Below are 72089 nucleotides of genomic sequence, written 5' to 3' on the forward strand. Positions count from 1 at the left end.
AAAATTTGCCCAGTTTTTGAAATGGGATGGAAACACCCAAACATCAGGTGATCTTAATGAAAATCAAACCATCAAATTCAGAATACCAGAAAACTGTATTGTAGAGGTTTCAAGCTCCTATCGACGAAAATGTTGAATTTTGCAGTTTTTGCCTGAAGAAAGATCACGGATTCGTGTTTATTTATTTGTTGTTTTTTCCCCGGAGGTGATCTTATCGAACCAGTGATCGTAGAAGATCAGGAGAGGACTCATTCGAAAGGAAATTAAAATTATAGTGCCCCTTTTAAGTGATATTTAGACGAATATCAAAAGCTGTAGTGCTCTCTTTAAGTTACCAAAAATGTTGAAGGGCTGCTAGCCCCCCTCCCATGCTCAATTTTTCTCAATAGTCGGCTGATGAAAATTTGGAGATAGTCATTTTCAGCATAGTTCAAAAATCTAATAACTATGTCTTTAATGATGAATTGACCGCCCCACAGTCCCTGGGACCCCCCTTGCAATCTATGAAGGGTTTACAAATAGTATTGGTTATTGGGAAGTATACAGACGTTTTCAGGTAGTATTTTTCTGGTGGAACGAGGGGAGGAGTATGTGGGAGGATCCCTCCATCGGAGAATTTTTGTGTGGGGAAGGGAATTTTTCGATGGAGGAGAGCCGGATTTGTCAACAGTATTTATAAAGCGATCAAAAATTATATTTAAAAACAAATTTTTTCAACTGAAAGTAAGAAGCAACATTAAAGCTTAAAATGAACAGAAATTATTACGAATATGAGGGGAGGGGGTTCACCACCTCAGCAATGCCTCTCTCTTTACGTTTAAGCTTTTAGAACTTTTAAAAGAGCTTGTTATTCTAATTAAACGGCCTTTTTGATTCAAGAGTCAATCTTAAATAATCGGAACAAAAAGTGAAACTTTAGCATAAAGAACGAGGTGTTGAAGAGGGAATAACCCCCCTCATAAACGTAATAATTTCTGTTCGTTTTAAGTTTTAATGTTGCTCCTTACTCTTAGTTGAAAAAACATATTTTTTTTCCTATTAAAAAAAAAATAGGTCTATAGGATATTCATTATTGTTATTATGGGCACATTCCCCAAACTGAGTTGAATTTCAGACCACAAAGGCCCATTGCTTCAACAACTAAAAAAGAAAAAAAAACATGTTTAGGGACTAGGGACAAAATTTCCCCTCCTCATCATATACCAAGCCAGCTATCAGACAATATATTCCACAACCATATCTTCTAGCTTAACATCCAATTTATGAAATATACCATTACTCCACAACCATATACTCCACTACCATATCTTCTAGCTTAACATCCAATTTATGAAATGTGTCCAGCTAGTATTTGATCCATTTTGGACATTTGGTGGAGGGGGCTGGAATTCCCAGGTATTAAGAGAAATGAATACGATAGGGAAAAAGAATGAACCAATCGGAGGATTTTGCTTGGATTGAAGGGTTGAACTTACAATCTAAGTGCTGCGAAAATGTCACTTAACGCCTTTTAATTATCACTGCCAAAATTCTTGGTTACTACTAACATTGAAAATGCTATTCAGCTTATTAAACCCTGGGATTAGTGTGCTAAAGCACCTTTCTCAAAAGATATTCTTATATCTTGCTATTATTAAATAAAAAAAACAATTTTTTTCAACTGAAAGTAAGGAGCAATTAAAACTTAAAACGAACAGATTCCGTTGTTCGAGTTTTGGTAAATATTGAGCCGGGTCGCTCCTTATGTAAGAGCGACTTATGTTATGCTCCTTATGTCGTTACCACGAATCGTTTGATTTGTATTTATTTCGAGTGAGGGATAGATTGAGCCCTTCATATAAGGAATCCAAGCTTTAACAACCTCACTGTTCAAGAATTCAACGATGACCTAATTTTAATCGTGAACCATTTAAGGAGATAAAACTTTAGGGATATTTGGCCTTAAAATCAAATTGACTGTAGAACTAAATCGATTAAATTGAATAAATATGAAATGCCTTTCCAAATACTTGGTAGGATTTTAAGACTAGAGCATTCACTTTATCTTTTTTCTTTTTTTTGTAAAATGACCTTTGCTCTGTAACTCTGTTAGAAATGTTCCTACTTCCTAATTTCCCTCTTATAAAGGTAAAAAGTAAAAAGGTGACAAAAATCATTAACAAATAGAATAAAAAGAGAACTTTTTACGGAGATTATTGATTGGAATCAACCCAAAGTTATGAACAAATATATTGTACGATATTATTATATATTATCATTAATTATTATTGTACTATATTATTATTAACTATATTATTGACTTGAATCAACCCAGAGTTATGAGCAATTATATTGTACTATTTTGTTATATATTATTATTAATTATTATTGTACTATATTATTATATATTATTATTAATTAATTATTTTACTATATTATTATTTATATTATTAAATTGTATCAATCCAAAGTTATGCGCAATTATATTTTACTGTTTTATTATATATTATTATTAATTATTATTGTATTATATTATTATTAATTCCATCATTGATTTGAATCAGCCCAAAGTTATGAGCAACTATATTGTACCAGGTAAAATTGGCAATACATCTTGGAAGCCCATCTTGCCCTTCAGGCATGAAACTCCAGTCGTGATGGCTTTAATTAGTGTCTTCCAGAGGTAAGTCCCACCCATAAGTGATTTTTGGAGGTTAAAATTCACTTATAAGACGGTCGGTTAAATTGGATCATCATCAGTCTATTACCTGGAGTTAAGTTGATTGGAAGGAGCAGTGAGCATCAGTATGTTTAGGGTAAGTTCTTTATATCAATATTTAGCAAGATTTGTGTAATATGAAGGCAAAATCTGTTAATTCCAAAATTTTGAAAAAAACAAGAATCTGTTAAACCCTCTGGAGATATTTCTAGTAGCGGTTGAGCTCCCCTTTTCTTTGTTATATATTGGGGCAAAGTATTTGCCCCAATAATATAAAACAAAGGAATATCATCAAAAAACATATCGCAAACAAACTTTATTAATAAAAAGGACGAAGAATGAATAAAAGATATTGTTATTTGATGGGTGATTTCACCAAAATCTTACAATTCTAAAAACTTACATAAGCCAAACTGTTTTTTTTTCACTTTTTTTGGTACCGTTTTGTATCCTTGATTTAGACAGGTAATGCTTTAATTTTGAGACAAAATATTGTGTAAAGTATATCTTTTAAATGCAAAAAAATAAACAATAGCCATTAAACTACTTGATAAATAAATTTAAATAAAAACAAAAAAATAACGAGCAAAATGGGATAGAAATAAACATCTAATTAATTAGGGTCAAACCCTAATATTCTAAGGGCTTATAATCGAAAAAAATATTTTTTGGTCTTTTTGTTTTGATGGAAGAGGCTTAAGCTTTGAGATGGGACATTTTAGTTCCATTAAAAGGGGTCACTTCAGGATTCTGTTAGCATACGGAGGATCTAGGGGGTCAGAAGGAACAGTAGCCTCCCAAGATTTTGCTGGCGCACTTTTTTTACCCTTTTCTTTAAGTCAATTTGATCCAAAATTAGCACCCTTGTCAATTACCCCCCCCCCCAGATTTTGCTCTAGATCCGCCTTTGGTTAACATGGGAGTTTATTTTCCGTTGGCTGGTTAATCGTGCTTTGTTGCCCAACACCTAAGAGTACAACACACATCTTTGTCCAACTTCCAATGTTTAGCTCTTATTTATTCTGGCGATAGATTTGCAGAAGTATTTCTTCTGCTGGATTGAACACTCGCTTCTAGATTGATTTTGAAATTTTTATAAATCAGTTTTCAAAATAACATTTTACTATTAGACTGCTCGAGATAATAGTTACTATTCCTGAGTCAGCAGCGAATGGCAGTTTTTTATCCGACAGGCAAACTCTTTAAAAACAGGTTTTTTTTTATTTTTGGTTACTATGGGTCGTGGTTCATTCTTTACTTAGCTGCAGCTAACCCTGCAGCAATTATTATAAATGACAAAGTTGCTTTTTAGTGATAGACAAATTCTGGGACAGGTATAATCAAAAGTAAGACGGTTAAAAAAGTGTACAATTTATAAAAATTGGGAAACTGTGGGCTGGTATCTGGTGATAAATAGACAGTTAATTTTGGTAGATTTGGGGTTCCGAAAAACAGAGAAAACAACCAGCTGGAGGGGACTCGGTTTTCTTACTGGGTACATCAAATAAATTACCTGACCATCATCATATTCTTATCAGCATTTGTTTTACTTTTTGGGGATGTTTCGCCCCTTTCTCGAAAATAGGACATATTTTCTCTGGCTCATGGCCTAAATTACATGACTATTACATAATTTTGAGTCACAATGTGAGTCAATCCTCTCGAAGTCTATTTTGATATCAAGAATCTATTTTGGTTCCGGTTGCCATTAGCGTGAATCGCTCCTTACTTACAGTTCGTTACCACGAACTGTATGACATCCTTTGTGTTTCAGACCAGTGGTATTGGTCCCACAGGCCAAAGTCAACAAAACAAAGACTATGCTTACTTCAAATAGATCAAAAGGCGTTATTTAAAATAGGTTTATTTTTCATTTTTTGAATTGCTACGTTAACACGTTTCCGTCATATTTTTAAAATCTTGGATTCTTTTCGTTATGACGGGTCATGTTGGTTTTAAGAATTATTAAGGTCTTAAGAAGAATAAAAAGAAGACAAATCAGTTCTATCCATGCAAAAGAAAACATCTTCCTTGTTGTTCTTGCCAGGGGCCTGTAGGTTTCCTGTATAAGGTTTTTGGCAATGGTGATTCCAATTGTGTGTAGATTGTTAGGATAGTCTTTAATTTTTAATTTCGATCCTAAGCAGGGGCGGGTCTGAAGCGAAATCTTAGGGGAGACCCAATGTGACAAGGGTGTCAATGAGCAAAATCTTGGGGAGGATGCAGTGTGACAAAGCTTCCAATAATTTAATAAATATACAAATTTATTCTAAGAAAACAGTGAAAAAAGGAAAAGAGGGCACTGAAAAATCCCGCCCTTCCCCAAGATCCACCGGTGATCCTAAGAGCCCCCTCCCAGGCAACTGCATTATAACGCGGTTTTATTGTTCTTGACTTGGCTTGTGCTACATATCTTAGCTTCCAAAACCACTTTTAAAAACAGTTTAACATAAGCCCACCGAAAAATTTCCGTGGAGAGGGATATTTTCGGGGGTGAAATTCCAGGTGAAATTTCATACTGTAGGGATTTGACAGGATTCCTATACATTTTTTTTATTATTGATCTTACTTTCTCTTTTCCAACTCAGTTGTTCATGTGGAGAACAAAATGTTCCGGGGGTATACGGGGGAAATTTTCAGCTTGTTTTGTTTTCCGATAAAAAAAAAAAAACTTCCATGGAAAGGGGGATTTCCAGAGTGATCGAAAAAACAATTAGAACTTGGTCTTTTTTTTCAAATGAAAGTATGCTAAGGATAGTTTTTCAGGCTGAATATCCTGCAAGAAACTTCACGGAAGGGGGGGGGGGCTTTTTCTGCAAGGATGGAGTTGTCCACAGTTTTAAGGGAAGATATTTTTGTGGGAGGAACTTTCCTCGTAGAATTATTCCGTGAGTAGAGGGATTTTTTCATAGCGGGTTTTTTCAAAGACTTACTGGCATTATTTGAAAAACGAGTTTGACTCTGTCCCAACATTTCAGGAACGACTCCTGAAATTCCAGTGCCGTTTAATTAGAATAGGAAGCATTTTGAAAAGTGCTAAAAAATTTAACGTGAAGATTAAGGTATTGAGGAGGGGGCAACCCCTTCACATACGGAACAATTTATACTCGTTTTGAGTTTTAATGTTACTCCACACTTTTAGTTGAAAAATTTTTTTTCTCTTTTTATTTAATCTACATAGGAAGAATTTGAAGATATTATCTTAAAATGATTTTGCACCAGCTTACGAATAGGTTACGAAGAAAACTTTTACAGAACTTACTACAAATCTCTTGCCACGTATTTTTGTTATTTTTGCTAAGTTCTTCTTACCAACGGAATTAGAGCAGACTTTTTAACAGGTAATAGAACAATAATTTTTTTTCTTGGGGGAGGAGGGGGGGGGGGTAAATTCAAGCTAAGTTTGGCAAATGAAAGTAGATTTTGTTAAGCGAAAGTGACTAATTAAAAAAGAAATTCTCTGCAGTCTTCTCAGACACAACCCTACGGCATCATTTTACGCTTTTCACCTTCTTAAAAATTAATAATGATTTAGATTATAATCTCGTATATATATATATATATATATATATATATATATATATATATATAATATATATATATACATATATATATAATATATATATATATATATATATATATATATATATATATATATATATATATATATATATATATATATATATATATATATATATATATATATATATATATATATATATATTATATATATATGTATGTATATATATATATATATATATATATATATATATATATATATATATATATATATATATATATATATATATATATATATATTATATATATATGTATGTATATATATATATATATATATATATATTATATATATATGTATGTATATATATTATATATATATATATATATATATATATATATATATATATATATATATATAATATATATATATACATATATATATAATATATATATATATATATATATATATATATATATATATAAATATATATATATATATATATATATATATATATATATATATATATATATATATATATATATGTAATTTTACAGTACTGGTTTTACGACTTAGGCTTACACTCTTTCCCCTTGTATTTATATGTGTTAAAGGTAAAGCAATAAGTTAAATGAAAGAAGAATATTTTCTTATGATTCACTATTTTTTGTGAAGGGTGTTCCAAAAATGGAATTCCCTCGGACTAAATCATTTGGCGTACGGGTTTAGAAAGAGATATCGAAAGTATTTCAAATATCTAAGATTTTGTTTTGACCTAGTTCATTTTCAGGACTTGCGTCATACAAAAGAAACTCCTTAAATTATCTTTTCACAAAGAAGATGTTATACACAGTAAATTAACATAATTAAATCTAAAAAATAATAGTGTCTCTCGAAAACATATGGTACTTTTTCCGCTTAAATTTGATTATAATTGTAGATATTACAGTTACAAAAAGCAAAACATTCCTTCCAAGACTAATGCTAAATGATAACAGATTAAATAGATATTTACAACACAATACATTCTTTAAGTTCTTGACCTATATTTTCATACAGTTAATACAGATTAGTGATATGTTTGAACTATATTATAGTTAGTGGTTAGCGCGCTAGATTAGAAATCCTTTGTCCGTGACGACAGGGGTTTGGGTCTTGCTGTCGTTGATTATTTGGCTGGAACGGAGTTCAGTGGCATGACTCTGCAAGCTCAGCCAGAGTCGACCCAGCTCTGCATGGGTACCTGGAGAAATCTTGGGAAGGTAAACAGAAATGGATGTGCGAAAACACGGAATGGCTTGCCTCCAGCCCCCCACTGCACTTCCTGGCAGAAGGATCGCGAAACGGAGATCAGCACCGCCAGTAGAGACTAAAGTTAGATGCCGTATTCTTTACCTTACATTATAGTCAGACTTGTTGACAATATCAAAGCGGTGCATGACTACGCATCCCATGAGTTATTTAGTGAGTTGAGCAATGTTCAACTTTTAACAACAGTTTCCTATTTGATCAATCAAGGTTCAGATTTTGGGCTTTATTTTTTATAAATTAAAAAAGAAAACTTGAAACAGTATTTTTGGTTAAAAATTTTTAATTAATAAAAAGATAGCTTTGGTGCATTATTTTTTTAAATTAAAAAAGTTAAAACTCAGAACAAACTTTTTTGTTGAAAAAAATTTTAATTAAAAAAGAAAAAAGATAGATTTAAGGCTTTTTATTACATAAGGTAGAAAGTTGAAACTGTTGTTTTTTAAGAGTATTTTATATTTTAACTAAATAAGAAAATGATGGGTTTGAGGTATTATGTTTCTGCATTAAAAAATAGATACTAGAAAAAACCTTTTTTGCTCAAAAATATTTAAATAAAAAGGACATATTTCAGGCATTATTTTTAACTAAAAAGATAGACTTGGAGCAGCCTTTTTTGTTAAAATACATTTTAATCACAAAAGGAACGAGATGAATTTAAGGCATTTTTCGTTTCATTAAAAAAAAAATTGGAACAGCATTATCTGTTAGGGAATATTTTAATTAAAAAAGAAAGAGGCTAAATTTAACGCATTCTTTTTTTTATTAAAAAAAAAAATATAAAAACTTGAAATATTATTTTTTGCCTGCAGATGACGAATATGGCAAAAAATACAAAGACATGGGAGAAACTCAAATAATTCATATTTTTATCAACAGATTTGACTATACCATTGGCTTAGGTATTATGTTAAATTCGTTTAATTTGTTAAATTCGTGATATTTGTTTAACAAATATCACGTAAAGGCCGAATCGACACTAGGTGGAGATAGCAAGGAGAGGTATAGATTGACCTTTACTTGCGTAAAACTAGTTCAGATTTATATCGTGATGGAACAGTAAACACCCGAAGAGTGTAGCCAGAAGTTTGAACAATATAAAATCTTTTTTTTTGTCATTAATATATCTTATATGTAGACTTTTTGACTTTTTAACCCGTCTCAAAAAAACTTCCCAAATGGGAAAATAAATCCTAATAGGAAATAGAGGGAGATTTGGTTTGGTCTCTAAATCAGCGTAGTCTCTTGCCTCCTTTGGATTTTGAAAAACTTCTGTTTATATATTTTCATTTAAAAAACGCTCTTTTGTATTTTTATTGAAAAAATATTATGACGCTAAAGTTTGACTCTTTCTCTTAACTCTACTTTTTAAAACAGTAAAAAACTTTAGAGTAAAGAGCGGAACGTTGAGGAGGAAAATCCCCTTACATATATGGAGTAATTTCTGTTCGTTTTAAGTTTTAATGTCGCTCCTTATTTTCAGTTAAAAGAAACTTGTTTTTTTATTTAATTTCTAAACGTTTTTGAATGAATGCATGTTTTGATTTTGGCTCTCCGCACATAAATAATTAAAACGAAATTTGTATATTATTTTTTTTTGGCTAAATGTCTTTCTCATAGCTTTAATTGGAAGATTTTGAGAAAAAGGGAGCGGGTGAGGAGGCCCAGTTGCCCTCCGATATCTTGATTACTTAAAAAGGCAAATAGAGCTTTTAATTTTTTACCAACGTTTTCATTATTAAAAAGTATACGTAACTTAAGAGTTAACTTACGTAACGAACTTCTATATTCGTATGTTTTTATTACGTATATGAGGGGGTTCACTCCTCTTCAGTACCTCGCTCTTTACATTAAAGCATAAATTTTGTCCCGATCCTTAAGAATGACCCCTGAATCACAAAGGCCGTAGAATAAATAGTTGAAATTACTAGCGTAAAGAGTGAGGTATTAGGAGGAGGTAAACCCCTCATATGCGTAATGATTTCTGTTCGTTTTAAGTTTTAACGCTGCTCCTTACTTTCAGCTGAAAAAACTTGTCATATTTATTTTTTCATTGTTTTTTTTTTAAATAATGTTAGAAAATCCTGCGCTCTCTTCATTGAAATTCTCTTCCCCTAAGGCAAATTCCTCCATGGAAAGATCCTCCCACGCAACCCCACCCCCTAAACTTCTCCCCCCAACCAAAAAAATCCCCCTGAAAACGACTGTACACTTCCCAATAACCATTACTGTATGTAAACACTGGTCAAAGTTTGTAAGTTGTAGCCCCTCCCACGAGGACTGTGGGGGAGTAAGTCGTCCCTAAAGACATAATTATTAAGTTTTTATACTATAGTGAATAAAATTGTTATCTCGAGAATTGTGATCCGGTAACATTGGGGAAAATGAGCGTGGGAGGGGGCCTAGATACCCTCCAATTATTTTGATCCCTTAAAAAGGGCACTAGAACTTTTATTTCCCGTTAGAATGTGCCCTCTTGAAACAATCTAGGACCACTGGATCGATACGATCACCCCTGGGAAAAAAATAAATAAATAAACACTCACCCGTGATCAGTCTTCTGGCAAAAAATGCGAAATTCCACATTTTTGTAGATAGGAGCTTGCAGCTTCTACAGTAGGGTTCTCTGATATGCTGAATGCGATGGTGTGATTTTCGTTAAGATTCTATGACTTTTAAGGGGTGTTTCCTCCTATTTTCTAAAACAAGGCAAATTTTCTCAGGCTCGTAACTTTTGATGGGCAAGACTAAACTTGATGAAACTTATATACTTAAAATCAGTATTAAAATACGATTCTTTTGATCTAACTACTGGTATCAAAATTCTTTTTTTTTATAGTTTCGGTTACTATTGAGCCGGGTCGCTCCTTACTACAGTTCGTTACCACGAACTGTTTGATAGTCTCCGCATGAACATGGAGTGGTCTCCCCAAGCTATCCTAAAGGGGTGCCAGAAAAATAAAATGCCCTGGGCACTGTTTATTTGCACAAGCTAACAAGAAACGCACTAATGATAATGCAAACCAACATGTATATTTATCTTCACTGAGCTGGTACAGGAGGAAAATGGATATACTGATTTGTGCTATTAGCAATAGTGCCAATTCACGAAAATGTTGGGGGGGAGAAAAACATATTTTTCAAATCTAGTGGGAGGGGGTGCAATTTTTTTCTACTTATTTATTCAACAAAACACAGAAAAAGAGTATTTTTCAACGAAACTGTCATTTTTTTAAATACAAGGGTAGGATACAAATTCCCCTCTTCCAACCTCCCCCTTTCCAAGTACCACTGATTGTTATCGTCAGCTATAATTCAGTTAATTAGTAGATTCTAAAGTTCTTGCTCTCTTTGCAATTTTCGAATGTTACTTTTCTGTTCTCCTACGATTTTAATGAATTATAGAAAAAACTGAGTATAGAAAGAGTTTAGATAATAGAAAAAAGTTTTCTATATTCAGCTATAGTCATACAAATGACTACAATTTTGTTATCATTTAATTGAGATTTTTGAGATTCAGCTCTATCGATCTACTAAATTACATTTTTGAGATTTGGCTTACATATTATTTAGACTGAAAATAATTTTCATATTACCCGAAAAGTTTTAAAAAAAAAAGGCAATTTTCCCATTAAAAAAAAGAAAAAAAAAAGAAAAAGAAAAGGCCCTTCTCAAAGGAAACGTCTAAGTAGTATCGTAATTCTGGCTTGATGAATGGATAGATCTTAGACTAGTGACTCCGAGTATATTGTCCTTCTTATGCAATTTACAGTCGGAGTATTGTCGGAAAGCCACTTTTTTCAGATAGAAAATATTCGAAAAGTTGTTTAAACAAGTACGATTTTAATATATCAACGGACGACATCAAGTTTTCTGTGATTTCATAGCTCAGATTCATCTTCATCTCTCTGCTGAATTATATTTTTGATATTTGGTTTACAAGTTTTTTTTAGGCTGAAAAAACTTTGAATATTAGTTGAGACCGTTGAAAAAACGACAATTTTCCTGCGTTCTAAGGAAATTTAGATCCTTCTCAAAGGACTGTCTTAATAGCATCATAATTATGGCTTGGTGATAGATAAATCTGAGACTAATAAATCCAATGATGTAAGTGTGTTGTCCATATTGTGGAATACAGTGTCAAAGGTCGCATCTCCATAATTGTAAATTTTAGAAGAGCAAAAAAATACCACACAAGTTTTTTATTTCTACACTGAGAACCGTAAACACAAAAATTGATTAAAATGTAAAATAAATGCATATCATTTTTTTACAGTTATCAGAAGGAAAATAAAAAGCTGAGAGGTTCTTTTTACTATTCTGAAAATCTGCAATTATGAAGATACGACCTTTTCATAACCGACTGACAATTTGTAGGCTTGTCACAAAATCCCTTTTTTTCAGACGAAAAATATACAAAACGTTGTTTAAATTATACAGTAATGAGAAAGTTCAGCAAACTTGAAATAATTAGCTACTCAAAAGTCAAGGACTTGAATTCAAGTCTTGAGGATGACACGGACTCAAAACAGTAATTACTTCTTAAATGATTGTTCTTCTTCTCGTTACGGATTTATTTTTTGCGGTCGGGTAAGTTTGCTGAAACATATATGACCATACAACTTCTTGTGAAGCGTACCAAGGTTGTTCAAAATATTAGGTTGAACTGAAACACGCGTTAAGAACATGACTTGAAAAATTACCACAAACCCTGACAAGACTGATTAGACAAGAAATAATTTTTTATGGACATTCAATGGTAAGCCAGGGGTTCCAATTGAAAGGGAGTAGGTGCCCCCTAGATTTTGAAAAAAAACACTTTCTGGTTACTTTCACCAGAAACAAAAACAAAACCATCTATGTATTTCAAATACATTGAATGCCTATTCCTTAAATTTCATTTAAAGCATAGAGTATTTAACAAGGTCAACTTAATTTCAGTATACATCAAAAATAATTTGGCAAAAAGAGTTTTCAGGCCAAAAACTCACTTTTCTAACTATTTCTCAAAGTGAAAAAAGAGATATAACGTATTTTGGGAGAACTAGATTGGCACAGCACTTTGTCTTAGGCTATGAATCTTAATTTTTGAAAATGTCCCAATCTCCCTTTTGAGTTACTGATCCTTTTTTTCTGCTAGTAACACGATCACATATTTGAATTACGGTGTTTTTATAGGGCATACACTGCTCAGAAAAAACAACTTCATTGCAAAATACACAAAAAAATGTTGACAAAAAAATTCAAGGCAAAAGCTCATAATTCTAACTATTTCTAAGAGCGTAAAAAACGAGATATAACACATTTAAAAAAAAGCTTCTAAGCAACTTGTGGTTCAGTCCCGCTTTGAAGGGCGATAATGAGAGAAAGGTAGAGAAGGCTAGGGTGCGATTTGCGGATGAATGATGACAGATTGTCGAAGGGTTTACCGTCTAGGGCTAAGCAAAAAGCAGGTTGTCTGCGGTTGGGGTGGGAGGATGTCATAAAGAAAGATTTAAGGGAAATGGGAACTTTTTGAGAGGGCATAAAGAGGGAGGCTCAGAATAGATTGGGATGGAAGAAGAGCATGCATAGCTGTGTTGGCCTCAAGCGACTTCGTGCTGTGGGAATTTTTAGTAGTAGTAGTAGTATTAGTAATAAGCAACTTGTATATCAAATGGGTAATACGAAAACAGAATTAACCATTCGACAAAAAAAAATAAATCTTAATTTTTTTTAAATGTTCCATTCCCCCTTTTGAATTACTGACACTTTTTTTTCGAAACCACCATGTATTCGAATCACGGTGTTTTTTAGGACATATGGCGCTCAGAAAGAGCAACTTAGTTACATAACACATAGAAAAAATGTTGGCAAAAAGAATTTTCACGGAAAAGCTCACTACTCTAACTATTTCTATGAGATTAAAAAAACGAGATATAACCTATTAAACAAAATAAAGCTTCTAAGAAGCTTGTACGCCAAATGGGTTGTAAGAAAACAGAATTAACCAATCAACACAACACGTTGTTTTATACTATGAGCCTCAATTCTAAGAAAAATTTCAAAATTAAAATTTCAAATTTCCTTCTTAATTACTTTTTCTGTAAGTAGTGCGACATCTTGTTTGAATTATAGTGCTTTTTAGGGCTTACAGGACTCAGAAAGGATAATTCGGTGCCAAACTTCGCACATTAAATGCCTATTATTCATAAAGAGAACATTGAAGCACCTCTCAAAAACAAAATCTAACATAATTTTTTAAAATATTGGGAGCTACGAAACAGATTAGAAAAGACATTTTCACAATTATATCCACCGTGCCAAGTTAGAGAGGGTGAGAATCGGGGGGTGAATCTCCATATTTTTTTTGGGGAGGGAGAGGGATTCATATCCGTATAGTTAGGGGCATAGGATATATAATAGTTTTTTCTGCACATTACTGAAGGGAGGGAACTGCCCAATGCCACCCCCCAAACGACGCCCCTGGCGGGGATATAAATTTTAGTTTGAAATTTGAGACTATTATATTCTACATTTCTTTTTGTCCAAATTTTATGACAGAGTTCAAAATAAAGAAAATAGATTCATATATAATATTTCTGAAGCAAACTTGTGTTGTTTCCGATAGAAAAAAATCTAACATTGATTTATTTAAAAAAAATATATCTATATATATTTTCGAAAAACAATTTAAAAATCATTAGCATAACTGCTAGAACATTTATCAAGTTACAAATTTTTAATCATAATATTGACGGCACTCTAGTGTTTCTAGGTATAAAAGTTAGCTTGTTTAGATTTGATATGTTGTATTTATTGTACCATTTTTCTGTTACTTAGATCTGATTTCATTTTTGATTTGTTTTCTTTCTTTTTTTTTGTCTTCCACTTAAGAATAATTTGGAATTTGTATTTAATATTATTTCGTCTAACTTCATTTGTTATTGAATGGGCTATGGGGTTTAAAAATCATTTACATATCATTGGTTCTTGCAATATCAACAAGGATGTACCAAAAAAGATGTCAGTTCAAACATTTGCTCATGCCTTATGTAAATAGTAATTATGTGTTAACAAACAAAGATTTGATATTGACAATAGATTTTTTTTTTTTTACAGCTTTTTCTAGCAACTACGATAGTTACTATTGCGTCATGTCAGTACGGCAATCAAGGAGCGGGTTCAAACTATGGAAGCCAGCAAGGTCAGGGTTATCAATCACCCTCTGGAGGCAACTACGGTAGCCAGGCTGCTCAGTCTGGCAATTATGGAAACCAAGCTCCATCATCTGGTAGCTTTGGTAATCAAGCTGCTCCAGCTGCCAGCTACGGTAATCAAGCTGCAACAACCAGCAATTTCGGTAACCAGGCTGCTTCATCTGCAAACTATGGAAATCAAGCTGCAACATCTGGTTCCTTTGGTAGTCAAGCTGCTCCAGCTGGAAACTATGGTAATCAAGCGGCTCCAGCTAGTAACTTTGGTAATCAGGCTGCCCCAGCCAGCAATTTTGGTAATCAAGCAGCTCCAGTCAGCAACTTTGGTGTCCAAGCTGCTCCAGCCACCAACTTCGGGAATCAAGCTGTTCCACCTAGCAATTTCGGTAACCAGCCATCAGTAAATCTAGGAAATCAGCAGAATCAAGGATTTTCAGCTCAGTCAAATGAGAACAACCCACAGGTAAAATGTTGTTTCTATTGTTTGCACAGTATTTGTAATTTAACAGGGCTCATATTTCAGTAATAATTACCTTGAAAGACCTACGTGGACACCAACATTTTTTAGTTCTTTTTTTGAATCCAGAACTTTTTACATCATCATTTTTCCTTCCCTTATGAGTTGAAATCCACAAGAGATTTTCTAGGGGAATATGCAGCGACGATGGTTTTTTCCAGGGTGTTTTTTTTTCATCTTACGCGAGAGGAACTTTCCATAGAGGAATTTTTTGGGGGGAGGCAAATTTTCCACACAGAGGGAGGTGGATTTCCTGGTTTTAATTGAAAAACGATATATCATAAATTAAACAGAAAAAGTAATATTTTTTCAACTGAAAGTAAGGAGCAACGTTAAAAAACAAAAAAAAACGGAAATTGATCGATCTTGAGAGGGGCTGCCTCCTCAATACGCCACCCTTTACGCTAAAGTTTGACCTCTTCTCCCATTTCTTTAGGAACGACTCCTGAAACGCAGGGCTGTTTTATTAGAATCATAAAAATTTTTAGAAGTACTAAAAACAACTTTAGCGTGAAGAGTGGGGTATTGAGGAGGGACATGCCTTTACATATACGGAATAATTTCTTTTCATTTTGAATTCTAACGTTGTTCCTTAGTTTTAGTCAAAAAACTTCGTAGTATTTGCAAACTCAGTTGACAATACGTAAAGAGTGCTTTAGGGGTGATGTTTGGGCAAAATTCAAAATGTCGTGTTCAGAATTGTTTGAAAGGCTTGACCATCTGAAGGTAAATTAAAAATACTCACATAGCCCCTTAAAAATTATGCAAATTTCCCACTTCTAGCTTGAATTGTTTAGCCGTTTTTCAGCTCACGAAAGCTCCAGTGCAGTAGCGGTTTTATACCCTATAAACTGGGAAGGGAGGCAACGTATACCATAGGAGTGTAAATATGAAATAAAAGGAATGCCATGTCAGATGTCAGAAAAACTGGGAACTGAACTGAGCCTTTTAGATTTAACTATCAAGTCTAGCCAAAACAAAACCGATCCAGGAATTTGTTTATGAACTACACATCCCAGTCCCTATGATCGATACCTAGGGGTGGTCAACTTCAAAATCTTGTACGCCGAGAGGTGCAAAGTACAAAGTAGCATCGTGTTGCAGAACAAGTGGCACTCAGAAACGTGCATCGGGTGACAGGGAGTGAAAAATCCTTCGATAATTGCCAACCATGATAGTTGTGTAACTTTTGTATAATTGATATAACTACTTTTTAATTTACTTTTGAAAAAATTAGACTGCGTATAAAGCGAATACTCCCCTCCGAACAATAGAAATTACTGACAATTTACTTTTAAAGATCAAGGGTCAAATTTTAATTGAGGCACTAGAATTGACAAATAATTGAAATTTTACACACCTCATTTTTCAAATAAGGCGGTGATAACAAATTACAACTATCAATAAAATATACTTTAATAAGTCTCCAGCTAAAAAAAAGGATATAAGTTAGTGTAACAGCCATTTCTGCAAATAATTACCTGGACAGCAAAATGGTCTAAATTCAACAAACACAAACAACGAAGAACACTAAAGAGAAGATTTATGATTATTTTGGATTAAAGTAAAGCCCACAAACCTGGGCATACCCTGAAATCTACTTCCGAGTGCCTGAAAAAAAGTATTGCCTAGGATATTCGGCCGTCGCTTCACTTAGACGAGGTTCGGGCATATAGCCCTCGTGTAACGTCATTCTAAGTTCAATTTTCTAGAATTTTCGTTTTAATTGAAATTATACTTAATGTTTATAGCCCAAAACTATGCTCAGACTTCCAATACTATGTGTAAATTTCATGCGAGTGGCATGAACACAGTAAGGGCTGTTCAAAGGGAGGGGGTTCAGGGTAAGCAGCCTCGGGGACCGTGGCTGGGGGGTGACATGCCACTAGAGGGAGCCATGACCGTTGTTTTTTTTGTGTTTGAGTTTAGAGGGGGACGTGCCGTAATTAATTTTGCTCCGCCAACACTAGGAACGGTCCTGCACAGTGTAAACATAATCAGATACTTTTACAAATATACAAGAAGAGTGAAGACTGGTATACAACTATATATTACTAAAAATATATTATCGAAGGCTCAAATGAATCAATCAATCAAATGATGCTTAAAAATAACTGTGTATAATAACTTCATTTGCTATAAAAACAATGTTTAGGGTCCAATGCACTACTCCGCAGTATTGTGGCTTCTCAGACCGGGAGGCACTATAGACACCCCTTCCATTGTTGCAAACAAAGCTACTTTTTACAGACTTCCACTTGATATTGCCTTATTCGGGACAAGATTTTTATTTTACACCATGAAATTGCAGATATCCCCACTTTTCTGTGGCACAGTCTCTTTTTTTAATTAAAGAGGGCAATGGAGCTTTCAGTTTCAAAGTGATTGAGCCCACTTCTGATATTCTAGGCTGATTAGTTTGAAACGTTCCCTTTTAGAAAAAAAAAAGAAACAAAAATTCAACGCTACCACTTCTTGTGTATTACCCCAGAGCCTTTGAATTTCAATCCTGCACTTGGTAATAAAATAGTATAAATACTGCTTCAGCATATGAGTTTGTTTTTGAACCTTGGGATTTTTCGCAAATGAATCTTGGAATATTGTTAAATTCTCAGTGGCAGCCCAGAAATTTATAATACTGGTAGCTCATTGTGTATTCTGGAGGTCCAGATACCAACCCTTTAACAAATGTAAAAAAGGGAATCCCTTTTAATTTTTACTTTTGACTAGCCAATATTGTTGCTTTTGGAACCTTTCTTCTCCCCAGCCCCCCCCAAAAAAAATCGTAAGACCTTTTCCTAAATGGTAACCTAAACCTTAATTAAAGTAATACTGAAACTTCCAAATGTAGCTACATTTTTCTTGTATTTCATATATTTTAGCATGTGCTTATATACTAGCCACTAATTGTAATTGATCTTTTTTTCAGGGCGAAGGAATGCCATATGAGTTTTCTTGGTTTGTAAAAGACGATCCTAGCCAAAACGACTACTCTCACAATGAGAAATCCGACGGACAGGTCGTCACTGGATCTTACAGTGTACTTCTTCCAGATGGCAGGACTCAGATTGTCACTTATAGAGTAGAAGGTGATAGCGGTTTTGTTGCTGACGTCAAATACGAAGGTGAAATTCGCCCTGATGCTTTCTCTCAGAGACCCTCAGCTCAAGGAGGACCTCAGCCAAGTGAAGCTTCAAGGCTCCCACAGCCTCCTTCTCCACCAGTGAATTTTGTCCAACAACAAACAGCAGTATCTAACGGTTTTTCACAGCAGAATTCCCAGTCAGCTGCTTCTTCCAGCTATAACACACAAGGATCGCAGAGTGTTGGAGCCCTAGGCAATTTCGCACCAAAGCCTCAAACGTATCAACAAGCATCATCTTCAGCAACTCGTCCTGACTCTACACCAGCAAATTTTGCCCAGCAGCAATCTAACTCCGGCTACTCACAACAAAATCTCCAGTCAGCAGCCCCAGCAGGCTTCAATCCACAAGGACCAACAAATGCTGGAAATACTAACGGTTTCACACCCCAAACTCAAACTGCTCAGACTTATGCGACAGGACAGGTTACAAAAGTGTCACCGAACGTAAACTTTAACTCTGCTAATCAAAATAATGGTTATGCAAAAGCAACTGGGTTTGCCAGTCAAGTGCAATCACAGGCACAAGGTGAACAGGGCTTTGGAGGAGCTAAGCAAACCCAAGCATATAACCAAGCGGTAAATAACTTCTCTCCTGAGGGTCCAGCTACCCAGAACTTTAATTCACCACAGCAAGGAAAGAATTACCAGGGTTACGACGCACAAAATAGCGGGCAACGCAGTTACAGACATATTGATTTAACCAAAGATGCTTATATTGGAGAAGGTACCTTTGGCAGAAGAATTGGTGGTAGAAAGCTTGTAAAATTATTTTAAATCATATATTTTTTTTATAGAAGTGAGCCATCCGTTTATCAAATTTAAAAATCACTGTTAAAAATTAGTGTGTAGTTGATAAAAGCAGAAAAAAATTGACAGTAGGTTAATTTGGAGATAAATGGACCAAATCTCGTTCAGATTTTTCAGGGAAATGCAGAATTTTTTTTTTATTACGAGGGAAATTAACAATATTAAAAAGAAGCAATTTTGATTTTCCAAAAAAATTATCCTTTATGCCGTTAATGAATAAAAAAAGAATACGTAAATGAACAATAAAGAAAAATTGTAGAAAACTTGGCAATGACAAAGCATCAAGAAGTAAAATTTTAAAAAATAGAATTACTCATTTTGGCTTATGAATGGCACACTTACAGATACCTTTATTTTTTACTTCAAATTTTATGAACTGAAATATATGTTGGATATGTATTTGCAAGCGTAGTAGAAGATGTAAATCGCAGACTCTAAAAATGACAACTGGTTCATTTGAGTTTTCTTTTGCATGGGACCTTCATCTTCTTCCCACTCCCCATCACCAAATATCCTAGCTATGCGCATGCTTACGTTAATATGATCACGAGCTCTGATACGAGTTATGAGAAAATTTATTCTATCTACAGACTATTTTTTTATCTCTTGTAAAAATAACGTCGTAGTTTTTAGCATTCTTGATGATAACACGTCAAGGTTTTCTGACCAAAACATGAGTCGCTGAAGCGTTACATAGGGGAGAGGGGCGATGTGAAGAAACCACCTCCCAGGGCTCTTTGACATTAACTTAGATTTTAGTTGCTGATGTGCCGCCAGAGGCACTGAGGGAATCCATAAAGAACCATACAGGGGTTGTAGTCGTTTAAGCAAAACGGTTATAAGGCCGTAAATTTGCTACAGTAAGCACACGATTTTAGCGAAATCTTAGTTTCAGTAGGTAAAATAACCAGCCAGTCGGAATAAAACCGTTCTCCCCCCCCCCTTTCAAAATTTCGGCTAGTTACAGTAAACGATATTGACAGAAATGTGTATTTGAGACAAGCTTTAGAGGTCAGAACCCCTTTTCATGTTGCCAAGTACTAATAAACTTGTGTGTGATGGATTATATCTTTTTAAATAAATCACTTATGTTAATGGTTGTATATGAATTAGATTTGACAGTTTAGTAAATTTCAGGGACAAAATTACTTTCTTTTAAAGAAAGATTATCGGGAAGACACGAACGATATTATTACAATGTTGACTGACCTCGGTTTAATCCTATCATGGCCAAACAGGACAGCTAATCACCTCTTTTTAAACAGCCTATTCTAGCCCCAACGGAAGTTCCGTGATTTCCACGCAATTCACCTATTTTTGGCAACATCTCGAAGCCCCCTCCTCAGCAAAAATTGATTCACAAGTACGTTCTTGATCATGAGTATTTTAGTAAACATTATATTTTCGATTGATCAGGAAGTAGGGTGTTACCCCAATTTTTACGAGATCAAAACAGATTCCGAGCTTAAACTTAGAATAATAGGGATCTCAGGTAAGGATGACTCATAAGGCAATGACTTTCTTTTTGCAGTAATAAAATTTACAATACCCAAATCCTGTTTAGAGCCAGGGTCCCACGAGCTTGGGGGCACTGTGATTCTCCATTTGGGGACTATGAATTAGTTGAATCTCCAGAACTAACATTCGGTAACATATTCCCTGGGATATCTTATTACCAAAGGATTAAAGGGAACATGCTCTCAAAAAGTATATTTTGGCCAACATTAACTTATCCATTTTCCCCCTTAGCCACTTCCATTCCTTTCAGGATAACAAATGGTCGTAAACAATGCCAACTCACAATGCCGGCCTTTGTTCAGAGCCCCGTGTTTTAGGTACACTGATTCCCGTTTTTAAGCTGCCAATTATTTTAGTCTTTAGAACTATTGTTACTTATCGGTTATATAATAAACACTAAAATTTCGACACAATAAACTGGTCACGTAACTTCTTTACACTCTCGATCATTTGGATGGCAATGATCAGATGGGATGATTGACTAGTAATAGAATATAGTGTCTCACCATGGATGTTCAAGTTTAGATTTGGGATTTACCAGGGACTGAAGAACATGCAATTATATTTTTCCAGGATAAGGGGTTGTTGTCCAATACAAAAAAAACGTGTCAATTGCAAAGACCTCTTTTTAACGCGATTCTTAACGACATTTCTGCGTTTCGGGTACATAATTCTAAGTTTTCCTAATAAAGTATTATATTTTCATCATATTTTGTTTTATTTCATTAGCTTTATCAGAAGTTCACTTTTCGAGTGTTTATTATATAACCGATAAGTACCGAACTATCTTTGGTGAGATATCAGATCTATGGAATGATAAAAAAGGCTAAAAACACATGTTCTTGACAACATGGCACATAACAATGGCACCAAACAACTTAAGGTATTGCTGTCGTCGGGAATCAATAGATAAGTACGATTTTAATTTTTATGGACAGAAGGCACTGCTGAATTTAACTAATTAGTTTTCCTTATCCATTTACACAGTTCTTGGCAACTTTGATGAAAATGTGACCCTAAACTAAAAACTTATAACGCAGAAAAAATGAGGATAATTGCAGCCAGTGAAAAAAAAATAGAAAGCATCTATTTCGGCCGAGAACGGCTCAACCATCCTCATGCAATAAAGGGAGAAGTGCGCAAAGAAAAAAACAGATGGCAGTCTTTAGAACAAAATAAAAATAGCAAAAACCATAGGGCCTAATCTTAAGATATGCATACTATTTTTCTATTCCCTGGCTGGTTATCCACGTCTTATTCTCTTCGTTACAAATTTTTCTTCTCCTTTTTATACACAGTAACTGGCCTCGCTTAGCCAGTGAGGCCTCAGAATTTTTTTTTAATTTGGACCTGCCACGAAGACTTCCCAGCCTTGAAACAACCAGAAAAAAAATCTTACGAGAACAACGGTTGCTGGGCTCAGAAAAAAAAAATCTTATTTCATTGTCTTTGGTACTTCAAGACACCATTCATCCAGTTCATTATATCATTAACTTTTTTCTGAAAATCACCAGAAAAGTTACAAAAAAAAAATATTTTATGTAAATTACGTAACTGAAGGCATGTTACAACCAGAAAGCGAAAAAACTATATTCCGTAAAAAAAAAGATCACTGAATATTCTGCCATTTGCAGAATTTTTTCCCTTCTTTCGAATGGTTTATGTGTGAACTTTTTTGTATTGCCCTCGATTGCTTCGCGAAAAAAAGAACACTTTTGCCGTAATTACAACGTCAGCACTTTTCCAGAGTGGATTTGTCCTACCAGCGAGACTATCTTGCGCCGTTTATTTGTTTTCACTATCGTCAACTTGGCCGACAAAGATATTAAGCTTATGTAATTTTACTCTCGGCAACATTCAAAGTCTCTAGGTGCGTTTCCTCGGATTGAGCAGTAGGACAATTTCAATCTCATGTGAGCTACCGACAAATAAGAGTTAGAAGATCGTTCAGTATAATTATTAGGTTTAATTTTCCAAATCTTAAAAGAGAGAAATATGAAATGTTTAATTGGTCCTGTAAGTTGAAGGACTCCTGTAAGTTGGTATCAGTCGTGTAAGTTGGGGGAGGGGTTACTTGCCCTCCTCAATTTTGAAAAATAATTTGTTGGTATCTTCATTGAAAATATTTTGTTTTGTATTTTCATTGTAAAAATCGAAAAAACATCAAAATCATCTTGGATTTTTTAATATAATCTTGCCCCTCCGCCCACCGTTTTCGTGACTTAGCACCGAAGTATGTAATTATTCAATTTATCTTTGGGCAAAAGATTTTCTGATATCGTTTGAATTATTTTAGATGTGCATTCAGGTCAAATGGAACACTAATTCTCAAAAAAGGCGGATAATATGACATACATATAGTTAAATTCAACCAATCTTTAACCAAGACGTTGAACGAGTTTGAAGTCATGACGTAATTCCCAACACGGCAAAGTACTAGCCTAATCAACTCATCATCTGATCTTTGATTGCATATTATCATTTCATGTATCTGCCAAGCTAAAAAAAAAAAAAGTTGAAAACGTCATCTCCAGCCGAATATTCCGAAAATATTTCTGGAAGACCTACCCAACTTTGAAGAGAAGAAGAGATCCTAACGACATATCACAATAGTTGCAATGCTTGAACCCCAATCTAATCAACAGCTGAATAGACGATTTGAAAAGAACTCTACTTGACACTTGATCACCAGTCACCTGAGTTTCAGCAGGGTATCAGCCTTTTACGTAAATTCCAATCCCTTAAAATACCAAAAATAAAGTTACGATAATAAACATAACCTATACCCCCACCCACTGGGGAATTTCATCAATTTTGCCATCAGAGCAAAAGGAATCCCAGACTTCCACGTGACCATTATTGGCATAACTTCATCTAAATCCTGAGGGGGGTAGGGCAACGTTGGAGCCGATTCTGCCAAGTCAAGCGGAAGTGAAAAATTAGATATATACTACCGTATAGGTAAAGGCTTACTTAAGAAAACTTATGTGTTTCTGTGGATGCTTGAATTATGTAGACCTATCTAAGTTTTGACTATGTTTTTGAAGATGCTAAATTTCAGCTGAATGGAGGCAAACTGGAGTCAGGGGGAACCGTCTCTCCTCCCCCATAGCAAAATACCCTTCTGGTAGCAATGTTATAGAAGATGATGAGAATAACGGAAAGCATTTTCTTATAGATTTCCATTTTTAGGTATAGCACTATTGGTATGTAGATTAGACAATGTACAACGAACTTCTAGCCTGAAAAATAATAACAATATGAAACTGATCACAAACAGTTTTGTATTATGACTGACGTTATACAATCATAAATACATAAGTAAACGGTTTACTTCTTGAGCTTCTTCTTTGGGCGGAGGTTGCTGGTATGTCCACACTTCTTCTTCCTGCAGTTGGAGGCACGAGGATGAAGACGTGCATAGCATTTACGGCAAATCATTTTGTCGCAATTGTATTTTTCAGCCAAAAGACGAAGAGAAGGTTCAATAACGCCACCACGGAGGCGCAACACAAGATGGAGGGTCGATTCTGAAAATGATTTGTTCCAATAAATTCTTTGTGAATTAAAAAATAAAACGATATTCAAGATCAATCTGGTGTAGAACAAAAAACCAATTTTCGATAACCTTCTTCAACAAATTAAAAAACAGCAATTTTATATCTTTTGAACCAATCTGAGCAATGTGAAAACACTGTCAAAACAATTCGTGTAATGAAATTTAAGATACAACTAATAAAACCAGAAAAGAAATTTTCGAAGCTCTCTTTTCTTCAACCAATTAACCAGTAACTATTTTGAGGCTACAATTACTGCAATGAAACAAGCTATTTTCAAACTTTTATTCAAAGAATGATTCAGTAATTATTTTGAGTCCACTATTACTAGCCCCGAATTCTGAGAATAAGAAAACAAGCCCAAGTAGAATAAAGAAAAACTCAAAAATTCTGTTCGCTTTTAATGGCATAATTGGTGTATTTGAATGGTGTATTTGAACCAATTTGAATCGCATAATTGGTGTACATGTTTGATCTTAGGACAGTTCAAACACACAAAAAATCATTATCAATTAGAACTAGAAGAATAATTTCCTTTACAATATTTATTAAATTACTCAATCATCAGCATGGAAATCATTATCAAGGCAATCTTACTTGGGGTTAGTCATATGTCATACGAATTAACAGTTTCAAATCTGAAGCTAAAGGTTGAGCATAAGCTAAATTGAAAGTAAAACCTTCAGAGTCTTCATAAAAACACCAAATTTAGCCATAATCAACACAGAACAGAGACGAAATAAAATTGACAAAAGAAATAGCATATCAAAAAGATAAACACCAATTTGTGCCAGGTAGGTTTGGGACAAAAAAAAACTGCCATTTCTTGACATACCAGAAAAAATCATAAAATTTGAATAGACCTATACCCTTTGTGTATTCCGACACCATACGAGAATTTGTGACTCTTGTCTACCCCAACTCTAAACTGAATTGGCACCCCAATTGGAAACTGGGTAGGAAGTTATTTTTAAAAGAAGCAATAGCAGAGATAACTTTTGGGGGATTCCCCTTCTATTGGCTGTTGTTTCAATGGTACTGGATTTCAAGCACATAAGGAAGAGTATCAATTTACCAGTGTGTAAGCAGCATGATTTGAACTATTCTAGAGTGCCAAGGACATTAAAATGAAAATACCTTTTGCCCCCTAGGTTAAGGTACAAATGTAAAGGATGTGGCACTAGACTTTAGAGAATAGCAGAGCTAATCTTCACTTCATAAACCTTCAGCCAGGAAGTGCAAACGGGGGACAGCCACCCAGTGCTTCCGTACACCCCTCTTATTTACCTTCCCCACAATTATCCAGGTACAAATTTAGAGCTGAGTCGACTCTGGCTGAGCTTAGTCACACTACATACCCCTATTCCAAACTAAACAAGCAGTAACACTAGGATTCAAACTCCGGCCCTGAAGAAGACAGGATTGCAAGTTCAGGGCGGCAACTGCTCACCGAAGATATCTCTGTGTATAGTAGAGTGTCTATATAAAATTTATGGCTTGAAACGAGCTTCTTTAGAGACCTATGAAGACTAAGTTTAGAGCCCAATCGATCCCTATAAATGTTTTGAGCATCTTTAAAGTCAAGTAATAATACATAAAGTTTTTAAATAACATCGAATTTTTATTTGTTATTACTACCAAAAAGTCAAGAAACCAATATACAATAACTACAAAAACAAATTGATTATATATATATATATATATATATATATATATATATATATATATATATATATATATATATATATATATATATATATATATGTATATATATATATATATGTATATATATATATATATATATATATATATATATATATATATATATATATATATATATATATATATATATATATATATCAAAAATATGCTTAATATGCTTAACCCGAAGTTGAACCAGTTTATACAATATGAGGACAGAGTGCAAAGGAATAACTATAGAATAATATACCAGATTTGACGACATCATTTTATGAGCATCTGAGCAGTTTCAAGTCATAGTAATAAGGTAAGTTGTTTTCAAGTTGTATGATTTCTAGTTTTCACACGTGGAAAAATTTTCCTTAGATTTAGCCTTAAAGGTGAAAAACTTTATGGAATATCAGGACTGAATACAAGGCTATATCAAGGGAAGGGGGTATGACCCCCCCCCCGAGATGCTTGTCCGACTCGTAAAAATATAACAAAAAATGAACATAAACAATTTTTTTATGCATTTTTAAAGTTTTTTTTTACCCCCCCCCCCCCCCCCCCAAGACAAAAATCCTGAATACGACCCTTTAGTATGTTCAGCCTGAACATAATAAAAAAGGCTTGGCATTTAATTTTTGTACTTTTTAATATCCTCACTCTTCAATGGTCATTTAATACCATTTGACAAGTTTTAGCAGTGTTAATGCAATTAGCTGTAATCTTCAGACATCACGAACGTTTAGTGTCTCCCAAGCTGGTACAGCTACAAAAACATTTGCACAAAATGTGTTGGTGGTGAAATGATTTTACAGTCCTCATACACAGCGCCTGATCCATGTTTGATCAGCTTAGGTGTATTGCCCCTAGAAGACGAATATTTCATAACAGCTCAAAACTTAATTTTTCTCATTTTCATAAAGACTGGCTAAATCATGCAGTTATCATAACAACAATTGTGTTTCAGATATGGCTGGAATTTGGCAAGTTTTAGTCAAAAGCTGCTGAACAATATTCCAAAGCATATGATAACTTGTAAGATATGGTATATCATTTTATAAGGTGTATTGGTGTAAAATAGCTTGTGTATCAGATAAGACTGGAATTTGGTAAGTTTCAGTCTAAAGCTACCAAACTATTTTCCCAAGCATGATACCTAGTAAATTTGACCCCAAGGGATGAAGTAGCTTGTAGAATATTAAAACTGGTTGTGACAAAATGGCCAAACAACGAAGTGTCAGAATTGATATATCAGAGCCTCCAACGAAATGGCAGAAAATTCCCAGCCATTCTATCTTTGGAACCTAGAAGTTCTCCAAACTTAATAAAAACCAGAGGGTCTATGATTTTGAAGAGAATATAACATTGTGACATTGTCAAGCATGACTTATTCCTTGGTTATTACAGATTCTTCTTTATTTATGTAGATTTATTTAAACTAGCCTCAAAATAAATATCAGTCAGTTTTAAAAGGTTTTCCTCAAGCAAAGTGAAGAGAAATTGAAACCAAAAACAAGAAGAGATATAGTCACTGAATAAGTCAAACCTAAAACAAACAATAATTAAAATAAATAATCAAATATAATAAGAACGGTTATTATTATTGATATTACCATCAAAGGGCTCACAGAACTGACAGACTATCTGAGTCTTACTCAATACCTATCTACCTTGGGATGATACACTATTATGACAAAGTGAAGGTAATCAGTCTTGTGTAACTCTGAAAAAGTTATGCCAGCTCTACCTCTCACAGAGACAATCTTTCTTGGCTTTACTCTAATTTGGTTCTCAAGTCTTTTATTACTTTGATCAAATTTTTCATTTTGAAATTATCGCACTATTCCCCAGCCATTCCATCTTTGAAATAAATGAGACCCAAAAGAAACAAAAATTCATGTCTAGAACCAACAGTTTATGGAACATAATGGCATAAGAGAATGGCCAGATATAATGCCAAGACAAACAAGGCCAAGCAATACAGCACATATCCAATCTGGCACAGAATTTTTTGAAGGAGAGGAGGGGGTAATGATAATTTTTATTTTGTTGATAAGTTGCTAAAAGCTCAGATATTGGGGAAGAATTTATGATTTCAGGTTGACCCAGTCCCCAATGGTCCCCCTTCTCCTGTGTACAACCCCACATTCACATGCCTTGATAAAATATCAAAAACTTTTGAGTAAAATCAATCAATCAAGTGAAAAGGCATAACAAATGAGATGGCTAAATGGCATAGATTCATACCTTCTCAAAAGATCTATAGCTTTTTTTTAGAACAAATTGCCCTCAATGGGTTAAAAACATAAAACTATTGTTAAAGCCTAAAGGTCCAATCCACGACCCAATTATCCTTGATAACAATATATTGTTTGCATTATTTTTGTGCTGAAACAATGTTTTTTTGACTGTTCTTATAATTGTAAGTAATGGAGGGGCTTCAGCCATGATTCTCAACATGGAGCATACACACAATCAGTGGGGCGTGGCAATATCTTGGTGGGTCATGATGTGCACACTTTGGCTGACTACTTTAGACCTTAATAAAAAAAAATTATGTCAATGATGTCAAATTCAAATGTGTTAAAAAAAGAGGTTTTTGATAGTATTGCAGTAATGTTATACGTTTTATAGAAGGTATTGTATTCAAACAATATTTTTCATTAGTATAAAATATGCCTTGAGGACAACCCCAAAAAAGATACCAAGTTAATGGCCTTTTCAACTTCCTTCAGGTGGAAACACATTACATTTTGAATAACAAATTTTACATATCACAAGGAGGGCATCAGAATTTTAGAAAGGCCAAGGAGGCATGGCCCTAAATCGGCTGGGTTCTATTGGGAAACAGCATTGTCCCCTCTGACAAATTATGACCATGAATACGAAAGAACATGTTACTGAGCAACAAAAAAATAGAACAAAGATTACAAATGCCTTTCCATTATTAATCATAAATGCCTTTTGGAACATCCCTCATGTCTTCAAGGTCTCATTCATAATTTACAGAAATGAGAATGGTAATGAAAAATAGAATATTTCAAATTTGAGAGACAAAGACCTATTTCAACTCACCTTTTTGAATATTGTAGTCAGAAAGAGTTCTTCCATCTTCCAGCTGTTTGCCAGCAAAGATCAATCTCTGTTGATCAGGTGGAATTCCTTCCTTGTCCTGGATTTTAGCCTTGACATTTTCAATAGTATCAGATGGTTCGACCTCTAGGGTGATGGTCTTCCCTGTTAATGTTTTCACAAAAATCTGCATTTCTGAAAATAAAGGAATAGCTAATGTCAAAAATTGAATTGTCATATTTATTTGACATGGTCTGTCCATTCATTTGATTATTAATCTCTAGACCTCCTATGGCAAATTAGGTTTGATTTCCATGATCACTGAACTCTATATGCACTAAACTAGGGATGATCTTAAATAGAAGTAATATGATTAACAATGCTTCTTGACTACTAAGGTCCCTGCTTTGTGTTGCTACAGCAAGGTTTGATCTCTGGGTCCTATATTATGAAGCTAAGGTCAAACCCACTGCATCCCTACAGGACTAGGATGATCTTCAATACCTAATTAATACTTTTCAAATTACATTGCCATGACATAATTCCTTACTTGCATTAGGGGAGTTTTTTTTTCCTATTTGAAGAGCAACACATTTTACAAATAGTCATTACAAAAGTTCCTAGAATAATTTTCAACATACCAAGGAAGATCAAAATGAATATTGATCATTTGAATAGGTTAAGTGAAAACTTAAATAGCCAAATGTATCTAAAAAATTCAAAACAAGTTAAACTTTCAATAGAAAAGACCCCCATGTGCAGTTAGTTTTGACAGTAGAGAGTATGAACCTAAGGGAAAAATCAGTAAAAACAAGCTAAAAATATGAACACAAAACCTGCAAGGAAGGTATGGCTTCCCTTTGAAGGTGTAGTTGTGTTAGGGAATCTACAGGTTGTAAATGGATGAATTATGAAAAGTAGTTTCAAGTTAAGGTAATTAATTTAGCTTATTTATTTTCATGTTTTAAAACTACAACAATATGAAAATGCAGTACCACTCTAAAAATTTAGTAATTTTCAAAAAACCAAGAGATATCCAGTGCAACTGTGGTTTTCAGGCATGACTTGACCTAAGAAAAAAGGAAAAAATGGTCCCTAGATATAAGTTTCAAAAAAAAGTCTGGAATCATGTACAGATCTAGAAGGGTTCTTAGCAGATTTGTGAAGTTTCCAGAAATGTTCACTATTCTTTTTTCTCTTAATTCGAAGCTACTGTAAACACATACTTTTGCATTTTGAGCTAAAACTACTCATGAAGATGAAGAATTTCAAGAAAAAATTATTTGCCAAAAATAATCTGTAAAATTAGTGATGCATTTGTCTACTAGGACTGGCAACCTTTGATATGAGACCCACCTAATCACAAGATTATAAGGCTAAAGAATTTTAAAAAACAAGTCAAAGCAAAAAGTTAGAAAAACAAACCATACTGGGTATAATTTAAGACTATATAAGCAAATTTGGGTCCAATATGGCTTTGTACCTTCAGCACTTGAAAACGAAATACATTTTTGGCATTCTATCCAATATACTTACATGCAAACTGAATGGTGGTGATGGAGATCTCATGCTAGCTTGAGACTGGTCCAAATGACCACAAGCAACCCCTCCCCCACCCTATGCATCATATCTGTGTACACATGTCTCCACAATTTAATAAAGAAAAACAAACAAAAATTTCCAATTAGCATGAATCTGCCTCGTTTTTACAAGAAAATACTCCTTAGTATAGGTCTGATGGAGACATTCAGGTTATAATATATCTTCTTTAATGAAACTCTACATAATCCCCCTCAACCCAGAAGAATTGGATCCTTTGCACCTACCATATCAGTGTCCAAAGTATCACATTCAGCATAATTACAGAAGAGATTCCAATCCTAGGTTGGGAAAATGAAAGATTTTTACTAGGGGTTGGGGCCATAATCCCCTTAAACTCATCACCACCTTGTCTTGTTGGATATGTAATTTAAGGTAAAAACATGAAAAAAAGCCTATTGTTATGTCATTATGTTCCTATTTCTAGGTAGACATACCATAGAATCTTCCCCACTATTTGATATTTGACCTTAATGATAAAGACTATACAAACAAAAACATATGGGAATTTCCATTATTAGATTAGTCTGTCTTTTATACCCATTGGTGGAATATAGTTATGTTGATGCTATTGGATCAGAGAGCTTGAATGGTTGTGAACAGCTCTCATTTTTGAAAATACAGATATAGGCTAAATCCTGTAGCTAGAAAATTACAGTGAAGGCAACTGCAAGCATTACCATCACTGTTTGTAAGAAAGGCAGCAAGGATATTGTGTATTGACTGCTTGAGGTGGTAAGTCATATGCAATGTGGTTCAGGCATATGTTGTACTCATCTTGTTCTTGTCTGACAACTTTACAAACACTGGCTTTTGTCTTGTGTGTTTTTTTATTTAGTTTTAAAGCATAATTGACAAATTGTACAAATGTAGGTTGTTGACATATCCAGTATCCCTAGAGACATAGTTAGTTGACCATTCAAATATACTGAACCAAATGGCAAGCTCAAAATTGTGATTAGAAGTGTTCAGGGCTTAAGAGGATGGCTGCTTACCTTGCAGTAAGTTTTTAACTCTTAAAAAGGGCACTAGAACTTTTACTTTCCAGTCAAATTAGTTCATGTAACAGGTTTCTATGGTATTGCTATCAATGATAGCACTGTGCTGCCTATTATATTGCTCATTTGTCATTTTGAAAACATGTGCATATTTTTCAGTCAATTGAAACTCCCTTTGAACATTCCCTAAATTTTTCACTCTAATACCCTTAACATCATTAGCTACAGCAATTGTAGTAGTATTAATAGTAAGCAAGATAAGATAAATTTTATTTCAAAACACTTTGCAGCACCTGCTAAGAAAGTCCCAAAGGGATCTCTTAGCTGCAGCCTTGAAGGATGCCATATGACTCAAATATCTTATATCAATTAGAGTAATATCCCATACAGAGGGGGCAAAATTTCTAATTACAAAAGAAACTCTAACTGTATTTCTAAATGGGTGTACCAGATTTGATACCCCTTATGAATCATTGCCATAGAGATCACTATTAATGGAGAAAAAAATTATCAAAAGAAGAAGAAAGAATATTATTGATAAATTTACATGTGAAAATACTAGCTTGGTAATCTCTTGTTTTTGAAATACCAAAATTTGATTATTAGTGTAAAATTCATTAATATTATAAGTAAACAAAGTTTTAGGAGACAAAAGTTTAATGGCTATATTTCAGATTTTTCTATAGCAGGACACAAAATTACTAGCCCATGTAGAGCAACCATAACAAATGTATGGGTAAAAAATAGCAAAATAAAGCAACCAAAGAATTTTCTGGGATGCTAGGTTTTTATACTCAGCAAAGCACACCCACAGATCTGGACAACTTTGAAGCTATAATATTTGAATGTGTTTTCCATGACAGATTTTTATTGATCATAAAACCCAAATATTTTGTTACCTTTACTCTTTTTATTTGATTTCTTTTTTATTTTTAATTCTAAATTAGTTTCAATAATAGATATCTGAGAAAATCAAATGTAATTAGTTTTGGCGTAACTTAATGTCAGAAGATCTATAAAAATCCAATCTAAAAAAATTAAAACTAGAAGAGGACCTAGTATAGAACCCTGGGGTACTCAGCAAGTTATTGCACTAGCCACAGAAGTAAAACACCCATTCACCACAATTTGCTTCTGGTCACTTAAATAAGATTCAAACCAAGACAAACTTTTTCTGGTCACATTCTTTCTAGCTTAAGTACTAACTGTTTATGGTCAATCATGTCAAAAACTTTTTCATTTTGTATAACCTCAACTTTTCCCTTGCTTCAAAACCCTGCCCACTTTACTCATTTTGAGTTTGCCCCATGGAGGAGGAGGGTCAATGAGAAATGGATGCACTTCTAGAATTTGCATTTCTAAGTGCTATGGAAACTATGCTGCTTTGCACTTTAGACAGCTTGTGATGAATCTAAACAATTACCAAAGTATTTTCAGTAATGAAGAATTTGGCTTTGACTTTGTCATTGCTAGGGGTTATAAAGTAAACTCTAAGACAGCTTAAATTCAAACAGGTCCAAACAAATTCCAATCAACAAATTGTTTATTGCAGAGAAAACACACTCAGAAGCAATTTATAATTTGCCCCAGAAGCAATTCAAATTCTGAAAGAGCATAAACAAGGCTTTTAAGTATATCTTTTATATCCTAGCTAAATTATGTTGTGTTGCCTAGGGCAAATTTACCACAACATCTACTATGTAACCCCCTTAATGAGTCAAATTGTAAATTTACCATTTAGCATATTAGGAGAGAGGGTTGAAACATACTTAGGGTGGTAGGGGCTATATAAATCTGTTATCTTAATTTGTATAATTCTAATTTAGCTACTTTTCACTATCTTGGAAAGGGGTTAGGATACCTTCCCAGAGTATATATTTGACCCTGAACTCATTACTGAAAGTTTCAATTTATAACCTAACCCCTTGCAAAGATAGTGAGAAGTAGCTAAACTAGAGTTTTACTGCTTGATCTTCAAAAATATTTAATAATTATAAGGCAATTTTAAAAAGATTCTCAATTCCTACATAGCCTGTACTGAGTAGACAACCAAAATTTTAAATCCATTGGATATTTGAAAACTACGGAGACAATTACATATATCAAAACAAACTTGAAGCAACAAAAATTTTTTAAAATTAGTAAAAATGAACTGGGCTACCTCTAAAAACGGATATCTACTATTTTTCTTCTAGGATTAGATATTGTGCATTTCTGAATTTTGAAAATCCCTAAATCATAGTAAAATAAGTACAAGCAAATTAATGTTATTTTCAAAAATTTAAAGTTTTTTGCTTTTTTCTTATAATTAATATTTATTAGTAGTAAAACTTACTAATGAAATTTTTTTTATTTAAAAATCCCTACTGAATTCTTCGAACTAGTCCAAACTAGGAAACAAGATGAATCTGAGAAGGTGAATCAACGACACAGCCTAATATAGAAGAAATAAACGCAGAAAATGGATCTTGAAGAGTTGCTTTTCCTGTTCTCAATAATTCCTGCTGGATTTCTGCTCGGACTTGCTGTATATCATGTATCCTTTAAAAACAGAATTCTGTAGCCCAAAATTCAATTCTCACCTTAAGTTTTAGGTGATACAGAGGCCATTTATTGACAGATTTGAAGAAAAATACTTGTTTGATCTAAAGGAATATTTATGTCGGAAGTAAAGTACTATTACATGGAATATCCAACTATTATTGGTCCACTTTGAGATATTTTCATGTAGTTATAAACAGGGTAAAATTATACTTTAGCTACTTTTGGCTATCTTGGACAGGGGTTAGGTTAGGAAAATGAAACTTTCAGGGATGGGTGTAGCCTATAGGCTAAAGTGTGTACCTTCTCAGACATGTTGGTAATTTTTTTGCAGCTCATATAATTTTTCAAACTAGTCTAAACAGAAATAAAATGAATGTAGGCCTAGAAGATGAATCAACAACACAGCCTAATATAGAAGAAATAAATACAGAAAATGGATCTAGAAGAGTTTCTTTTCCTGTTCTCAATAATTTCTGCTTGGGCTTGCTGCTTTATATCATGTATCCTTTTCAAACAGAATTCAATTCACTTCACACCTTCACATCTGAAATTCAATTCACACCTGAAGTTTTAGGTGATACACAGGCAATTTGTTGAGAAATACTTGTTAGATTTAAAGGAATGTTTAGGTCTGAAGTAAGGTAATAGTATATGGAATATCCTACCTGCCACTGATTCACTTTGAGATATTTCAATGTAGGTATAAACTGGGTAAAATTCTACTTTTGGCTCTCTTGGAAATAGGTTAGGTTAGGAAAATGAAACTTTCAGGGATAGACAGTCTACAGGCTAAAAAATGTCACAGGAAGGTATTTTGAAATACCTACCTCCACTTCTCCTCTGAAATTTGTCTACATGACAGGTCTTTACCTATTGAAATTTTGTCAAAACAACATTTTACCATAATTTTCAGTTCTCTTTTTCTCTAGGTTTAGTTCTAGAAATGCAATTCCTGTTAATTGAGTAGAATTTTAAGCCATATCAGTATCTTTTTTCAAAATGTAGGAAATGTATTTGTAGGCTATAGCCTATCTGTAAAACCTCACAAGTTTGGATTAAGCAAAGCTATGAAGCTACAAACTATTTTGTTTTTCTTCATTTAAGGAGAATAGACTATCTATATCTGTTTTGGTTTCACTTTTACAACACACTGATTTAAATGTCATCAAAGGAGTGCAGGAAGGTAGGCTACTTCAAAATTCCTTCCCAGACATATGTTAGCCTGTAGAACTATTTGTGAAAGTTTTGTTTTCCCAACCTAACCCCATTAGTAGCCATTAGTAGGCTAGCTAAAGTAGAATTTTCCTAACCCAATCAAAGGTCCTGACCCTCTAGAAAGAGAAGGATAAGAAGTATGTAGTTCAATATACCATCTGTCAACAAATATTAGCCTGTAGACCCATCCTTGAAAGTTTCATTTTCCTAACTTTACCACTTTCCAAGATAGCCAAAAGTAGCTAAAGTAGAATTTTACCATAAACAGAGTTGCTTTCATCACATAGTAGGCTTTTGAAGGGTAACTACATAATGTTACCTACAGGACAGAAATCAAATAAGAAAAAAGAATCATAACATAGTATTCAATTCAATTTTTTTGAACACATAATAGGCCATACTAAGATTGAATCTATTATTAAGATTAAATCCTAGACATCAGCCAGGTATACCCCTAGGCTAGGCCTATTCAATGATGATAATCCTTGAAAAAGTCATTGATGAAATAGAAGTGCATTTTAGATTAGAGTTTTGATATGAATCTAAAATCTAGAACCATGTATTTTGCCAGGCATCACTCTTGTTTCAATCTATATAGGCTACCTATAAATTGAATCAGTTCTGATGAAATTGAAAACCAGAAATCACTTGGGAAGTATATTATTTGAGCAAGTCTATATATTTGCACATTAGAGGATTTTTGGGTGAAGTAAAGTAGAGCTGCAGTAAAAATGTCTGTAACATTAATTATCTTGAATTTTATGATGCAATAATTAGTGTCATAACATGTTTCCTTCTAAACAATCCAAATTCTAGATGTATACTAAGTTTTCATTAAAACATGAAAATTGTGCTTAGTCTACAGTCCTAGAAAAGGACAACTCAAGACAAAACACTTGAAAAGTAAAGAAGATCAGCTCTTGGCTAATTCTGAAAGATATTTAGATAGTCTATATGATAGGGTTAAGATAAACTTCTTAGTAAGCTACAGTGGCAGATCAAGGAGGATGCATCCCCCCCCCCCAGTGTGGTGGTGGATTTGTAGTTGGGACCACTTTCTCTGGTTTGGGTTGGGACAAAAGTTATTTTTTTTGTAATTGGTTTTTAATAGTTGAGTTTTCAATAAGTTTTTAATTATTAAGACTGTTTCTTTTTGCAGACAAGGTTTTAGTCACTTTATGTGGTCTCTGTTAGATAGTATTTAGATAGTATGTTAGATAAAGTATTTAATTAAATTTAGGTTTATCAAGGGAATTTGTCAGCATTAACACAATAACCAACTGGGAGGCAGAAATCTTCATTTCATAATAGCAAGGAGGGGAAATTTAAAATCCTAACTTCTTTAGGCTGTTGTAATGATATTCAGGATTATGCTGTCAAATCAGGGCTGAAAAGCAAAGTATTTACTTCTTTCTTATGTCAAAAATTTGATTTCAAGTCTTGCTATGGCACTGAGGTGAAAAAAATTGGTGTCAATACTTTTTTTAGCTGTCTGTTTTAGTTTTTTGGGATTGCTTTTTTAAGTAGAAGAGTGGTTTTTGCAACGTTGTTGTTATTTAGGGGTATTTATATAATAGAAAGTAAATGTACAAGAAGTGCAAAAATTATTAATTGAAGTTTTGGATTTTGGCATGGGAATGGTAGCCACTTTACTGCCTATTTTCATCTAATTAAAGCTCTGTATTGTCTGACATCTCACCACCTCTCTTCATCCTAAACATTAACATAAAGGCCAAATACTTTAGAACTTTCATAAAAGTTTGTATAAGTGTATACTTAAAACTAAATATATGAGTTCAAATGCTCATTCCAAGGTTGGAGAAATCATTTAAGAAAAATACATTTTTGAAAAATTGTTTATAAAAGAAGGCAAATATCTATGTTTTATTTTTCTATCTGGTATAGATGGGTCTCTGAATTCTCAGTTTGAATCAGTGGAAGGGCATCAATTTTTTTTTTTCAAACATTAACTTATAAAAAGTGGAAATTTAAACAACTTGAGCTAACCATGGAAACAGAATGCAACTACAATATTACTTCAGAATTTCTCATCTTCTCAGTACCAACCAGTCAGAAAATATGGTTATGGTTTGTATAGGGGTTGCATATATCTGTCCATAAAATTGTCTAAACTGCTATATATACTGCTGAGGATTTTTGTACTTATGCCATCCAATCATGTTTCCATTATTAGTTGTTTATAAATCAAAATTTGTGCAGGACAATTCTCTTATTTAATGCTAAATCTGAGTCAAATTTTTATTTTGTGCTCCACAGATGTATTGAGATTTATATGTTTGAATTTAATATCTGAAAAACTCCAGGTTAAAAAAAAAAAATTAATTAGAAATCTACCACAGCTTGAAACCCTGAGAATTTAAATCACCAATCTATACCTATCAAATACAAAAATAACAAACACATAATTATTTGTTTTTTAAGGAGTATTTCGACTCATATACTTAGTATGAAGCAAGTACCTACATGTATCTTAATTAAAGTTCATATTTTTCTAATGATTTTGGTCTTTATTTGAATATTTTAGGATGAATAGAAGAGGATATACTAACAAAGAGCTCTAAACTGACAGGATGAGCCATTATAAACATTCACCAAAATATTGAGGTATACATTGACTGTGTAATAAATAGATATGGTGGGAGTGGAAATAGAGAAATAGACTTTTTCCTATAAAAGTGTGAATTCTATAATTTAAGCAAAATATATTGAACTTTAAAACATAGAAAGATACACTACATTGTTATAAAAAGTAAAATTTTGATAAGGAAATTTTTGAGATTTTGTCAAAGTTGACACTGTTTAATAAAACACTATTTTAAAAAAGAAACAGTGATTAGTTAATGCTTCATTGCCTTATAGCCTTGTTAATGTCTTCTATGTTGCCTACGGATTGTTCTGGGTACCCGGCTGACTGCCCGTATTTCAAACAGTAGGTTGTACAAAAAGTGTGGTTCAATCCCGCTTTCTGGGGCTATAATGAAAGAAAGGTTGAGATGGCTAGGCCACGTTCTACAGATGATGGATGACAGATTACCGAAGATTGTCCTTTTTGGCCAACCGTCTGGGGCTACACGGAAAGTAGGTCGTCCTTGTCTGGGTTGGGAGGATGTCATAAATAAGGATTTAAAGGAAATGGGAACTTCCTGGGAGGGTGTAAAGAGGGAGGCTTTAAATAGATTAGGTTGGAGGAGGAGCGTGCGTAGCTGTGTTGGCCTCAGGCGGCTTGGTGCTGCAGTGAGTTATTATTAGTAGTAGTAGTAGTTGGGGGGGGGGGGGGTATTTTTAGTAACCCCAATTTAAAGATGGGTAATATTGTCTATAGTGCAATGTCCTTTTATGAAGCTTATCTGTTCTTTCAGGAGGTGATTATTAAATTCAGCAAACTACTCAATTCTTAATAGAATAAGCCTTTCAAGGACTTTACTGAGGGTAGAAAACACAGAGATAGGTTAGTAAGGCTTAGAGCCACTAGATGGGTAAATGGGTTTTAAAGCTGAAAATACTCAGAGAATCTTTCAAGCATTCAGGAACTTTAGCTCTGTCCAAATAAGATTATAAAGTTTTAAGAAGGCAGTAGGTAAAACATCTTGGGGATCACCTCAAAAATCTACTTAATATAAGTAGCCTATCATCATTTCCTGAGGAAGACTCAATATTAAGTGAATTATGTGCTGCACTGAATTCATCTTAGGAAAAGGATTCAGAAGGGCATGTTTATGTGAAGGTGTGTGAGGCAAAGTAAAATAAAGGAGGCTGAGTGGGTATGAGAACCTGAGCAGTCATTTTTATAGACATCAGCAAAACTCTTTGCTTTCTTTTTATCAGAGATGATTAGTTAATTGTCTTGGATGATGTCATAACTATGGTCATCAATAGGCTGCTTACCATAATTGATTTTGCTAAGAAACTGGTAAATCTTTGAAATTTGGCTCTAAAGCTAATACTTGAGCTGAAATTAGACCATGAGGACTATTTAGCTTTTGTACATACCACTTAAACTTTTGCACATGACTGCTTATAAGAAATTGCTGTTGATGGTTATGGGTTTCTTTTGCTGGAACAGCAGAGATGATTAGAGAATTGTCCTGGATGATGTCATAACAATGATCATCAATAGGCTGCTTACCACAATTGATTTTACTAACAAACTGGTGAATCTTTGAAATTTGGCTCTAAAGCTAATACTTGAGCTGAAATTAGACCATGAGGACTATTTAGCTTTTGTACATACCACTTAAACTTTTGTACATGACTGCTTATAAGAAATTGCTGTTGATGGCTATGGGTTCCTCTGAAACATTTTACAAGCTTTCCTATTTGCCTGAACAGCAGAGATGATTAGAGAATTGTTGTGGATGATGTCATAACTATGATCATCCATAGACTGCTTACCACAATTGATTTTACTAACTGGTAAATCTTTGAAATTTGGTTCTAGTACTTGAAGTAAAACTAGACCATGAGGACTATTTAGCTTTCTTACCCATCACTTAAACTTTTGCACATCACTGCTTATAACCAATTACTGTTGTTGGTTATGGGTTCCTTTCAAATATTTTACAAGCTTTCCTCTTTACCTGAACAGCAGCCCTATGCTCCTCATCCCACCAATTCTTTGGTCTCTTGGAGCCTTTATATAAACTCTGCCTAGTCATGGGTATGGCAGAATTAGCTGCCTGTAACAGGTTTGTTTCAATGAAATTAATGTCAGAATTGATTGAGACAAAGGAGAAACCTACTTCCTTAATCTCTCCCAGAATATGGACCTTTGGAGTTAATAAAGACTGGTATATGGGGTTTGGGAGTATAGCACAAATATTGAATGGATATAGATATTGAAAAGTGATCTTATTGCAGTAAGGGAACCTTTACCATCTGGACTTGATCAACATATGAAGATAGGTATAGTAGCAAGTCGGTGGTGAGAAAGAATTGGATGTAATTTTATACTGGGTCTGGAAATTAAATGGGAGTGATAAGCAGAGTATCTGGAAAGCTAGAAAAAATGTTCTTTGGACCTCTTCCTGCTTTGGTGCTACTGGGAACTAGTTGCTCCCTGAGTGAGTGGGCTATATATCACACATATATTTTAAGCCTGTTAAAAAAATAATAATGTGAACATTGAAGGATATATCAGATAAGTTAAGTCATTTGCATGACTATCTTTCATAAAAAGGAAAAAAGGGGATGCAATCAGTAGAAAAAAGGGATATGTCAAGGTAAAATATACTTTCTAAATGTGATGTGAAAATAGTGGTAATTGTAGCAATATGATGATCAACCACAATCAAGAGCATTTTCTCAATTCTCAAAATAATTCTAATTACAGGTTTTATTTAAAAAGTAAAATGGAATTTTATTCTAGGTTTCTATTTGCTATGCAACTTGGTCTGTTGCTTTGATTCTTGGCAAGTCCATCATTGAAGATAAGCTTATTTGCTTTCAGTGGGTTAATTGAATAAGATCAACCCTGTCTAAATCAATTTTTTTTGAATGAAAGTTGAGAACAACTTGAAATTTAAAACATATAAGGTTAAACCTCAGGTTTATTGAATTACCAACAATATGTAGGCCTATAAGTTGAAGCTTATATATAAAAAGCAGAGCTATTTCTTATATTGTTCCATGAGCAAAGTGCAAACTGTTAATTTCATTGGACTTGGGGTCCAAAATAGCAAGTGATTTTTCTGGTCATGTTAGCTACATTATTTATGAGGCAAGGGCTGATTGAACAACAATTGCTACTTGTGAATGCTACTAACTCTCTCCCATGTTCATGGATAGGTGAATGGATGTGATCTTTTATTCTACACTCAATATATTTCAGCAATAAGGAATGATATTTTACCCCCTCAGATGTTCAGTCCAAGTATACTATGTCAAATGTAAGCTAAGGAGGGAGGCTGGAGGGCAAATCATTCTACATATTGACCAGAAGGATATGTCACAAAAATTTTCAACCTAGAAATCACTTGACACTCTTGCCCCCCTTCCCTGCACACACACACAGACAAAGAGATCCATTGACCTCCCTTCAGTAGTTAGTGGTGTGTAGCTGTGCAATACTAAAAACTAAGGCTAATTTCCCCTCAGAAACATTTTCTTTTCTTTAGCATTTTATTTTTATTTTATTTATTTTCTGAAAAGGTTATAGCTGGAGCTAGCACAAAAAATACAACAATTCATTGGTTTCAAATATATCCCTCCACTAACCCAGAATATTGATATTGTTCACAACTTTTCTTAGAGAATGACCAAAACTTTCTTGAAAAACAAGAAAATTCTTTCTTTTTTTGTCATGTTTCTGATGTGCATTTTTAGTTTAAAGAAAATGGAAAGTAAATTTCAAAAGTATATTTTGGTAGAAGTTTAAAGCTGAATCTCAGCTATCAAATTTTAGTGAAAGTCTCTTCTTATGCTCAAACATTGAAACCATAGATATATAGAAGAATAACAACCAAAGACTTGCACTGGGAGCATAAACCTTAATAATGCTGCACATTTGTTATATATATTTGTCTCTTTATTTAGATAGATAAACTTTCTTTTTATAAATATCTATTGTATTTATATAATACTAATTTATATAATTATACTAAACTTATTTAATTATGTAAATATCTTTATTATTTTTTATCTATATATTCCCATATTTGTCACTTAGCTTTATTTTATAATAACTGTTAGCCCTTTGCTTGCTTGTGCCTTTGTTCATTGTAAGCTGGCTTTGCAACTCCAGGTTTTAGGCCTCTCAAATATACCTTGTGTTGGCTCTCTTTTTGCTTTGGTCACTATGATCAGTATCTCCAGCTTTTGGCACTCTGGATCTATAAAGATTAGTGGCATTCTCCTATTATGGCATCACATTTCCTGTTTTTGGGTTCCCTTTTTGTTTACAGTACATATGTTTTTGTTGTTGCTTATTTGTTTCCTCATAGTTCAACTAATAAGCATTTGTTGATACCTCATAGAACAAGATTTGCTTATTGTTCATGACTGCTTATTATTTTAACCAGTTAAATACTGGATCATTTCAACCCAACAGGAGCTTAGTTTACTAATTATTTTCGGTTTGTAATTTATAACCATAATCTAGGGCTAAACAAAAAGATCGTTCCCAAATAGAATGGAAGGGGTCATAAGAAACACTTTAAAGGAAACTGGAACTTCATTAGAGGGGCAAAGGGTAAAACTTTGAATAGTTTGGGATATGGAAGGAGTGTGCATAGCTCTGTTGGCCTCTGGCACATTTATGCTGTAGTCAGCTGTTAGTAGTGGTAGTAGTAGCCTAGTAATAAGTTTGTGAAGTTTCAGTCTTTTTCATCTGTAAGCTAAGCAATGTATGTATATAGTAAGGTTTGCAGTTTCAGAGGTCTTAGTGCACAATGGTGCATTCACTCCTAAAGATGCATGCAGTTCATACAAGATAAAATAAGGGGTTAATGTAGACAACTTTTCTAAACTTTATTTAGCTGTGTCAAATGACCCGTGGCAGACACATACATTGTTTTGTGTGTGTTTGGGAGGGGGTTGTAAAAAAAAATATGATAATTTGAATGAGAATTGCCTGGAATTTCAAGGAAGGTTAGGATTTCGAGGACACCTCTGCCTCGAATGTCTGCCCCTTGCATACATCCCTCATTTGAGGCTTTATAAAATTATTTACAAATTATATACGAAACTACTGTGGGGCTTAGTTTTGGATCAGATGGTCTGTAAGGGGAGGAGCTTTTTTTCATGGGAAGTGAAATCTTCAGCTATAGGTCATAATTTTTCCATGAAAAGGGGGGTCTTTATCCTAATTCTAATGGGTGGCTGCCCTGTATTCTTCTAAAATTATAGGGGTGGAGAGTGTTCTCCTAGTTGAAAATTGCCAAAAGCATATTTTTTTGCCTTAATGTATGAAATTTTCTTCCAGAGAAGGGGGCTGGCCTGTATTCTTCTAAAATTTTAGGGGTGGGGAGTGTTCTCCTAGTTGAAAATTGCCAAAAGCATATTTTTTTGCCTAAATTTAATAAATTTTCTTCCAGAGAAGGGGGATCTTGAGCAATGTTAGTAGGGAATAATTTGTATGTGGATATGAAAGTTTATATACTTCTTTAAAAGAGGGACGGTCACTCCTAAGATGGGTCTATAGGAACCCCCCCCCCCCCCTGCCAGTGAGTGTTGTCTAAAAAACGCATTTGTCTTTTGATTTTCCCCATGCAGATCAGTCTTTAAAAGAGTCATTAGAATTCCCCCTCTGTTTGTTCAGTTAAAATTACTAGGGCCATATTTAGACAAATCTTGGGGAGTGAGTTCCCCCAATCTTTGTACACAAAATTTGTACAAGGTTTGCAATGTCAAAGTTTTTTGAGATTCTTTCTCATAACTAAAAATCCATTTAATATCAGGCTCACAATATTTCCTTAACTGTTTATCTTAGGTTTGACCTATTATCAAAATAATGGAAGAATCAAGTGGAGAAGCCATGCAGGTTGACAATGGATCTGAGATTATTACGAAAATAGCAAGACTGTATGCTGAAAAGCTACTAAGCGACGTTTCCCTAAGAATTGGTGATCGAGTGTTCCCTGCCCATCGTCTTATTCTATGTGCATCTAGTGATGTCTTCCAAGTGATGCTATTAAATCCTAACTGGACAGAGTTTAATGTTGAGGAAATAGTTCTTCAAGAGAATGCAGATTGTGGCAGAGTCTTTGGAGATTTCTTAGCATATCTTTATACTGGAAAAATTACGCTAAAAATTGAGTCTGTTTTACCTATATTAATGCTGGCTGATAAATATAATGTTAGAGATCTTGTGATGTTATGTGTAAAGTATATGAATCAGCATGTACTTGCTGCTTCAAATTTAGGAAAACTAGTGACATGGTTGCAATATACTTCAAATTGTGGGCACCATGATTTGGCTAGTATTTGCTTTAACTTTATTGCATGGAATTTTCACTCTTTTATGAAAAAACCAGAGTTTTTGCTTTGTGACAAAGATACCTTGATTGCTTTCCTCCAGTGCAGTGATTTAGTGGTTAGTGATGAATTTAGCCTAACAGTAGCTATTATTGAATGGCTAGATGTGAATGCACTCTGCGACCCTGATAACGAGTCGATTTTAGTCAGAGAAATTGTATCCTATTTGAGGTTTGGTATGTTATCACCAGTTGAACTTGCAAAATTAGTTGTTTTCCCCATTGTCCAGCGAAATAATGATTTCTTTGTTAGGAGAATGGCTTTAGGAATGGATTATCATTCTGGAAATTGGTCAAAACTTGAGAAAATTATTTCTGACACTGAGGAAATATCCCTGCAATTCACCCCTAGGCTGTACATAGCTGAAAAGTGGATGGCCCCAATAACACTTGAAAATTTTCGCCAATTGCAGCCATACCATTCAACAACTTTATTATTTAACACCCCATATTCGTTTTCAGATAAAGATTCAGAACAAAGCTATGAATGGATTGTTGAGTTCTACCCAAAAGGGGTATGGTTTCAAAAATGTTATTTGATAAGTTGGCATGGCAAACTAGAAGTGCCTGAGATGATCTTTAGAGATGTCCGACTCTCATTAACCTTAAAAGATGCTTTTGACCAGCGTTTCAAAGTTGGAATTATTATCTATGGTGACCAAAATGGTGAAGAGTATGTGGCAAAAGTTGTGGAGAGAGTTTTCATTTTTGATGAGAACTCTTCAGTTTTAAAGTTTGATGATCTTGTAGACTTTGATGGTTTGAATGAAACATTGCTTGCTAATACTAAGGATGGTGAATATAACCCAAATTTAGTTGGACTAAATAATGACACTATGAAGCTTCAAGTTGTAATTTTGCCTTTTGAACGATTAATAAGCTTCGAAGAGCCAGGCTCGTGGAAATCTATAAGACACTTTTAATTTTTTGTCTGGAACCGAGATACTCTGATATTTTATTGACGTTATGAAGCTTAATAATGACGTTATAATCTGACGTTATTAATAATGACGTTATATTAATAATGACGTTATGAAGCTTCAAGTTGTAATTTTGCCTTTTGAACGATTAATAAGCTTCGAAGAGCCAGGCTCGTGGAAATCTATAAGACGCTTTTAATTTTTTGTCTGGAACCGAGATACACTGATATTTTATCATTATTGTCATTGGGCTGTATTGAATTTGCAGTTGACCAAAACAGTGAAGAATATTCGGAAAGTTTTCATTTTTAATGAAGACAAGTTGAATGATCTTTTAAATTCTGATCCTTTGAATGGAACATTAATTGGCAACACCTAATTGTTGACCATAACCAGGATTCATTTACGCTAAAACTTATATTTTGAAGCTTAATGTCCAAATTTTGGCTTTTGAATGATCAATGAGTGTAGAGGAGTAAGGTTTTGATAAATCTGTAAAATATATTTTTTTTTCTTTTTTTGTGGAACTGAGACCCTTTGCTATTTTATTTTGATTCTTATATGGCTATTTTGAACTTGCTCATCCAAAAAGTGGACCAACAATGTGAAGAGTATTTGGAAATAGTTTTTACTTTCAGTGAGGGCAAGTTTTGTTCTAAAGTTGAATGGTCTTTTAGAATTTGATATGAATGAGCATTAATTTACAATACCATGTGGGTGACTGCGACCAGAATTAGTAACTCTAAACAAAACATTTTGAAACTTTCAGTAATAGTTTTACATTTGACTGAATTTAGAGGCTTTTTAGAGCCACTTTCTTGAAAATCTATGAGACATTTTTTCTTAAGCAGAGGGATTTAGTGTGTGGGGTAGTGGGTATGCAACTCTAGCAATCGCAGAATGTCAAAAATGATATTTATTATGGGGTTTTAAAAGAAGAATTCCGGAGCTTGGTTCTTGGTGGCCTAGAGCACGAGGGAGCACGAAATAGTTTTTACATTCAGTGAGGGCAAGTTTTGTTCTAAAATTGAATGATCTTTTAGAATTTGATGGTTTGAATGGAGCATTAATTGACAATACCAAGTGGGTGACCAGAATTAGTAGCTCTAAACACAACATTTTGAAACTTCAAGTTGTAGTTTGACCTTTTGACTGATTTAGAGGCTTTTAGGAGCCACTTTCTTGAAAATCAATGAGACACTTTTTTTAAGCAAGGGCATTTAGTGTTTTATTTTTGTTCCCATTGAGCTGTATTGATCTTGTTTATCCAAAAGAGTTTTCAGTTTTGATTTTTTTTTTTTTTTTTTTTTCATTTTGCAACCAAGCAGGTTAAGCATAACCAGCATTTAGTAAATTGTTGTATCTTCACCTTATGAGCAATTAACAACCTTTGGGTTATCAGTTTCTTGGATATCTTTACAACACTTTTATTTTCATTTCAACTAGGCTGTATTGGCAGATACGTAGGGCTATTCAAAGGGGGGTGTGACGGGGGTGAGCTATCCTTGGCGCCTTGACTAGGATGGGCTGGGTCTTCAGTGGTTTTTTATTTATGTTTGAGTCGGGAAGGGGTCACCCGAATTAATCTTGCCCCTGGCGCCATCAACCCTAGGAACAACCCTGCAGATACGTATGCAACATTAATTTTGCTGGGGTTAAGTTGGTGAATATTTTAAAACTGTGTGATTATTAGAAAACAAATGTGGGACATATTGTGTACATTCTTATCTATTACTGATATTTTATGTTTTGACTTGCAATAAATGCCAATATATAAAGTTTGTTCCTTCACTATAAATTCTTAGATTGTTTTACTGTCTGACCTGGAAAATGACATGATAAACGTCCTTGAATGCTGTGAGAGACTCAATTTTGTAAGTTTTCTTTTTCTTATAGTTTTGCTTGTTACTTCAGTTAGATGCAAGGCTGTTCAAAATCAAAATGGAATAACCCTTGATTTTTATTGTAATGTTACGTCCCTTTCTTAATCTCTGGTTCTTCTTGCTGAGGGGTAGGTATTATGTGATGTTTCTTAATATCATATTTCCAGCTCGCCAAGTATCAATGCTCGGTTATCACCTCAAGGGCGCGAATCATGTTATCCTGGGGGATAATTGTATCCCTCAATTGAATTTATCTAGATGTTTTTGTCCATACGCTTTAGTTACGTTTGGACTATAAGGAAAACAAAAAAAAGTTGTATATCTCCAGGGGGAAGCCCCCGTCCCGTCGGAAACTTAAATTCTCTCAATGATTTGGGCAATTCTGATTCAAATTATCAAATAAAATTCTTTTTTGTTATTGATTTCCTCCCCCGTGTATGTGCCTCCCTCTTCTTTTCCACCCAAAACAGAATGTCAACCAACTCCTCCATATTTCACTTTAATAGAGAGGTAGCCCTAATATCCTATTTCCCAAAAAGCAAAAAAAGTTGTATATCTCCAGGGGGAAGCCCCCGTCCCGTCGGAAACTTAAATTCTCTCAATGATTTGGGCAATTCTGATTCAAATTATCAAATAAAATCCTTTTTTTTTATTGATTTCCTCCCCTTTGTATGTGCGTCCCTCTTCTTTTCCACCCAAAACAGAATGTCAACCAACTCCTCCATATTTCACTTTACTAGAGAGGTAGCCCTAATGTCCTATTTCCCAAAAAGCAAGTTGGTTGTTTTTACTTCCTCTTTATATTTTGCAGTTGCAGAACATACCGGGAAACCAGACATAATCCTGACATAGGAGTCAACTCCTTTGACCTAAAATGTATAAGCTACACAAGAAGTCGTCGCACACTTTTTGATATGTAATGCTGAACATAGCTAGCTTAAACCATCATGTCTAGCTACGGTATTCAAGTACTTAGAGCTTGTCATATATCAGCTAACATCTGATTAGTCTGAGTGCTAATCGAAAAATTTTGATTGAACTTGGGTTTTTGGTTATTGGTTTGCAACCAAGGGCCACACTGAGTCCCCAGACCATGCCTCGAAAACTCTGTGAAATGATTTCCCCGTTACCATCACTTTCTTTAAAGTCACTCATGAGACTTCCTCGACTAAATGATGGTTATTCGAATGGTTTTTGATGTGTCCTAGAATCAAAATCGCAGATCGGAATGTATTTGCACCTCATAGAGAGTACAGTGTGTTCGAAGCATACACCTTTTTTCTGTGAATGTGAAAATGTGTGTAAGAAGTTCCTACATTCCTGTGATGTACCTAAAACATCTTTAATTGCGAAGCCAGAGGAGTTAAGTTTGATCTAAGAACTGCCCCTTGTACACTATACATTTTTTTTACTAGTCTCTTACTTTTGAATCTTTATTCTTTTTGCATGGTTATAAAAATGATTTTTTATGTAAGCACTATTGTTTGGTGATGGTGGCTAAGATTTACAAGTTGTGAGTACAATTTTCGAGTTATCCAATTACTACTACTACTACTAACAACTTACCGCAGCACGAAGCCGCCTGAGGCCAACACAGCTACGTTCGCTCCTTCTCCATCCCAATCTATTCAAAGCCTCCCTCTTTACACCCTGCCAAGAAGTTCCCATTTTCTTTAAATCTTTCTTCGTGACATCTTCTTACCCCAGACGAGGACGACCTGCTTTCCGTTTAGCTCTAGACGGTTGGCCGAAAAGGAAAATATTCGGCAATCTGTCATCCTTCATCTGCAGAACGTGCCCTAACCATCTCAACCTTTCTTTTGTTTTAACCCCAGAAAGCGGGATTGAACCACACTGGGTACAGTCGGGTACCCAGAACAACCCGTTGGCAATTTCTCTGGAAAACATCTAGTAAATCTTCATCCGCTTTTCGGAGCATCCATACCTCAGAGCCATATCTGACAACTGTCATCACTGTACCTTCCAATATTCTAATACTGGTTTGCGGACTTATCTTCCTATTCTTCCAAACTTTTTTTTAATTATGAAAAAACACCCTGAGTCTTGGCGATTCTGCTTTTAACATCTTCACTGTTCCCACCGTCTTTACTAATAATTCTATCAAGGTAAGTGAAGCTGCCCACGTGATCAATCTTTTCGTTACCCAACGTCACCTTTTCACCTTCGCTTATTCCTAGCCTTTGTGACTTAGTGTTTTTAAAATTAATTTTTTAAATCTATTCTAGCACCCTGAACTCACAAAACCTCTAAAAGTTCATTCATTAAGCTCACACTTTCATCTAGGATGCTTAAATCATCAGCATAATTTAAGTCAAGGAAAGTTTTTCCTCCCCATTTGATTCCGTGGTCTCCCATTGCCTTTCCTGTGCTCCTGGAGACAAAGTCTATCAAAATGATTCATATAAACGGGGATAGAACACAATCCTGCTTGACTTCTGATTTAATACAAAACCAGCTACTAAACTCATTTCCTACCTTGTCCGTAGCAGTATTATTCTCTTACATAGCACTAATCACTTTAATGTATTTGTCTGGTATACCATTCAAGAATAAGACCTTTTCTATAGCTCTTCTGTCAACAGAATCGAACGCATGCTCATAATCTATAGCACTGAGAACCAAAGGTGTTTGACAACTAAGGCACTTCTCAATTATTAACCTAACAATAAAGATTTGGTTGATACATCCTCTACCTTTTCTAAAACTGTACTGTTCTTCTCTTAAAACTTTGTCTGCAGCATCTCTCAGTCTAAACAGTATCATATTACTAAGTAATTTGCTACCTACAGAGACCAGACTGATGCCTCGGTAATGACGACACTCACTCTTATCACCTTCCTTATACAGTGGTTTAATTAAGGCTTTCCTAAAATCGTTAGGCACTTCCCCTTTTTCAAAAATCATATTCATAATCTTCACTAACTTATTTCTAACCTCGGAGCCACCATATTTAAGAAACTCATTTACCATGCTATCAGCACCTGGAGCCTCATTATTTTTTAGTCTTTTTAGTACTGTCACTAATTTTTTCTCACAAAACAAATCTCGCTTCACATCCAAGGTATGACAAACTTTTTCATTTTACTCTGTATCTTTTCCTGCAACTATGTCTCGGTCAAGCACATTCTCAGCACGTTCCGCCCATCTCATCTTTAACTCTTTCCTCATCACTAATTGTGGCCCAGTTCCTATCTTTAACTGGGACAAGTCCGGATTGACCGCTCCCTCTCAATTTATTAACATGCCAGTACAATATTTTACTATTATGCCGTCTAGCTGCATCTTCCAGATCCACGGTAATTCTATCCATGGCCTCCACTTCATACCTCCTTAGTTCATATTTTAATGCTTTCTCCACTTTCTTTACATTACTTTTGGTTTCATGTGATCTTTCACTCAGATAATTCTTGTACAAACCCCTTCTCCTCTCAATTAAACATAAAGCTTTTTCACTAATATTCCTAACTGCAGTCTTAACTTTCTTCCCTAAGATACCATCTGGAATTTCATAAATCGTTTTTATGGCACTTGGTATTAACCAAGTGACATATAGCAGTCGCCAATTCTGTCGGTCTGTCTGTCGGTCTGTCGGTCCCGGTTTTGCTACTTTAGGCACTTCCAGGTAAGCTAGGACGATGAAATTTGGCAAGCGTATCAGGGACCGGACCAGATTAAATTAGAAATAGTCGTTTTCCCGATTTGACCATCTGGGGGGGAGTGGGGGCCCGGTTAATTCGCAAAAAATAGAAAAAATGAAGTATTTTTAACTTATCAGCGGGTATTTGGATCTTAATGAAATTTGATGTTTGGAATGATATTGTGTCTTAGAGCTCTTATTTTAAATCCCGACCGGATCTGATGACATTGGGGGGAGTTGGAGGGGGGAAACCTAAAGTCCCGGTTTTGCTACTTTAGGCACTTCCAGGTAAGCTAGGACGATGAAATTTGGCAAGCGTATCAGGGACCGGACCAGATTAAATTAGAAATAGTCATTTTCTCGATTTGACCGTCTGGGGGGGGAGTAGGGGCCGGTTAATTCGGAAAAATAGAAAAAATGAAGTATTTTTAACTTATGAGCGGGTGATTGGATCTTAATGAAATTTGATGTTTGGAATGATATTGTGTCTCAGAGCTCTTATTTTAAATCCCGACTGGGTCTGATGACATTGGGGGGAGTTGGAGGGGGGAAACCTAAAATCTTGGAAAACACTTAGAGTAGAGGGATCGGGATGAAACTTGATGGGAAAAATAAGCGCAAGTCCTAGATACATGATTGACATGATCGGAACTTATTTGCTCTCTTTGGGGTAGTTGGGGGGGGGAGTAAGTCTTAAAAATTAGAAAAATGAGGTATTTTCAACTTACGAACGGGTGATCAGATCTCAATGAAATTTGATTTTTAGAAGGATATCGTGTCTTAGAGCTCTTATTTTAAATCCCGACCGGATCTGGTGATGTGGGCGGGGAGTTGGGAGGGGGAAACCTAAAACTTGGAAAACACTTAGAGTGGAGGGATCGGGATGAAACATGGTGGGAAAAATAAACACGAGTCCTAGATAGATGATTGACATAAACGGAACGGATCCGCTCTCTTTTGGGTAGTTGGGGGGGGGGTTAATTCTGAAAAATTAGAAAAAATGAGGTATTTTTAACTTACGAACGGGTGATTGGATCTCCATGAAATTTGATTTTTAGAAGGATATCGTGGCTCAAAGCTCTTATTTTAAATCCTGACCGGATCTGGTGACATTGGGGGAAGTTTGGGGTGGGGAGACCCAAAATGATGGGAAACGCTTAGATTGGAGGGATTTGGATGAAACTTGGTTGGAAAAATAAGCAAAAGTCTTGCATACGTAATTTACATAATTGGAACGGATCCGCTCAATTGCGGGGGGGGGGGGGTAATTCTGAAAAATAAGAAAAATAACGTATATTTAATTTACGAATGAGTGATCGGATCTTCATGAAACTTCATATTTAGAAGGACCTCGTAACTCCGATATCTTATTTTAAATCTCAACCGGATCAAACGTAATTGGGGGGGGGCAGTTGGGGGGACCGGAAATCTTAGAAAATACTTAAAGCGGTGAGATCAGGATGAAACTGGATGGGAAGAATAGAAACCTGTCTAAGATACGTGACTGACATAACTGGACCGGATCTGCTCTCTTTGGTGGAATTGGGAGGGGGGAGGTAATTTTGAAAATTGAGGTATTTGTAACTTACGAAAGGGTGACCAGATCTTAATGAAATTTGATATTTAGAAGGATCTTGTGCTATAAAGTTCTAATTTCAAATTCCGACCAGATCCTGTGACATTCGGGGGAGTTGGAAGGGCGGATCCGCTCTCTTTGGGGGAGTGGGGGCGAGGGTTAATTCTGAAAGATTATAAAAATGAGGTATTTCATTAGGTTCTTTAGGATTCTTTAGGTTTTGACCTTCTCACAAGTACCGAATGAGCTCTTGGCTCTTGGCTCTTCCAACCTCGTACCAAATGAGCTCTCGGCTCTTCCGACCTCGTCACAAGTGCCATATGAGCTCTTAGCTCTTGTTCTAAAATGATCCGATTGTTGCATAGAAACCATATCTGGAACATTAAAGTACCAAGGACACTAAAAAGGAAATTTTTTTCTATAAGTATGTTAAGTAGATACTTACACAACTATATACGTCTTATAAAATTAGGAAAACCCATGCATTTAGGTAGTTTTACACTTAGAGGGCGCCAAGTTTGAAAATTAGGAACGTGTAAAAAATCAGCATGTGCAAATTGTGTTCTGATCTGTAGAATGCACGGAGGGTGTCAGCCCCACCCCTCTTAGTTTCTGTTTTGAGTTTTGAGTTTGGCTAGACTATTTATTGTAATTTCTATTCGTTTTTGGATTTCACTTATTTTTATTGTGATTTACGGTCGTTTTACGCTTGCAAAACTATTTGACTTTTCTTTGTTTCTGCTCATCTTTGGTTTAGCATAGTTCTTTATTTTCGGTTTTTCTCTATAAAAATCAATTTTTGACTTACTATTCATATATTAGACAACATTTTTCAATGATTTTTATAAATCATTGAAAAATGATTCGCCAATTTGACAATCTGGATACATCTTCCTTAACTTTCCCTGAAAAATAAAACTTAATACCCTATTCTGTTCCTAAAACATTGTATTTATGCTATTTTGACAACCTGGATGCACTTATACCGTTTTCATTTCGCTCGATAGTAAGAGCAAATTATGTAGTTGTTGCACGAAATGCAGGAACTTGAATCTCGCACATCAGCCCCTCCACACTAGGCTCCAAGTTCAAGTTCATCCTCAAATTCTGCACCAGGCGTATCCTGGCTATTTTTACGACCCGTACTAATTACTTTATAGTACACTGAGGCATAGCTTTTCAGCTGTGACCTCAGCTCGTCATGCTCGTCAGAAACCTTTGCAATCTCTGCAACGTTTTGAAGGACCGACTTTGTCATTTCATCTCGACGGACATGGCTGAACGTGGTGGGCTGCAAGAAATACACCTCGAAAATAATCTGTTTTTTGTCTGAAAATCTTCCTTTCAGGCTGGTTGTTATTCGGTCGATTGCTAACCTGAACACTTTGACTCAAAATCGCTGTTCCAGATCTTCATGTCGAGAATCTTTTGCCATTTCTCTCGACATGAACTGTTTCTTGGCAACACGACAAGCTGGTGGCGCTGAGCTAATTTCAACTTCCAATGAAGTGGTCACAAGAAGGCCATGGATCTTTGGCATGAACTTGGAGTCGTTTCCTATGACGCTTTGAAGGAAATTCTCTCTAGATCCTTCTTGCTTTATCAGCCATGTTCCAGGCCGTCAAAAAGTCCAATCCTTTTTTCTGGAGATACCTTGAAATGGGCCAGTGATCTCAAATACAGCAAGAAACAAGGGAGTTTTTAGGATTACTTTGTAGTCCGTAAGCTTACTCAGCAGTGAATCGGATTCAGATGACGTGTTTGAGTCGGAAGAACGGCTTTTTTTCACTGAGGACAAAACGTGCACTGCATCTTAGTATAGGGAATCGTCACCGAAAAACATCTAAACAAGCGACTTCTCTTTAGCTCAACAAGGAGTTTTACCGATTTTCTGTAGGCTTTTCAACTGGACTTCCCTTCTTTTGTGTTCTGTACTTGTCGTTGCCACGGGCCCATTAGTCTAAGAAAATTGTGAAAGAAAGGGGTCAACCTCAGAAAAATTGCTATACAAATAATTCTTTCACTACCCGTCCCAAAAATATGTGCTGATTCCGAATCCGAAAAGTTTACCGCTCTATGTCCATCATAAATTTGAGTTTTTTAGTTTGAGGCAAAAAAGTTAATTGAGTAAATACCAGCAAATGCGATTAGATGTGTCATTTCTACGCTTTTATTGCTGATGAACATGAAACTAAAAGTTTAAAGTTAAAATAATTGTTTGGTGCTTAAAGCTATGAGAGAGAGTGAGGTTGGGGGAGAGGTTCAGCCGGCGGGTGTATATTAAACTTGGTAGAACAATTCGATTTCAAAACCGATTGTTTATTTTGCTCGAGGAGAGTGGCTTTTGAGAAGACTCACTAGAAGGAAAACAGCTTTCGCGTCTGCACAACAGAGTTCGGTGAGACACTGGTGGGTCTCAGTCAAAAGCGAAATGTCACTGGTCTGAGAAAGTTAACGGCCAAATTCTAGCAGCGGATTTGGATCTGGATGCAGTAGATGTTGTATACCACAAAACATGTTACTGCAACTTGGTATTTGACTGACAGACTCGAAAAAAAGAGAGGTAGGAAATTAAACATGAATCAAAAGCAAGTATTTGAAGAGGTGATGCGGTTTTTTGAAGCGAATGATGACGAACAGTTAACAGTTCGTGATTTGGTCAGCATGATGAGTGACTCTCTTGGCGATTCGGAAGAGCTCGGTGATTTGTATATATATATATATATATATATATATATATATATATATATATATATATATATATATCTTTCTCTCTCTCTCTCTCTCTCTCTCTCTCTCTCTCTCTCTCTCTCTCTCTCTCTCGTTTCTCTCCCTCCAGTCCTTCTCACACTCTCTGTTCTTGTCCAACTTTGTAAGAACACTTTTTTGGTTGATCCTAATTGTCTTTCAGTGGGTTGGGCCTCACATCGCAGTTAATTTTGGACTCACCGTTATCCCTGTGCTGACTGGAGATTGGTTTGTTGTGGCAATGACGTTGCCAGTTGGTGCTTACGTTTTCTACCAGTAAGTGCACTTTATTTATATTTTTCTTGATTTGATATGTTTGATGGATTTGGAGAAAGGGCGTGCGCAGATGTGCTGGACTAATTGACTTAATGCTCCAGTGAATTATTATTAGTAGTAGATGGGTTCTCAGATATTTAACGTTTAATGACTGTGTTAACATGGAAAGAAGCTGAAATAGTATTATCAAGTCAAAAGGCGAGAAAGAGCAAAGGTTTACAATGTGAAATTGATAAAGTGGAGAAAGACGCAACGCAAAAAAAATATAAGAATCAGAAATTTACAGCGAATTTATCATTGTGAATATTGATGATGAAAAGCTTTCAGGTACAAAATGAATTTCAAAAGAATATTAGATACTGATCAGGGATCATGAGGTCAAAAAGTGAAATGACTATCAGGGGGTTTCATCTTGCTTTTTAGCCTTGCCGTTGTTTAAATTTTGATGAATTTCAATCATTTTTTTTTTTCGACGATCCGTATTAAAAAATAACCGAACTGTAAGTGTAAATTTTCTTATTTTGTTCTGTACATATTTTTGACCTTAAGGAATCTAATGGGCTAATCAAAATTTATATAGATGCACTAAAGTACTTACAAAGTTGATCCTTAAGGGGATTTGCGTCTGGTGACTGCTCTGAACCACTCTTATTGGCTTCTCCATCGTTTTGACGTGGAAAATGTAGTTCTTTTTAACCACATGCTTTATTCTACTTCTAAAGAAATTTCACAACTTCCAGAGTTGCATGCAACAAGTGAATATAACTAGCTGGATCCCTGCTTATGTTGATGATATTTACCAAGAAATTTACTCGGGGGGTATATTTAAGAAACGAGTTCTTTTGGCTTTTTTTGAAGACTTCATCGCAATTATACTATCTTTAAACAGCTTAAAGATGAATTTCTGTCGTTTAAATGGTGATTATGGCAAAAATAACTGCACATTATCGTTTTTTTGCAACCACAAATCTATGGAAAAACAAATTATACGCAGATGTTTTGAGATATTAGTTCTATGGTTTGCGACAAATAGCTTCACTTTAATGGTAAATTGATCCAGAAATTAACAAAAGTTGAAAAATAAAGAAATGAAAAAAATACTTATTAATTTTGCCAAAAACTATCGTCTTGATGCCATCTATTATCTGCTTTGCGTCTACTACTACAGCAACTAACAATTTGTAGCAGCACCAGGCTGTCTTAGGCCAACACAGCTGCTCATGTTCCCCCTTAACCCCAATATATTCAAAGCTTTACTATTAACGCCCTCTGTAAATCCTCAGTTTCTATTACTTTTTCTCACCCCATTCAGGGATGACATGCTTTTTGTTTGGTTTCAGCTATATGGCGCTGTTTTTAACAATTCATCATTCCTAAAACGTTGCCTAGCCACTATAAACGTTTTTCATTATAGCCTTAGGTAGTGGGGTTGAACAACATTTTTCGTGCAGATTTTTCTTCGATATTGGATCAGCCAAACATGTACCTAAAACTTGCCTCATTCTTATCTTCAGCTTATCAGAACCACGACTTGATATTGAACTTAGTGTATTCACTTAGTGACTTTGTATGAGCTAGTTCGAGGGTTAACGGTATTTTTATCTTTTAAGGTATTATCTTTAATTGAATTAGTAGTTAGATGAAATTCCTCTTATTTATTGCTAAGTCTAAAAATTATTTCCTGAGGCTTCCCCAGTTCATTGTTTAAGACCCAGTCTTAGAAATAAATTTAGTGTGTTAGAACTGTACAATATGGATGGGTGACTGAAAGTAAGTCCTGCGAGAGCAGAATCAAGGGTATTAAAGAGTCTTCTAAAAAAAGTTTAACATAGACTTACCATACTCCATAAATCACTCCCAGAATTGTTGATTAGTTCAGCTGATATAAAATTTATCACAAAATTTGTGCGCTATACAATTGTTGAAACTTTACCATGATATTAAATTAACTACCTAGGTTGCCAAGAAATTTTTGTTTTTAGAATTTGGAATGGCAAGAGACAGATTTGGAACGAGTTGGACTATTGTGTTTAGACAAGGTCCTTTTTAGTTTTCGGCTAAGACCTGGTTTATAAGGTAAAGTGGCTTAACCTGGGTAAATACTAGCTCTTTTCTATCAGGGTCTGTGTTTTCTGTGTGTTTGTTCAGGTTTGTTTACATGTATTCATATTGGGTATATTTATATCTGCTGATTGGGGATCAGCATTATGAATCAGGGTCAGTGATATAACTCAAGCTTTATATATGTTTTGGTGTATTTATATGCACGTATATCAAACAGTTCATGGTAACGAACTGTAGGTAAGAAGTGACCCGGCTCAATAGTAACCGAAACTCTAAAGAACGGAATTTTGATACGAGTGGATATATCAAAAGACTGACTTATTATGGTCATTTCAAGTATATAAGTTTCATTAAGTTTAGTCTCACCTGTTAATGGCTACGAGCCTGAGAAAATCTGCCTGATTTTCGAAATAAAGGGAAACAGCCCTAAAAGTCATAGAATCGTAATGAAAATCACACCATCAGATTCATTGTATTTTAGAAAATCCTACTCTAACGGTTTCAAGATCCAAGTTGTAAAACTGTGGAATTTTGTATATTTTTTTTTGCCGGAAGAAAGATCACGGATGCGTCTTTATTTGTTTTTGTTTTTATACTAGGGGTGAACGTATTGACCCATTAGTCCTAGAGCATCGTGAGATGGCTGACTCGAACGGAAATTAAAAGTTCTAATGTCCTTTTTTAAAAAGATTGGAGGGCAACTAGGCACACTCCCGCGACCCTTTTATTCCCAAAATTGTATGATCAAAATTTTGAGATAATGATTTTGTTCATCATAGTTTAAAGGCCCAATAACTATGCTTTTGGATATAAAATGACACCCCCATAACCCTTGGGGACAGATCTTTAAGTAAAAAAAAAATTACCCATTGTTTACGAGTAGCATTTGTCTTTGGGAAGTATGCATACACTTTTGGGTGGATGGGGGACGAATTTTTAGCTAGAGGTTTTCCACGGGTAGTTTTTTATGGGGAGGAATGTTTCCAGGGGATGAACTTGTCAGGGAAAATTGTACACTGTGTGAATCCTATACAAAATTCTTTTTGTGTCTTGCTTTCTCTTTTCTGTCTCAATTTTACACGTGGAGTCGTTAAGGGTAATTGTCCGGGGTAAATTTTCACCGATATTGAGCTGTCTAGAGAATATTTCTATAGGGAGGGGGATTTCTCCGTGGAGGTGTGATCAGATTTCCTGGCATTATTTAAAAAATGATCTGAAATTAAACTTAAAAAGAAATTTCACCTGAAAGTAAGGAGCAACATTAAAGCTTAAATCAGACAAAAACTATCAGGTATATTAAGGGGTTTGCCCTCTCCTCAAAATCTCGCTCTTTACGCTAAATTTTTTTAGTACTTTTAAAAAAGCTTCTTATTGTTCTAACTAAACCACCCTTGTGTTTCAAGACTCGTTCTTAAATAATTAGTACATAAGTCAAACTTTAGTGTAAATAGTGAGGTGTGAGAAGGGGACAACCCCCTTCATATACGTGATAATTTCTTTTGTTTTAATTTTTAATGTTGCTCCTTATTTTCAGGTGAAAAAACTTACTTTTTTTTATTTAATCAAACAGTTCGTTGTAACGAACTATAGTAAGGAGCGACCCTACTCAATAGTAATCGAAACTCTAAAAAATGTTATTTTAGTATCAATAGTTACATAATTAGAATTGAATTTTAATGCTGATTTTAAATATATAAGTTTCATCAAGATTAGTCTTACCCATCAAAAGCTAACAGCATGAGAAAATTTGCCTCATTTTAGAAAATAGGGGGTAAAACCCCCTAAAAGTCATACAATCTTAACGAAAATCACACCATTAGATTCAGCGTATCAGAGAACCCTATTGTAGAAGTTTCAAGCTCCTATCTACAAAATGTGGAATTTCACATTTTTTGTCAGAAGACAGATCACGGATGCGAGTTTTTTTTTTTTTTTTTTTTTTTTTTTTTTTTTTTTTTTTTTTTTTTTTTTTTTTTTTTTTTTTTTTTTTTATTATTATTAGGGGTGATTGTATCGACTCAGTGATCCTAGAATGTCGCGAGAGGGCTCATTCTAACGGAAATCAAAAGTTCTAGTGACCTTTTTAAGTAATCAAAAAGTTGGAGGGCAACTTGGCCTCCTCCCTCGCTCCTTTTTTCTCAAAATCTTCCGATTAATTACAATTAATTAATATGCAAATTTTGTTTTAATTTTTTATGTGCGGAGAGCCAAGATCAAAACAAGTATTAATTCAAAAACGTCCAGAAATTAAATTAAAAAAAAAGTTTTTTTAACTGAAAGTAAGGAGCGACATTAAAACTTAAAACGAACAGAAATTACTCCGTACATGAAAGAAGCTTTTCCCCCTCAACGCCCCGCTCTTTACAATAATTTTTTTTTTCTGTTTTAAAAAGTAGAGTTAAGAGAAAGAGTCAAACTTTAGAGTAAAGAGCGGGGCGTTGAGGAGGAAAAGCCCCTTTCATGTATGGAATAATTTCTGTTCGTTTTAAGGTTTAATGGCGCTCCTTACTTTCAGTTAAAAAAAAAATTCATTTAATTTATTACCAAGGTCGGTGTTTATTTTGTATTATGTTTGTATTGAAGTCCAAATTATGGACTTTATTGAATTATTATTGCGAAACTAAGTGTAACTTTAATAATACAGTGGCCAACGTACTCTGAAGAACAAATCCTAAGAACTCTATCTACTAAAGATATTATAACCCCTTTTCACTGACACTGGATGCCATGGGTGGAAGTTCACTGTATTTCAATACGAGTTGGTTTCGCATAAATTAAGAAAAGCAATTAAGAGATAATGTTCGTCCCAAATTGAACTTGGTCTTGGCTACCAGGGACTCTTCGCTGCTCCACCCCTTTTCGACTCTCACTAAGGGAGATGGAGTCTTTTGAGGGGGAATAAGTGTATTGTAATTCAATTTTGAATTGCATTTTGTATTGTCTAGCATTTAATAATAAACTCTCTCTCTCTCTCTCTCTCTCTCTCTCTCTCTCTCTCTCTCTCTCTCTCTCTTTCTCTCTCTCTCTCTCCTCTCTCTCTCTCTCTCATTTATATTATTAATTATTAATTTAAGCTATAATTATTTAATCTAAATAATTATATTTAACTGATATTCAGTTAATAATATTTAATTTAAATTATTGCATGAATTACATATTATGATTAAATTTATTTAATTCAAATTTAAATTAATTTAAACGTTAATTTTAATTGATTATTACATTAAACATTAATTATTCATTTGTTACTCAGTATTTTAAGAGTTCAGAAATAGACTGTTTTGTATTTGGGCAAGCCAGGAGATAGACTGTTTAATTTAATTAATTATATTTAAATTGATATTCAATTAATATTATTTAATTTAAATTATTGTTTGAATTACAACTTGTAATTAGATTTATTTAATTCAAATTTAAATTAAATTAGAAATTATATTTAATTAATATTAAAGTAAACATTGATTATTAATTTTTTATTCAGTATTCTAAGAGTTCAGAAATGGACTATTTTGTATTTTAATTTACAGTGACTCATTTTTAGGTACTTTACAACACCAAGAGGCAACTCAGGAGTGTTTGAGCCTACCGATCTTCTAAAGCAGGATGTGCTTCGAGGTCATCTCTGGCAATCGATTATTTTAGCGATTATTTACATAATTTATCTTGCTGTATTCTTTTCTTGGTAAGCAAAATGTTACTTCGTTTTTTATTCCTGTGTTTTCTTTTCTCTCTTTGTTTTTGGATTTCGTCATAAGCCGGATAAAGTAACCAATATTCTGGACCGATATTTGCCCTCCGTTCTTGGTGTCAAAAAAACGAATAGGAAAGAAAATCCAAAAAATCCGCACTAACACAATTAAAAAAATGTTTTTTATAGATTAATCGTTGTTTTCTTTGCCTGGTTTCTTTTGCCTTTCTTTACCTTTTCTTTGCAAATTTTGCTTCCTTTTGTCTTTCTCTTCTCTGCTTGTCAAGGGTGCAATGAAAAGCAATGGCGTCAGTTCACGGAACTTAGGAGGGAGGAGGGCAAAAATTAATTTTCAATATGTGGGCTATTTTGTGTTTTTTTTTCGAATCAAAGTGCCAAAAAAAATGTTACTCATTGAAAATAAAGAAAAAGTGTATTATTCAAAATCTCGGAGGAGGAAGCTTTAAATACTACTAGTTATTCTGTAGACTATGAATTGTGATAGATAGTTACTTAGTATCAAAGTGCAGGCGAGTCTTTTCTTGTTTTTCTCTCCTTCAGAAAACATTTTTCGAGCTTTTTATTAGAACTTTTTTTTCACTAGCTATTACTTGGGTGGGTAATTTTTTACCCATTAAGTTGATAAAGCATTGCCCCTTCATTTTTTTTTTGAAATAGATGCTTCGACATAAAAAAAACAACTCAACATTAGTGTTTTTTTTCTCTGAAATGGCTGAAATGTTCTGTTTGCAACGCCTTCGCCATCTATTACGTTTCTTATATTAAATTAGGTAGCCTGAAGCATCATAGTGATTCTGTCTTCCTCTTGTCATTAAATTGTTGGCCTTGCAATATATTCTAAGAGTATTGTAATATATTCTAAGGGTATATATTCTAATATATTCTAAGGGTATTCTAATATATTCTAAGGGTATATATTCTAATATATTCTAAGGGTATTCTAATATATTCTAAGGGTATATATTCAATATATTCTAAGAGTATTGAACAATAGTTGATTCAAATTCTAATATTTTGTGTAATACTCGGACATTATCCTTCTGAGCCGGTCCAAGTCTAGTCTTGTTTCTAATTTTAATATTCGAATTAATTATTTAGAAGATTTGGGCCTTTCTATCAGTTTTGAAAAATGTCAATTTTTTGTTGTAAATTGTTTAGACAATAATGTCAGGGTGATTCTCGATTGCGGCAATGGTGTTATTTTCCAGTCGTCGCCAATAGTCACTTATTTGGGATTATCTTATGCTGCTTCGAAATGAGATTCTAAATCAATCCTGGTTCAGCATGTTCAGATGAAACTACGCAAGGCATTTGGACTTTTATTTCGTTTTCGGGGTCTTCACCGTCGGGACGTCCTTGGTCGTATGTATAGCGCTGTTGCTCTGCCTCACGTATTGTTCCCATCCCTCCTCTTCCGTAATTTCCGACCTTCTGATCTTTCGCCCATTTAAGTTTCTTATTTTAAATTTTGTAAATTTTTACTTGGTTTCCCCCTTTCTTTCAGTAACACTGAGATTGTTTTAAAGCTTAAAGTGAAGGATCCCATAGTTTGTATAAAGAAAAAATATAAAACGTTTGAAGACAAGGCGAAAATTATCCTTTTAGCCCCCACTTTATTTCCGTTTTTCAGTAACAGTTCTGGCTCTTGATGATTTACAGGTTAAATTATTTAGCAAGTGTTTTTGCATCTTTTTTTTTAAGTGTTGGATCAATATTTGATATTTTTTATTGCAAGCGTTATCATGTGTCTTTTCTTTATATTTATATTGTAGCCTACTCCTCATTTTTTGAGGGAAATTAATAAAATAAAGTAATATGCTTCAGGTATTAAGTATCTGAGATTATATTTGTGATATGAAGTATATGAGATATATTCTCTTTATGACAATTCGTGTAAGTCAAGCCATTTATCATGTCACCTAACTTTGTTGTATCGCTTAGTAACTATGACAGTAATGAAGAGTAGGAAATGAGGATAAAGATACAACTTGTATATTCGTAAAAGATATATTAAACATTAAATACTAGTTCTTTTAGTGGTGTAACAAGAAAAACAGAACGAAGAAATAGAAATGAAAAGAAGACATTTAAAACGAGGCTGTTAAGTATAGGCAATAAAGCGTTAATTAATCACTGTTTCTTTTTTTAAATAGCGTTTTAATAAACAGTGTCTGCTTTGACAAAATCTCAAAATTTTACTAATCAAAATTTTTCTTTTCATAACAACGTAGCGTATCTTTCCTCTTTTTAAAGTTCGATATATTTCGCTTAAATTACAGAATTCCCAATTTTATAAGAAAAAGTCTATTTCTCTATTTCCACTCCCGTCATACCTATTTATTACACACCCAATGTCTACCTCAATATTTCGGTGAACGTTTATAATAGCTAGTCCTGTCAGTCTAGAGTCCTGTCAGTTTAGAGCTCTTCCTATTTCCTCTTTTGCTCCTTCTAGGAGTATTTCCTCTTTTGCTCCTTCTAAAATATTTGAATATAATTTGATTGAATAATATTAGAATATAATTGGCCAAAATCGTCAGAAAAATACGAACTAAGAAAGATACATGTAGGTGTAGGTATGTGCTTCAAGCTAAGTATATGAGTCGAAATACTACTTAAAAAACAAATAATTATGTGTTTGTTATTTTTGTATTTGATAGGTATAGATTGGTGATTTAAATTCGCAGGGTTTCAAGCTGTGGTAAATTTCTAATTATTTTTTTTTTTTTTTTAATCTTGGGATTTTCATATATTCAATTCAAACGATTGAATCTCGGTATGTCTATTGAGCACAAAAAGTAAAAATCTGAAATTAGACTCAGATTTAGCATTAAGTAAGAGAATTGTCCCGTAAAAATTTTGATTTATAAGCAGCTAATCATGAAAATATGATTGGATAAAATGTATCAAAATAAGTATAAAAATCCTTAACAGTATATATAGCAGTTAAGACTATTTAGGGCAAATATATGCAACCCCAATGCAAAAATATAACCATATTTTGTGACTGGTTGGTATTTAGAAGGTGGGAAATTCTGAAGTAATATTGTAGTTGCATTCCATTTCCATGGTTAAAACAAGTTGTGTGAATTTCCCCATTTTTATAAACATTTTATAAGTAAATGTTTGAAAAAAATTGATGCCATTCCACTGATTCAAATGGAAAATTCAGAGACCCGTTTATACCAGCTAGATAAAAAGAAATAAACACATAATTATTTCTCTTCTTTTATAAACAATTTTTCGAAAATATATTCTTCTTAAATGATCACTCCGACTTTTAAAGGAGTATTTCGGCTTATATATTTGGTTTTAAGTATATGCTTATACGAACCTTTATTAAAGTTCTAAAGAGTTTGGCCTTTGTTTTAATGTTTTAGGATGAACAGACGAGCTGATATGTCATGTAATGTAGAGCTTTAATTACATGGAAATAGGCAGTAAAGTGGCCACCATTTGCTCATCAAAAACCAAAACTTGAATCAATAATTTTTGCACTTCGCATACATTTACTTTCTGTTTTGTAAATCCCCTAAAAAAAACAATAATGTTGTAAAAAACCACCTCGCGAAAGAAGCACCCAAAAGACCAAAACAGACAGCCAAAAAAGGAATGATAGCAATTTCTTTGCCTCAGTGCCATAGCAAGACTTGAAAACAAATTTTTACAGTAAAAAGAAGTAAATATTTTACTTTTCAGTCACGTTGTGACAGCTCAATCCTGAAATTTCGTTTCGACAGCCTAAAGAAGTTAGGATTTAAACTTTAGGATTTTTGAGCTTTAGGAACCTACTCGTTCCTAAAGCTCTGGATTAACTCTTAGTTTTATATAATATCCACTTTTAGGTCTTTTTTTCTGAGCTATTGTATATATTGTTTTTCATCATTTTGAGTTATTTTTTTGTATTATTTTTTTATGTTCTTTTCTTTTTATTTTGTTTTGATTTTTACTGTTTATTTTTGTTTCGTTTCATCAAAATATTTGCTGTTGTGACGAAAATTTTTACTGTGACTTATATATGGCTATTTTTCATTCCATCTCTATCAAGTAACCCCATTTCTTTCAATATTTTGATAAGGAAAATTGCTTTTTCTTTATTCATTTTCATGTTATTTATCGTCTTTTTTATCATCTTGTATTATCGTTACAAGTTCCATTTAGAGTCATTTCTTTCCGTATTGTGATGACCAAAATTCGTTTCTCTTCTTTCATTGTCATCTTTTTCCTATAATCTTCATTGATCTTCTTTTTTATCATCTTTATTTATGTTTTCAAAAATTTTCCTGTGAAAAACAGCAAATTGTATCAAATGATGTATAAACTGTTTCTAATTAATTGCTTACATGTTTAAAGTATTTCATATTAATTATGAAAAGACAGTATTTGAAAAGTCATTGAAATGAATGACAATCACACACACACTCAGCTTAAAAAATACCCCCCTCCAGATAATAGGCCCGCCTGAGCCCAACAAAGCTACGTAGGTTCCCCCTCCGCTCCAATTGTGTTTAAAGCTTCACTCCTTACTCCCTTTCATGAAGTTCTGATTTACTTTAAGTCTTTCCTTGTGGCGTTTTTCAATATCATGCTATTTTGATGATCTGCTTTTGGATTGGCCCCGAATTGTCCACCGACAAATGTTCCAATATTTAACCTAATATATTATCTTGTATTATTTTTTTTCAGAGATAAGTAGCGCTTTTTAAGCGCATCCTGTTAAGGGGCTTCTTTTAGTTAACCCAGACATGATCAGCTCCACTTAGCTCCAGTTTTTGACCAGTCTTAAATATTTCTAAAAACAGACTCTTCCATGAATAATCGCTCCTCATAACTTCTCACGAATAATTACAAAATCTGTATCAAATGTATTAATTTAATTTTGTATTTATTTAATATGAAATGTATTTATTTAACATTTGTGAGCTTTTGTCTTAGTATCGTTGGTACCTATTCTCCAGGAAGCTTACTCGTGCACACCTCCGATTTCGTTACATTAGTTAACAGGGCCCCCAACGGGACATAAAATATCGAAAGCAGAATTCTCTTGTGCCGTTACACAACGACATAAAAGGACAAAAAGAATCACTTTCTGAGAATGTACGGCAAAATGAAACATTTCCCTACTGTAGGCTACATGTATTTTGGTAAAAAAAAAATGTTTTTTTTTTATGTCTAAAAATGTCTGAGTACATATTTAGTAAAAAAAGAAGAAAGAAAATTGTAATTGAATAAGTTTTTAATATCATTCCGTCCTGTATTTGATTTTTCATATAGAAATCATACCATGCTAAATGTAAAAAAAGTAGGCTGAAAAATTTAAATTAAACAAACAAGACTTATCTCCAAATGTATTAAAACATACCATGCTAAATGTAAAAAAAAGTAGGCTGAAAAATTTAAATTAAACAAACGAGACTTATCTCCAAATGTATTAAAACATACCATGCTAAATGTAAAAAAAGTAGGCTGAAAAATTTAAATTAAACAAACAAGACTTATCTCCAAATGTATTAAAACATACCTTACAACAAGAAAATACATCCTTCGAGAAAAATAATCCGTTTTCTAAGTTTTAATCCTATGTCTTTCTATGGCTCTTGTCGTACGTATCACTTAAATATTAAAATATTGATAAATTTGAGGTTCCCTTTTCATAATTCTTCTCTTTTTTTAAGTTTTCTGAGAAGTGTGTTTGTTCGTTATTTAAATTTTTCATACTTTCTTTTTGGCTGGTCAACTTTGTATGTGGAGAAATTTTCCACGGAGGCGGGGGGGGGGGTGTACCAGAAAAATGAAATTACAAAAAGAAAATATATTCTTCGAGAATATATTTCGAAGATTAAATATTTAATCGAAATATCTGTCTGGCTCTTGGTGTACGTATCATTTAGTGAAATATTAACAATTTTGAGGGCTTTTCCTAATTCTTCTCTTTTTCTAATTTTCTGAGAAGAGTGTTTTCATCATTATTCAGTTTCCATCGGTTATCTTTATTATTTTAATTTTTCATAGTTTCTTTTTTGCTGCCCAACTATGCATGTGTGGGAATTTTCCGCGGGGCTGTGGGGAGGGGAATATGCTTAGCAAAAAAATAAACATTGCAACAAAATAAAATATATTTTTCGAGAAAAACAATCCCTTTTAAAGTTTTAACCCTAAATATTTCTTTGGTGTATGTATAATTCAATGAAATATTGATAATTTTTAGGCTTTTTTCAAATTATTCTCTTTTTTTAGTTTTCTGAGAAGTGTTTTCATCGTTATTCAGTTTTCATCAGTTTCCTTTATTATTTTAATTATTTATTAAAATAATGCTATTGAATATTTATTAAATAAAATCTATAAAAGTAATGTTTAAAATTTATTAATTAATGTTAGTCGGTGTTATGCTCAACTTTGCATGTGCAGGAATTTTTGCCGGGCTATGGGGAGCGGATTATGCTTAGCAAAAAAATAAATATTGCAACAAAAATAATATATTTTTCGAGAAAAAAAATCCACATTAAAATTTTAACCCTCAATATTTCTTTGGTGTATGTATAATTCAATGAAATATTGATAATTTTTAGGCTTTTTTTCTTATTATTCTCTTTTTTTAGTTTTCTGAGAAGAGTGTTTTCATCATTATTCAGTTTCCATCGGTTATCTTTATTATTTTAATTTTTCATAGTTTCTTTTTTGCTGCCCAACTATGCATGTGTGGGAATTTTTGCGGGGGTGTGGGAAGGGGAATATGCTTAGCAAAAAAAATAAACATTGCAACAGAAAAAAATATATTTTTCGAGAAAAACAATCGCTTTTAAAGTTTTAACCCTAAATATTTCTTTGGTGTATGTATAATTCAATGAAATATTGATAATTTTTAGGCTTTTTTTCTAATTATTCTCTTTTTTTAGTTTTCTGAGAAGAGTGTTTTCATCATTATTCAGTTTTCATCAGTTTCCTACGTTATTTTAATTATTTATTAAAATAATGTTATTAAATATTTATTAAATAAAATCTATAAAAGAAATGTTTTAAATTTATTAATTAATGTTAGTCGGTGTTATGCTCAACTTTGCATGTGCAGAAATTTTTGCGGGGCTATGGGGAGCGGATTATGCTTAGCAAAAAAATAAATATTGCAACAACAAAAATATATTTTTCGAGAAAAAAATCCACATTGAAATTTTAACCCTCAATATTTCTTTGGTGTACGTATAATTCAATGAAATATTGATAATTTTTAGGCTTTTTTTCTAATTATTCTCTTTTTTTAGTTTTCTGAGAAGAGTGTTTTCATTATTATTCAGTTTTCATCAGTTTCCTTCATTATTTTAATTATTTATTAAAATAATGTTATTAAATATTTATTAAATAAAATCTATAAAAGTAATGTTTAAATTTTATTAATTAATGTTAGTCGGTGTTATACTCAACTTTGCATGTGCAGGAATTTTTGCGGGGCTATGGGGAGGGGAATATGCTTAGCAAAAAAATAAACATTGTAACAAAAAAAATATTTTTCGAGAAAAACAATCCCTTTTAAAGTTTTAACCCTCAATATTTCATTGGTGTATGTATCATTCAATGAAATAGTAATAATTTTTAGGCTTTTTTTCTAATTCTTCTCTTTTTTAGTTTTCTGAGAAGAGTGTTTTCATCATTATTAAGTTTTCATCAGTTTTCTTCCTTATTTTAATTATTTATTAAAATAATGTTATTTAATATTTACATAAAATCTGTAAAAATACTGTTTAAAATTTACTAATTAATGTTAGTCCGTGTTATGCTCAACTTTGCATGTGCAGGAAGTTTTGTGGGGCAATGGGGAGGGGAATATGCTTAGCAAAAAAATAAACATTGTAACAAAAAGAAAAAAATATCGAAAAAAAAACATCCCTTTTAAAGTTTTAACCCTCAAGGTTTTTTGGTATATATATCATTCAATGAAATATTAATTATTTTTAGGCTTTTTTCTAATTCTTCTCTTTTTTTAGTTTTCTGAGAAGAGTGTTTTCATTATTATTCAGCTTTCATCAGTTTCCTTCATTATTTTAATTATTTATTAAAATAATGCTATTAAATATTTATTAAATAAAATCTATAAAAGTAATGTTTAAATTTTATTAATTAATGTTAGTCGGTGTTATACTCAACTTTGCATGTGCAGGAATTTTTGCGGGGCTATGGGGAGGGGAATATGCTTAGCAAAAAAATAAACATTGTAACAAAAAAAAATATTTTTCGAGAAAAACAACCCCTTTTAAAGTTTTAACCCTCAATATTTCATTGGTGTATGTATCATTCAATGAAATAGTAATAATTTTTAGGCTTTTTTTCTAATTCTTCTCTTTTTTAGTTTTCTGAGAAGAGTGTTTTCATCATTATTAAGTTTTCATCAGTTTTCTTCCTTATTTTAATTATTTATTAAAATAATGTTATTTAATATTTACATAAAATCTGTAAAAATACTGTTTAAAATTTACTAATTAATGTTAGTCCGTGTTATGCTCAACTTTGCATGTGCAGGAAGTTTTGTGGGGCAATGGGGAGGGGAATATGCTTAGCAAAAAAATAAACATTGTAACAAAAAGAAAAAAATATCGAAAAAAAAACATCCCTTTTAAAGTTTTAACCCTCAAGGTTTTTTGGTATATATATCATTCAATGAAATATTAATTATTTTTAGGCTTTTTTCTAATTCTTCTCTTTTTTTAGTTTTCTGAGAAGAGTGTTTTCATTATTATTCAGCTTTCATCAGTTTCCTTCATTATTTTAATTATTTATTAAAATAATGCTATTAAATATTTATTAAATAAAATCTATAAAAGTAATGTTTAAATTTTATTAATTAATGTTAGTCGGTGTTATACTCAACTTTGCATGTGCAGGAATTTTTGCGGGGCTATGGGGAGGGGAATATGCTTAGCAAAAAAATAAACATTGTAACAAAAAAAATATTTTTCGAGAAAAACAACCCCTTTTAAAGTTTTAACCCTCAATATTTCATTGGTGTATGTATCATTCAATGAAATAGTAATAATTTTTAGGCTTTTTTTCTAATTCTTCTCTTTTTTAGTTTTCTGAGAAGAGTGTTTTCATCATTATTAAGTTTTCATCAGTTTTCTTCCTTATTTTAATTATTTATTAAAATAATGTTATTTAATATTTACATAAAATCTGTAAAAATACTGTTTAAAATTTACTAATTAATGTTAGTCCGTGTTATGCTCAACTTTGCATGTGCAGGAAGTTTTGTGGGGCAATGGGGAGGGGAATATGCTTAGCAAAAAAATAAACATTGTAACAAAAAGAAAAAAATATCGAAAAAAAAAACATCCCTTTTAAAGTTTTAACCCTCAAGGTTTTTTGGTATATATATCATTCAATGAAATATTAATTATTTTTAGGCTTTTTTCTAATTCTTCTCTTTTTTTAGTTTTCTGAGAAGAGTGTTCTACGGAAATCCTCTTTCTCCTCAAGATCCTATGGAAGAATTGAAGTTTCAAAACACCTTTTAAGCTATTATAGATCTCATGTATGGATTACCTGAATGTTTTTATTTATTTTTAACAAAACACAAAATCGCGAAGAAAAGAAGAATGAGGATAATAAACAGCCAGTGAAAAAATTGAAAATTATGCAAATATTTCGGTCAAGTCCTCCGCTTGACCGTCCTCAGGTCAAAATAAACCGATAAAAAATATAAAAAAAACTTAAAACAAAACACAAAACTAAAATATGATGACCCTTTCTTTTGTGTTTTTTTTTATATATATTTTTTTATATTTTTATCAGTTTATTCTGCACTGAGGACGGTCAAGCGGAGGTCTTGACCGAAATATTTGCATAATTTTAATTTTTTCACTGGCTGTTTATTGTCCTCGTTCTTCTTTTCTTCGCAATTTTATGTTTTGTCATGATTAGCCAGTGTGGTTAGAAATTATTTATGTTTATTTTTAATAAATTGATAGTGACTGTAAGAGGTATGATTGATACTGTAAGTGTCCCAGTGACTATCCTTTGTAGCCAATTCCATTGATAATACTAGAAAGTCTGATTCATGAGAAATTTATCCTATGTTGTGATAATTAATTCTGTGTCATGTTATGAAACCATGCGTCATGTCTACTTTTTTTCCCTTAAAAATTCAAATTAAACTGATTTAAAACGTGTTCAATTGATTAGTTTCGTGTTTGTTTTATGTTGCATGGTCATCAGTCCTCCAAATCAACAAGAAATGGTTTGAGCAATTGCACTTCGGAATTGATGATTATACTGAAAATTTATATGAATAATTTTTTGAACCGGGAAAAAATGAGTGAATGTAAGCTGTCGCTTGTCTTCTAAATACAATTTAGCCTTTTCATGATGTGATGACGTCCAAATGGACCTTAAATTGGAAGTGTTGCCTTTTTAAAATTATGTTTTTTTATTGAACCTTTCAATTTTGCCTCGACTTCTCTTTTGTCATTATGAAAGACATTTGTTGGTCGCCGAACTTTTTTTTTTTAATTGTTCAGGTGGTGGGACAAGAACTTCTTTTTCTTCCAAAGATTTATCTGCTCCAGGTTTTTTTTATTTTCAAAGATATGGTAGGCATTGATGACTACCTTTGTTTCTTTTAACTGTTTAGGTGGTGGGACAAAAACTTCTTCTTTTGCCTCGGCGTATCTTTTGTCATTATGATAAACATCGTCGAACTTTTGTTTCTTTTTCGACTGTTGAGGTGGTGGAACAAAAACTTGCTCTAAAAGACTCGCTCATATGTTCGGTGTCGCATGTCTTCTAACCGCGTGTCTTTGCTCTTCATTTTTGACACGCCATCGCTTTTTTTACCGCATGGGTCTACTATTAACAATGATAATGGTATTGTTAACGCTTTGAATATGCTCAAGGAAAT

General features: G+C 33.7%; 3 protein-coding genes across 4 annotated transcripts; 2 read left to right on the forward strand and 1 right to left on the reverse strand.

The window, feature by feature from the left end:
* Positions 1-2664: 2664 nt before the first annotated feature.
* On the forward strand, positions 2665-20283 carry LOC136028796 (pro-resilin-like). Its single transcript, XM_065706699.1, has 3 exons — positions 2665-2795; positions 14625-15182; positions 18166-20283. Exons 1-3 carry the CDS (start codon positions 2787-2789, stop codon positions 19153-19155), a joined length of 1557 nt encoding a protein of 518 aa, XP_065562771.1. The 5' UTR covers positions 2665-2786; the 3' UTR covers positions 19156-20283.
* Positions 20284-23973: 3690 nt separating this feature from the next.
* LOC136028799 (ubiquitin-ribosomal protein eL40 fusion protein) lies at positions 23974-33910 on the reverse strand. Of its 2 annotated transcripts, none has more exons than XM_065706701.1 (3): positions 33783-33910; positions 29028-29219; positions 23974-24236 (listed from the first exon to the last, which is right to left on the reverse strand). In XM_065706701.1, the coding sequence occupies exons 2-3, from the start codon at positions 29215-29217 to the stop codon at positions 24037-24039; spliced, it is 390 nt and encodes a 129-aa protein (XP_065562773.1). In that variant the 5' UTR covers positions 29218-29219; positions 33783-33910; the 3' UTR covers positions 23974-24036. The 2 variants fall into 2 exon arrangements, with proteins under 2 accessions (XP_065562773.1, XP_065562774.1); XM_065706702.1 differs by having other exon boundaries at positions 33719-33786.
* A 112-nt stretch (positions 33911-34022) lies between these two features.
* Positions 34023-47069, forward strand: LOC136028797 (BTB/POZ domain-containing protein 17-like). Its single transcript, XM_065706700.1, has 2 exons — positions 34023-34157; positions 43827-47069. Exon 2 carries the CDS (start codon positions 43848-43850, stop codon positions 45291-45293), a length of 1446 nt encoding a protein of 481 aa, XP_065562772.1. The 5' UTR covers positions 34023-34157; positions 43827-43847; the 3' UTR covers positions 45294-47069.
* Positions 47070-72089: the final 25020 nt, after the last annotated feature.

Source organism: Artemia franciscana, chromosome 7 (genome assembly GCF_032884065.1).
Source record: "Artemia franciscana chromosome 7, ASM3288406v1, whole genome shotgun sequence".
Classification (NCBI taxonomy): Eukaryota; Metazoa; Arthropoda; class Branchiopoda; order Anostraca; family Artemiidae; genus Artemia; species Artemia franciscana.

Excerpts from the sequence above, each read along its gene's own strand:
- LOC136028796 (XM_065706699.1), top strand. Across the intron at positions 15,183-18,165 it reads CAAATGAGAACAACCCACAG|GGCGAAGGAATGCCATATGA; the intron begins GTAAAATGTTGT and ends TCTTTTTTTCAG.
- LOC136028799 (XM_065706701.1), bottom strand. The coding sequence starts at position 29,217 with ATGCAGATTTTTGTGAAAACATTAACAGGGAAGACCATCACCCTAGAG. Across the intron at positions 24,237-29,027 it reads TGACTACAATATTCAAAAAG|AATCGACCCTCCATCTTGTG; the intron begins GTGAGTTGAAAT and ends AATCATTTTCAG.
- LOC136028797 (XM_065706700.1), top strand. The coding sequence starts at position 43,848 with ATGGAAGAATCAAGTGGAGAAGCCATGCAGGTTGACAATGGATCTGAG.